Genomic DNA, 57,052 nt, shown 5'->3' on the forward strand with positions numbered 1-57,052 from the left:
CTTTTCAATTATCCGATAATTTGTAATGTGTATATCTAAAAAAAATACTCAATTTAACTAACTAATATATCTAAATTGGTATATATAAATCTAAGACGTCATGAAGTTCTTTAAAAAAATAAATATCAAATATATGTAAAAAGTTTCAAAAAAAATTTAAATATTTACTTAGATTCCAAATTTGTTTAATCACTCAAATTAAATTAGAATACGTAAATTTAAAAAATACACAATTAAAATACTCCAAAAACGCCATTATATATCATTTTATTTACAAACGTGATAAACTATTTAAAAAACGAAAATAATACGATAAAATAATTAGACGAATGTTTTGTTAATTTGGAAAAAACATCCAAAACGATATATATATATATAAAAGGAGTGATAGAGGGAGGGATTTTTATTTTTTTTTTGACCCAAATGTTATTAATGCTTGAATTTGAGTCGTTTTTATCAAACCGGCTCTAACGTTGAATTATGTCCTCTACATCATTCTAAATTTCTAACTATCAAAATTTTAGTCATTTAATTTTTTTTTATTACAAATGAATATATATATTGTCTTATTATTTTAACTCAATAGTTTCATTCCCTTCATTAATTTATTACATTTATAAAAACAAAATAATCATTTATATTTTTCAATTATTCAAACACATCACACATTTTAAGATATTCAAAAGGTATTCAACAATTTTAAACTCATCAAATTTGAAAAAATATTTAATTTAAAACAAATATGTCTAAATTGGTAGACCGTAGTCACCGTACACATAGTTATATCATTATAAAATTAAAAAGTAAATAAATATAAAATTTATCTCTAATCAAATTTTTTCAAATCTTTCCTAATGTTACACATTTTTTAATTCATTTAAACAAATTTTGACAAATTATAATGTCGTAAATCTAAAAAATACACCTATTGATAATATACATCTAATTCGTATATGTAAATATTATTTTATTTAAAATGTGAATAATTAATTAAAAAATAATATACAAATGATTCATTAGAAAAATATTGACTCGACCGGCCGGGTCCGATTGGAAAGATAAGCCGGTTTCAGATGCAAGCCGAAATGGGAACTATATAACTTCATCTTTTTCTATCGTTGCCGATAAGATTTCATTGCGCCCTTATCTCCGTATGTATTTGCTGACGGCAGTTGATTCAAAATGGTAATCGGCCGTAAGTTATCTTCGATCAGAAATGGCGGGCGAGGTAGGGTTTTTTAGTTTCTGATTCTTCTACTCTATTTCCATTTTCACTTCAGTCTTTCATCACTTTCCGCAAACCCAATATTCGTATGTATGAATGTCAAATAGCAACTGACCAATCCTTGACGAATTATATAATACATTGACCAATTCTACTCGCTATGGAAACTAGCAATGGACAAAACACCGGTATCATGTGGTTTTTCAAGGATAGAGGGTTTGACGATAAGAGCATTTCTGATATGTTCAAAAAATGCAAGCGTCTCGATGGTATGGAAAGGGAAAGAGCCTCTGAAAACTGGGATTATCTCAAAAGCATTGGCATACAGGAGAGAAAACTCTCTTCTGTTGTTACAAAATGCCCTAAAATTCTTACACTTGGTTTGGAAGACAAGATAATACCCATGGTTAATTGCCTTTCTACTTTGAGTACAAAGTCTAATCAGGTTGCTTCAGCCATTACCAAATTTCCTCACATACTTAACCATGGTGTTGAGCAGAAGCTCTGTCCACTCCTTGCTTTCTTTCAGGGGCTTGGGATTCCAGACAAGCAAATTGGTAAAATGTTATTATTCAATCCTAGAATTATTAGTTATAGCATTGAATCAAAGCTTTCTGTACTGGTTGATCTTCTTGATAATCTTGGCATTGACAAAGAAGGCATGATTGGTAGAATTTTGGTGAAGAATCCACACTTAATGGGTTACAATGTTGAGAAAAGACTTCGACCCACTTTAGATTTTCTGAAATCAATAGGGTTGACAGAAGGAAACATTCAGAATGTTGCAATCAACTTTCCTGAGATTTTAAGTAGAGATGTTGATAAGACTCTGAAGCCGAATTATAGTTATCTAAAGGGTCGTGGGTTTGACAGTGGCCAAATAGCAGCTCTAGTGTCTGGGTACCCCCCTATTTTGATCAAGAGTATCAACAATTCATTAGAACCGAAGATCAAGTTTCTTGTGGACGTAATGGGAAGAAGGATTGAAGAAGTAACTGATTACCCGGATTATTTCAGGCATAGCTTTAAGAAGAAGGTGGAATCGAGGCAGAAATTCTTGAACAAAAGGAATATAAGCTGTACCCTTTGTGAGATGCTTGACTGTAATCAGAAGAGGTTCTTATTGAAGTTCGGTTCCACCTGATCCACTTTCCTTAGCTTTAGCTTTTGTAACGATGATTTGAGATTTCTGTTTCATTTATAACTTTGAGAATGTTGTTGATAGAGCTTTCTTTGTGTCTGTGGGTGGTGCTGTCTGAGAATATAGACAGTATTCATTTGCTTAACACATGATGTATCTTAACCTTAATTGTCTAAACTTTTGCTCAAGTTTTGTCTTCTAAAACTGCTCAGCTTGCTTGCTTCTACAGATTTTCACATTTTCTATCTATGGTTGGGTTTGAATTTGAGATATGAGTAATGTTAAGGAGCTGACATTTTATGTAATAAATGACGTAGAGAATGATGTATCAATAATTGATTAAACTTAAATTTAATACTAGAACAAAATATATTTTTCAAGTTCAATCACATGTTGATACATTATTTTCGACACCATTCATGATACTAAATTTTCGTTCTCTATCATTATTCTTGGAGATATATCCACTATAAATGAATCTTTACTCAAATTCATAAAATAATAACCTTTTAAACAAGTGCATCAATGTATTTATAATCATAAATAATTAAAATTTGTTGAACTATTTCAATCAAAATGAATTTATCTAAGTATGTTTATCTTATTTCATTTTGTATGGTAGTTGTATTAATTAAAGAAGCGAAGTAATAAGAATTCAAATGAAAATATTAAATAAACATATTGATTTTTTTTTATATGTTTCACTAGTTGAGCGGTTGAAGTATTAAAATATGGACAGAGTTTTTTTTATAAATATGAATAATATTTTATTTTATTTTTATAATGTAAATAATCTTTACATGTTTTAAATAAGGATGACAATAAAACAGTTCGGAGACCATTCTCGGAAGGCACCATTTATAAAATATTAAAAAAAAGTAAATAAATTATATAAACGATTTTTTTAATATAATATATATTAAAATTTTATATTATTATAAAAAAATAAACTTTCAAACTCCTATAAAAAATAGTGAATAAATAAATATATTTGTGATTTTATACATTTAATTATGTTTTATAATGTTCGGACAGAATCGGGAAAAAATCGAGACGAGAGACACAAATACAATCCCTAAGATCCCACTCCATCCCTGTTCAGTTTCGAAAAAAACCGTCATAGGACAATTCGATTCGGTTAGTGCATATAAACTTAAAATTAACGTTCTTAGTTTTAAGATTTACAAAAATATGGAGATTTAATTTTTAAATTGAATTCCACTTAAAATACCTTAATTTAAAATGATCTAATTTAATTTTTATTTAATTGGGTTAATCAAATGCAGCAAATGGAGGCAAAAGTGGAGAAACGCCAGCTGCAAGTTTACCGCTCAAAAGAAAAGAAGAGTAGCTAGGGCAAGCTTGTCCAAGGCACCGCGAGCGAGCGTCACCATTTTCACTGTGAAGCAGACAGACAGACAGAGAGAATGGCGAGCGACGCAGACATGACCAGCTGGACTGATCTTCTCCATTCCTCATCCAAGCTCCTTGATCAAGCCGCCCCCTCCGTCCAGTTCCCTCCTCTTCAGGTTCCGTTAACACCTTCGTAGCCTGCATTTCACTTGTATCTCCATTCTTTAATTCTCTCTCTCTCTCTCTCTCTCTCTCTTCGCCAAATGATCCTTTTCATTTTCTTAGAGGAACTTAGACCAATTAGAGGCGTTGTCGAAGAAGCTTAAGGCCAAAACCCTCAGAACTGAAGCTCCTACCCAGACTATCGCTGCAACTAGGTACATCCCATCCCATCCCTCCTCCGTTTCTCTTTCTAATAGTCTTGTTAAATTAGGTAAAGTTGTTTTAATTTACTTAAATTAAAAGATTTCATCGTGGTTTGTTTTGTGTTCATTATTCTTGGGTTCCTTTGACTTGCAGTGTCCAAAGCTGTTTTTAAAATAGTTATTGTTCTTCATAGTAAATTCCACTGCTTTCATATTAGTATTTTTAGAATTTCTCAACTTGTTTGAAGGTTACTAGCACGAGAAGGAATAAATGCTGAGCAACTTGCTCGTGACCTTAAATCGTTTGAACTCAAGGTACTTTATATTATTTCAAGTTGGTTCACATTTTCTTATATATTCTTGCTTCCACATTACTAACCTGTAACTATTGTTCATTTGGAAGTTTCAAAATCTTAGCTGTATGAAATTCTGAATTGGATTTAGTTGGCGATATTACCATTTATTTTGTATCATATCAACCCATGTACAAAGTAAAGCTAGACCATTGTCAATGTAGATTGTTGTGAAGTCACATTCAATCACATATTCACATGCTAATAAAGGATAGATGAAGTTTCATACTACTGATATTGCAAACATCTGAATAATTGTGTTGGCCAGCACAAAGGAAATACATAACTCATGTTTTGTGTGTGCTGCCTTTCTGAGAACAAACCCACCCTTTGAAAATGAGAAGCTTAGAATTCCAGCATATGTTTATTTTTTCCTGTAATTTCAAAGAGTGAGCATTGTGAATTTTTAATCTTAGTGATATGCTGAATAATTGACTCTCAAGAATGTGGAAATATCATGATTGTGTTGGATTATTGAAATGGAGAGGATTGTCACAATAGCTCGTCTCTAACATGCTGTGTAAATGCCATTTCTGCTTATAGTATTGTGCAATAAATTGTGTAACTTGTATATCTTGCTTTTGCTCCTATTCGATCTTCTAGTGAAGCTCTGGTTACTGATTTTGTCCTTTCTCATTCTTACTTCTTTAAGACAACATTTGAGGATGTATTCCCTGCCGAGGCAACAAGTGTTGAAGAGTATCTTCAACAGGTAATTTTTACGCCATTTTGTTACATGCTGGTCCAGTATATGTTATATACTCAGTCACATGTAGAACTTCATTTATATGGTTTGCGTGGAATGTGATAGCTTGATTGGTAGTATATTTGCATTAGGACAGCATTGGCTGAGGCTATTGAATCCACATTTTTCTTTTTCTTTTTTTATCATCCACCTATCATGTTGGAGTTGTATGACTTGAGAACCTTTACTTGTTTAGTTCAGGGCCCATGTTAACACACTTGCAGAACCAACAGAAAGGAGACAGTGGAACTGCAATAGTTTTGCACTAATTTCCACATTAGGCTGTTTTATAAGACTAAACTTCAGAATTGATTATGCACTTCAAATACTTGTGCCTTTTTTTGGGGAACATTTCTATTGTTAGCCTTCCTGATTAGGTCTGACCCAAAAGTACTGTTTTATCCTTTCATATTTTAATTTGTATGTTTATCCTTGTGATATTCTGCCACAATAAATAATCTCATTGTTTCTCAACATTCTTACTTAGGTACACGAGATGGCAACCATGTCAGCAATTCAGGAAGCTCAAAAGGACAATCTTAGAAGCTTTAGTGATTTTATGATGACCAAAATGCAGGTTGGTTGTGGGAATTCTTGAATAGTGTTTTGTAATATAGCTCTATGGACTCTTTGTGCGTGAAATTCAATCTGATATAGCAATTTGTATTGATGTTTGTTTATTTACTTCAGTATCTTGTTATCTGGTTTATTTCATTTACATATTTTCGCTCCGTGTTAACCTCCCATTGCTGGCTCTTTATTGCCCATAATAAGAAAATTAAATGTTTATATTTAGCATGCAACATTTCTCTGACAGGTGTGAGATGGTACGATTGAGACATCAATTTTTGCTTGAGTTTTTGCTGAACTCTTTGACCTGTTTTATGCTATGCATCACAGCCTTAGTCCTTTTAGTGTTGTACTGTAAATTAGATTTAGTTCCATTATTAATTGAATTTACATGATGGTTGGTTTGTTGTTAAGCTCTGGATTTTGTATTCTACCTTGTACCCCTGATTTTCCAATGAATCATTATTATAGGAGGATTGGCAGAGGGAAAGACGGGATTTCCTTCAGAGCCTGAGTAGAATATCTACATTACCCAGGATCAATATGGGTGATTCTAGTGCTGGAGGATCCCATACACGGCAAATATTGTCTTTAACGTCAAGTCAGGTTTCTTCTGTACCACCAAGTTTAGAGTTTGCACCCCTGTCTGGTAGACCTATTGTTGACAAAAAGGCCGCTGCTTATGCTGAGGTTGTCAAGAAACTTAACTATGCAAGAGAGCGGGGTTTACCATTTAAAGTAAGACCCTGTTTCTTAGTTATTGTGTTTGATCTGAATTTTTTTAATATTGTTTGAGATGTGATAAATTGACCCCTAAAGTATTTGTTGCCCTTTCTATTTCGTTTAATTTGATTCAGTATACTTGCTGTAGTTTATTAAGAAGACAATAAATTTGAGAAGAACAAATGTTTTTAATTGTGTATATTTCTCATAACTACATTGCTCAAGAGTTGTCATATATACAAGTGAAAGAGAATTTAATGAGCAGCATTGGAAACCCAAATAAAGAGACTACAGGTTATCTCCTAACAACAAGGCCTTGTTTGATTTTAATCCAAATAACCCCTTATCACATCATCAATCAATTAAAAAAAACTAAATTACCCTTACTTTATTTTTTATAATAATTTAAAATATTAAAAATGAAGAATTTTTTATTATTTTACTCAAATAACCCAAACAATCCACTTTTTACATTAAACAAGTACTTTTTCCAAATAATCCTACAAGTCTCAAGTTATCTCCTACACAAGATGTCTACTACACTTGCCAAATACACAGACTAATTATCCCTTTTTTTCATTAGCCTGCAGCAGCATTCAGAAATGCACACGAGGGTTTAAATACTGATGCATCTGGTGGGAAATCAGTGAACATGCAGAAAATATGGCACCTGATTCAGGTTTACTCTTTGTACTATTCCTCTTCTTGGATCTTTCTGCAATAATTTGCAAAGCTGTTACTTGAGCATAAGGTAGTCATTCACAGATGATGATGAACGAGGACTCAACACCTCAAAGGAATTTCTCCAAGAAACATTCTTTGGTGATTGGAGCAAGACGCCATCTCGAGTATGGACACGAGAAATATGTTATAGATACAATACAAAATCATCCAGCTCAGGCAAGACCTTGTTGCATTTTGCATTTTCATTTTTCTATTGATATTAGCTACTGGGTATCAGAGATCTCATAAGAATGACTATGTGAAAGGTATGCTGTTCTCCTGTGATCTTCTCCTTTTCAAGATCAATACTATTTTGCTTTAGAGAAAAGAGATAAGTCTATGAAAAACAACTACTTCAAATGAATATTGTGATGCAATGTCTGAAATATATAATGGTTTGGAAATATATAGCCCTCTCCTCTATCAATAGTGTTAAGATTTTGGCAGTTTTTATAGTTTCTTCACCCTCGAGTCCTTCAAATTATGAGCAGAGCTAATAATTTCCTCCTAGGTTCCAAAGCTGTACACAACCATTGGTGGAGCTTTCAGAAGTCATTGAGACCAAACACATTACCACTAACTGATTCACTGCTAACCAGAAATTGTGGAATCTATGAGATACAGATTATTTCTCTCTCTTCCCAAGACACTTCATCTAAATTTTATTTCCAGAGAATGTAGTATCCACACTGAAAACCATGTGTTGAGATTTAATCATATAAAATAAGCTACCTTGGAAGAAGCTTCCAATAGTCCAGATCTGTCTGTGATAGATAGACGTCAGACGACATCCCATCCATTCTAGACTAGGAGATCTTGGACAGAAATTGTTAGTAATAGCCAATTCCAACACTATTCTATCTTATGCTTCCTATTGCAATTAAACCAGGTGGATTAAGAGAATCCATAAACATTTAATTGACAAACACTTGACTGTCTCATTGGCAAACACAAGGACAAACAAGTTTTTTCCCATTAGTGTACATACAATCCTATGACAAATTTTCTAATGGGAAAACACATGATTGTCCTTATATTTTATGAGCAATATTTCATCCCTGGATGATTGCTTGTTTTCAATATCCTTGAGGAACCTGTTGTTATTTATATACTAATTTGTTCTTGTTGCTACCATCTTATATTAGGCTGCACTGGGTGGGTCAGTTGGGAATCTGCAAAGGATACACGCATTTCTCCGGGTTTTCTACTGATCTTGTGTTTAAATATTCTTCTAAAATTTTCAAGCGAGGGGATCTATGTGAAATCTCATTGGTGTCCACTCTATATTTTTATTGCAGATACGATTGACAGATTATGGAGTTCTAGATTTTGATGCTGGGGATGCTTACAGGCAACCTCCTATTGACACTACATGGCAGCAGGTCTTTTAACTTCCTCCTCCACTTTTGCTCTTATTGTTACTTGAAGTTGTATAAAAAAGTGTTGGGATGTCTCAGATGATGCTATTTTATTTTGAACATCATTTGACATTTATGCTTGGATGAGGTTATAGGCTTTCAAATCTCCTAACATGGTTATAGCAGGTAGTTTTATTTTTTATTTTTTTTACCTTGATGAGTAGAGTAAACACATTGAAGAAGGTTATACTTCTGATGCATTCTTTTTGCTTAGATAGTTTCTAGCTTGAGTTTTTTTTTGTCTCCAGGTATGTCATTCTGTGTTTTGTGATATGCGACTTTTTGAGTAGGTTGTTTAGAACTACTATATCTTTAAATGGTGCATATTTGTTTACACCAAAAGTGGCTAGCATGCACCAGGAAGTGGTAATGTTGATTGGTATTGGGTTAGAAAAAAGAGAATATTTTTTATTGGAAAAGGCAAAAAGTAGATAAAGGTAGTTTAATAATTATAGCATTAAAAAATGATGAACTGATCCAAGTGCTCTTATAAATTGAGGGAGTAATGTCTCCCATAAAATGAGAGGGTGGGAATAATTTTTTTCTCAGAGAAGAGTTTCTTTCACTTCAACTACTGACAAATTTTGTTTATAACGAGAAATCATTCAGTTCCGTCATTTTAGATGAGTCTAAAACTGTTTATTGAGCTCAATAATGAAGATGAAACAGCAACTGCTTAACATGTCATGGATGAGACTCAATAACATTACATTTTATACTTGCAATCACCTCTTATGAATCACCAACCTCTTAATTACTTCATCATTCTTTCTGAGTAATTCTTTAATTCCTTGGAGGTGTCAATGAAAGATATAAGGTTTGACGTTGAGCGGCTCAGGAATGAAAAAAAAAATCCTCGTAGTAACATTTTCCTAGTGCCTACCAAATAATGTTTCATGTTTGTGTCTTTTCTAAGATAGCACAGGTTCTAACTTAACTATCTTTATTCAATTTATGTGTTTTCTGTATTTGTGCGTGTTTCTATGGCAATAACACGAGTTATGTGGGCTATGGCTGTGGGGTGTCATACTAGTTCTCCATAATAAAAAAATAAAAAAATAACATGAGTTATGTGATAAAGCATATCATTTTCTTGGTGCTTGTTAATTTTCTTTGCGAGCTGGCTCGGCTAGGACCAATCTAACTACTAGTAGAGCTGACTTCATCCCTCTATGAATAGCATCCAAACCTTGTTTTTGCCTTGATATACCTTTAAATAGGTATACACCTCTGTATACTTTTTCTTGAATAGTATTCATCTCATCTCATCTCCTTATATTGTTTATGTGACAGATATATTTTTGCTTGAGAACTGGGTATTATGTTGAAGCTACAAAAGTTGCATCGGAATCTCGTGTTTCACACTACTTTGTTCCCCAGGTACTAGAACTTCCACAATCTCCATCTTTGGCATCTATTTTAACCTTAACTGGAACATGCTGGTTTTGCAGCTTACTGAATGGATCAGCACTGGAGGAACGGTATCAGCTGAGACTGCAGCTAGTGCTTCTGAAGAATGTGAAAAAATGCTAAGATTAAGTGACCGAACTGGTAGATTTTCTTTTGACAAGAAAAAACTAGTTTTATATGCTATGGTGTCAGGATCTCGGAGGCACATTGACCGTATTCTCAGAGAACATCCAACACTTTTTAGAACCATTGAAGATTTCTTGTGGTTCAAGTTGTGTGCTATAAGAGACAGTCCGTCAGGGACCAGTTCTATTGTCCTCAAGGAAGGCTATTCACCTTATACTTTGGATGACTTACAGACTTACCTGAACAAGTTTGAGCCATCCTACTATACGAAGAATGGAAAGGATCCATTGGTATACCCTTATGTTTTGCTCCTGAGCATCCAGCTGCTACCAGCACTCCTGTATTTGTCTAAGGATTTGGGAGATGAAGGCTATAATATTGATGCTGTGCATATTTCCATAGTGATGGAAGACCACAGTATACTCTCTGTAGGTAATACTATATCAGGGCAGAAATCGGGTGTGATGGATGCTTTTGCTGAAGTGTCTAGCATAATACGGCAATATGGTTCGCTGTATATTCGACAAGGTAATCTTCTTCTGGCACTAGAGTACTATGCACAAGCAGCTGCTGCGGTGGGTGGTGGACAGCTGTCTTGGAGTGGGAGAGGTAATGTGGATCAACAGAGACAGAGAATCTCTATGCTGAAGCAGTTACTTATGGAGGTCTTGTTGCGGGATGGGGGCATCCATCTTTTGCTTGGTCCAAGAGGTGCTGGAGAAGAAGGTGAGTTAGGTAGGTTCTTGACTGATGTAGATGCAAGACAACAGTTTTTGCTTGAAGCTGCTCGTCAGTGTCAGGAAGCTGGGCTTTATGATCAAGTAAGGAATCTTCTCTTTGTCATTTGCAGCACTACACATTTTTTTATGGGAGTATTAGGATGGGTGCCTGAGAAGTTCTCGGTTGCATTTCCTTTTTGTTTTACTTGGGAGAAATGTGCAACTATAAGCATGTTTTCACTTGGAGCTTGTTTGATGTAGTTTTATTTTTTTTATAAAGAATTTGTTTCTTGAAAAAACTTGTGATGAAAAAGTAGATTATTTGTGTTGTATTTAATATATATAGTTTATGAAAGGATAAAATATTTTTCACTATCCCACCGGTCAAAGCGAAGTTCACGTTAACCGTGGTGAAACATCTAAACAATAAAAAAGAGTAACAAGTTAATCAAATGAGAATGTCACAAATGATTATAAAAGTAAAGGGTATTTTAGTTGGTGATTTGGATAAAAAAATCAAATAACCCTTCATCAAACGCCTTGTTTGCTATTAATTGTTTAACATGCCTAGTTGCCTACACATCATGAAGGTTAAATTTGCATCCTGATACATTAGAGCTCTTTAATGGGCATGCGCCGCATGCCAAATTGTCATGGAGATGAAAGCTTGTATTTCCATTGATTTTGTCCTTTTGATAAGTGTTCTTTATTTAGTTGTTCACTATCAGCGATGTTCTCTTAGCATGCTTTTGATGAACTAAGACTCATGAAAGGACATTCTAAATTGTACTGATGTTGGTGGCTTGTACATCACCTTCATTGAGGGTTGTATAAATATTTTTCTCCTTAGATAGCTCTTCATGAAACATTTATGGATGGCTTTTGAATCAAGTTGGGATATGTTTGTTTTGTCAAGAATTAGAATTGACCTTCTAGGTTCAATATTTGAAAAGATAAATCTATAAAATTGTAGATCCATATTAAATAGTCTTTTTCATTGGATTTTTAATTCCAATATGGCGGAATAGGAATTCATTTTCCTCCCCCCCACCCCCATCTAGGGTCCCAAAAAAAGCAAAAACGTTTGTCAAATAAATTGTTAGTAAATTTTCTTTTCGAATTCCTGCACGAGTTCAATTTATCTTACATTATATTCATGAAGTGAAATTTACTGTGTATGCTAAATTTTCATTTTCCTTTTTATTGCATTTGCTTATTTATGTCATTTGTATATCTGTTAATGAATAAGAAAACAACAGAAGGAAAACATCTGTATTTTTGCCAATTATTTTCATTCAAGAAAATTCCTCTAAACATAGTACTTGAGATACATTTAATTATAATTCTATAAAAATTGGAATTGAATTTTTAGTTAAAATTCAAGGTGAACAAATATTGCATTAAGGTTTCTCTGTGTTAATTTTGCAGCTATTTATTGCATATTGTCCAAAGTTATTTTGAAATTCTCTTGCAATTTCAAAATCCATGTCAAAAACTGCTGTAGTTTACCTTCAAAAAATAAAATAACTTGAGCACTTAGCAGTTTCCCAATAGGGCTCAGATCAAATATGGGAATCACAACATATTTGTGACATGAATTGATCAATGAATCACTGGGTCTAACCCAAACTTGATTAGACCTGTCTGTTTTTTTGTCACTGGGTCTCCCCTATGTTTTCTATACTATAGGGGAGACGCCTAAATCTTATTTCTCTTCTAGCAAATATTTTTTCTATTTCCTTTGAATTTTTATCCACATTGATTTTCTTTTCTTCGAATCTCAGGCTATAGAAGTTCTGAGAAGAGTGGGTGCATTTGCTATGGCACTGGAAATCATAAATAAGTGCCTGTCTGAAGCAATTTGCGCTTTATCGCGTGGTAGGTTAGATGGTGAAAGCAGGACTGCCGCCCTTATTAATGCTGGGAATGAAATTTCCGAGGCATACCAATATTATCCAGGAATCAGGTTATTTCCAAACCATGCTACTGCTATTGAGCCTATATTTTATTCATTTTTTTTTCATCTGGTATAGTTTTTGACCATGATTCAGATTATATTGTGATTTTTGTTGCTTCATTTGCTATACAAATTATTTTCTACATTATCATACAAATTATCAAATTATAGTGTAATATTTTCTTTTTAATTCATTTGGTATAAACTTTTTATATATTTTTTGGATCATTTTGATTCTTTTGACAAACATAACAAATGTTGATTTTTTCAAATAATGATCACTGTGGAAATAAATGTATAACAAAACATCCCAGCGTGGCCATGTTATGATCCAAAACTTTGCAAATTTGGTGAAAAAGAGTTGTTCTGTAATCATATCTTAGACTCCATATATAGTTGCTTTAATGAGTGGAATAAGCATGAACCTTGTACTATTTGCTTCCAAACATGACTATATATAGTTGCTTTAATGAGTGGAATAAACATGAACCTTGTACTATTTGCTTCCAAACATGACTAAAACCACATTTAACCCAAAATGCAGTCTTCAAGAAAGAGAACACGTGTTAGAGCAGCAAACTGTGTCAAGACAGCTTGAGGCAATATTGTCTATTCATAAACTTGCAAGAGCAGGTTCCTATGTTGATGCCTTGAGAGAGGTAGCCAAGATTCCTTTTCTACCCTTGGATCCTCGTTCGCCTGATATCGCAAGCAGTGTTTTCCATAAGCTATCTCCCAATGTCCAAGCTTGTGTGCCTGACCTTCTCAAGGTCGGTCTCAACTGCTTGGACAATGTTGCTGACACTGATGGCTCACTCCGTGCAATGAGGGCCAAGGTAATAATTACAACTTTGTATTATGTGTTTCTGTTTTCGTATCTGGAGCCATTTCCATAAGGGATATGCATCTTTTTACTGAATATATTTTTCTTCTTTGGGTTAGATTGCGAGTTTTCTGGCAAACAATATGAACAGAAACTGGCCTCAAGAACTGTATGAAAGAGTTTCTCGGAGCTTGTGAGTATCAAATACTGTTTCTGTCTAAGATAAGATGAAGAAGAAGATGGGGGTATTGTTGAAGAGCAGAAGAAGGATTGTTTTAAGCTAATTGCTATTATTATTATTATTAAATGTATGCAGTTTGTTAATATTGGACTTGTTTGAGAGGAGGCAAGTTTTGTTGGGATATAAGATAGTTTTTAATTTTGAGAAACAATACAATGAATGATCTACTACAGATAATCCAATTCTTCTGAATGGTGTGTTCCTTCTTTGAAGTAATAACTAATAATTTTGCAGTTAGTTTTTTGAGAAGTGATAATGCATGGACCTATTTCTTGGAATATATGAGCAATGAAGGAAAATCCATCTCCTTGAATCTTGAACCGCATGCATGCCTGAGAACAGAAAAAAGTTACTCCATTAATTCTTCAACAACCTTCTCACAAGATGGGTCCTGAACTTTTAATAATGAAATGGGTCTGGTTGTGTGGGGAGGGGAAATTGGTGCAAATGACGCTAAAGATTAATGTATTTGTAAAAAGTGTCAGCGCATAAAAAAGCGTTTGTGACACTTTTATTTTTTTTTGACGAAAATGCCTCCGTTGCGAGACGCACCCGGCAATCGCGAGACGGAATTTTTTTTTTTCCGAAAAAACAAAATCATCTCGCGAATGTCGGTTGCGTCTCGTGACAGGAACAATTTCATATAAAAATATGAAAGTATCACCAACGTTTTTTATTTATTTTTATAAGTCATATAGCCTAATCTTTAAGGCCATTTAGTCAAATTCCCCTCGGTAGGCATAGATTGGTAAATTATGGGTTTCCTCCACTGGATTTGATACTTACTCTTAAAATTTTAAGATTTTAAATAAATTATTAAATATATAAATTTTACTATTTTAAATTCGTACGATTTTATAAGTTTATTAATAATTTTAATTTTACAATTTTACATTTAAAAAATATATTTATAAATTAAAAAAGTTATTATTTATTTATTTAAATAAATTAATTAATATAATTAATTTTGTAAATATAATTTTTTATAGTATTATTTTTTAATTAATTATATATTTAAATATATAATTTTTTAAAATTAATTAGGTATAATATAAGTAATATTTTTCAAATTAAACATGTTTTCAAGTAAACTATAGATTTTAGTATAATATAAAAAGAAACAATCTTATGTAAACGATTTTGACTGAATTGTTTAGGGCTTTGTTAAGGTGGTTTGTAGGGAGGATTTAATATTTTGAATTGAGTTGGGTTTAAAAAAAAATTAGGTAATCTTAATCAAATATCAAGAAAATTATTGATAAAATGAATAAATAAATGTAGGATTATGTTCAATTTTTTAATAATTAGATAAATAAATAATAAATTCAATTAAAAAAATATATCTTTTCTGAATGGGCCCACACCTATCATAGATATGCCGCTGCGGACAATGGAACCATGAGTCCATGACTTCTCGTAGGTCATGATGATGATAACTAGATCTAGCCATTAATGATGTTTGAGAGAAAAGAAAATATTAGGAAATTATTTTGGCCTTTTAGCATAATAAATAAAAAAACTTAAATAAATATGTTATGAAAGATTTGACTCATGGGTGATTTTTGCATGTAATATAGTATATAGTTAATTAAGCCATTTGCTAGATCTTACAAAGATTACAACATTTATGACATGTATTGACTGTTTTTATTATTTAAATTAAGGTAAAAAACTTATTAAGGTCTGGTTTGATCTTTAGAATTTTAGGTATTTTAAGAAACTTTTATTTAAAATTCAACCATCATTTCATATATCTAATTACTTTTCTTATCTATCAAAATACTAAAAATGAAAAATAAAAGCATTTTAGTCAATAAACACTTAAAAACTGTTTTTTTAATTATCAAATAGTTTTTTTTCTTCTTGAAAAATCCTAATAAAACCAAGGATCAAACAAGCACTAAGATTTCTTTAATATTGATGTATTGAATATTTTATCTTTTAAGATTTTAAAATACATTTGAGTTTTATAATAGCAAATTAATAGTTTTGTTGAATTTACAAAATCTATGAAGTTAAATTCTATCAAGTGGTCAATGAAATTATAGGTTGTGTTAAACTTTTTTTTTTTTTTAATTTCAATATATATAGTAAAAGTAATTTAAATATATATTATTTTTATTATTAAAATATTAATTAATCTATTATAGTAATCTCAAATATGAAGAGAAATTTCAAGTCAGTTTGGTAAAAAAAAATTATTAATTTAAAAATAATATAATTTTTTATAATATTAATTTAAATAAACTAATATTTTAATTATATATTAATAAATTTAATTACATTTGACCATTCAAACTCAATTGGTTAAAAATAATAAAATTATAAAAATATGCTATTCATAATTATATTTCAATTATAATTATAAATTTAAATTATAAAAAGAATTAAAATTACACTCCAATTTTAATTTTAATTTCAGTTTCAATTTTATTATTTACCAAACAAATATATTTGTTATCTTGTTTTTCCATTTAATTTTTATTAAAAAAACATTTAAACATTTTTATCAAATTATATTAGTAGATATGTTTTACATTTGATTAAATATTATTACAATAATAATTAAACATAATTAATTACATGTCCTCGTACTGTTTTTTTGTTTTGTTTTGTTTCTAATATATATATCTCACTTCAAGATATGACTGAAGGAGAGAGAGAAAGAGTCTGTCAATTGTAATTTGTAGTTTATGAATTTGATTTTCAGGTTTGAGTAATCTCTTTCATTCGGATTGAGCGACGACGACGATGGCGAAGATAGGGAAAACGATACTTGATAAAAGATGGCTAGCGGCGAGAATAACGGAGGTTGAACTTGACGGCGTTCAGCTCACCACCACTCGCCCTCCCGCCGGCACCGACTCACCTTGGATGGAAGCCGTTGTCCCCGGAACTGTTTTATCAACTCTTTTGAAGAACAAACTTATTCCAGATCCTTTCTATGGACTCAATAACGAGTCAATTATAGATATTGCTGATTCTGGTAGAGACTATTACACATTTTGGTTCTTTACAACCTTTCACTGCCAACCCTCACCAAATCAATACGTCGATCTGAATTTCCGCGCAATTAATTACTCTGCTCAAGTGTTTTTGAATGGTCACAAATTTGTCCTTCCCAAGGGTATGTTTCGTAGGCATTCTCTTGATGTTACCAAAATTCTTCATCCTGATGGGGAGAATAAGCTTGCTGTTCTTGTTTATCCTCCTGATCACCCTGGAAGAATACCCTCTAAGGGCGGCCAAGGTGGTGACCATGAGATTGGAAAAGATGTTGCTGCTCAGTATGTGCAGGGTTGGGATTGGATTATACCCATAAGGTCAGTGAGTTACTTCTTTGATCCATCCTATTCTGTAATGAAGTGATGAGTTTCAAATATTTGTTTCATGAATCATGACAGGGATAGGAACACTGGTATATGGGATGAGGTATCTTTAACTGTCACAGGGCCTGTGAAAATAGTGGATCCTCACTTGGTTTCATCTTTTTTCGACAATTACACAAGGGTATATTTGCATTCAACGATGGATCTGGTAAATAGAAGTAACACTGTGACTGAATGTTCTTTGAACGTTCAAGTAACAACTGAACTCGATGGTAATACTTGCTTAATTGAACATATTCAATCAAAGCATCTGTCAATCCCTCCACGAACCCGGATTCAGTATACATATCCCGAGGTCTGTTTGTTGACAATTTAGGTCTTTCATATTCTGCATTTTAGGGTAGATCTTATTTTTAACATGTTGATGGATGCTTACAGCTTTTCTTCTATAAACCAAATTTGTGGTGGCCGAATGGCATGGGAAAGCAATCACTCTACAATGTTACGATTAGTGTTGATGTTAAAGGAAATGGAGAGTCAGATATATGGAACCATGATTTTGGCTTTCGTAAAATAGAAAGCATCATTGATAATGCGACTGGTGGAAGGTACTTCAATTTTTCAATGTTTCTTTTGATGGATGTTATTTGGACACCTGTAAGTAACTTCTGTTTCTTCTCTAGATTGTTTAAGGTCAATGGACATCAAGTTTTTATTCGTGGAGGTAACTGGATTTTATCAGATGGATTGCTACGGCTTTCAAAGGAACGATATGAAACAGACATCAAGTTTCATGCTGACATGAACTTCAATATGATCCGATGTTGGGGTGGTGGATTAGCTGAGAGGCCAGATTTCTACCATTACTGTGATCTTTATGGAATTCTGGTTAGATCTCACTTCCTTTTGTTTATTTATCTTCTTCTCATTGAATACTTTTGTTCTCTTTATCTTTGTAATATATGGCCAATGTTCTCTTTTCAGTTTCCCTAAATGGCATTTCTCTTGATTTGTCACCTTGCCAAAATCATTGTGACTCTTTTCTTTTCGAAGCAATGGTGCATATTCACCCAACATATTTCAAATAAGCCCTTATTTGTACATAATGTATTTTTCTAACTGTCCATTTGTTATATATTTGTCGCGTGTCCTTCACATGTGAAGAGCTTATTTGACCCAATATGTAGAAGTTGGAAGGGCTTAGATGATCTTTTCAGAAGTTAACTGTGCTATTTTATTATCAGTTACTAGCTTATGTGGTTATATGGTGTTCTTTCTGTTAGTTTTGGTGACCCAAATGAGTTTAGCCGGCTCGCAATGCGACAAAAGAAAACCAGAATTTTGCGGGACACTGTTGTAGGCTGTATTTTACCTTTATAAATATCTGGTCTTCGCTAGGGTGTTCTTGCTCTTCTCTAAATCTGAGTTCTAACCTACTTTTTCGACATATAGGGAAAGTGTTCTCCTCTTCCTGTGGTTTTTTCATGTCTTGGGTTTCCACGTGAAATCAGTGTGTTCTTCACGTGCTTTGTTTCTTTTACTCTGTCATCCTTTTATAATAAATTGCAGGAATAATTATCATCTTAAAAAGTATATGATAATTATTTTGTTGAATCTTTATCTGGTTTATCATGTAATAATAATTTGTCTTTCTTATAGGTGTGGCAAGAATTCTGGATAACCGGAGATGTTGATGGGCGTGGTGATCCAGTATCAAATCCTAACGGTCCCCTCGACCATGAGCTTTTTTTACTTTGTGCGAGAGATACAGTGAAACTTCTCAGAAATCACCCTAGTCTCGCTCTTTGGGTTGGAGGAAATGAACAAATTCCGCCAGAAGATATCAATAACGCGTTGAAAGATGAATTGAAACTACATCCATATTTCGAGAGCTCTAGTTCCTCGAATGAAGATCCCAGTCGTTACCTTGATGGTACTCGTAGCTATGTACAAGGATCCATGTGGGATGGCTTTGCAAACGGTCAAGGAGATTTCTCTGATGGACCTTACGAAATTCAAAATCCAGAAGATTTTTTCAAGGATGATTTCTACCAGTATGGGTTTAATCCCGAAGTTGGCTCAGTTGGAATGCCTGTTGCTGCTACTATCCGAGCAACGATGCCTCAAGAGGCATGGAAGATTCCGTTGTTCAAGAAATTAGAAGGCGGTTATGTACAAGAAATTCCTAACCCGACATGGGAATACCACAAGTATATCCCCTACTCAAAACCTGAAAAAATGGTTCATGATCAAATTTTGCTATATGGAGCAGCACCTACAAATCTCGATGATTTTTGTCTCAAGGCTCAACTAGTCAACTATGTTCAGTATAGAGCCTTGTTAGAGGGATGGAATTCTCGTATGTGGACTAAATATACGGGTGTACTAATCTGGAAAAATCAGAATCCCTGGACTGGCCTGAGAGGTCAGTTTTACGACCATTTGCACGACCAAACGGCTGGTTTTTATGGTTGTCGATCTGCAGCAGAGCCGATCCATGTTCAACTAAACCTGGTTACGTATTTTATCGAGGTGGTTAACACAACATCCAAGGTTTTATCTGATGTAGCCATAGAAGCCACTGTATGGGATCTAGAAGGAAACTGTCCTTACTATAAAGTTTTCTCTGAGAGGCTAACGATCCCGCGTAAAAAGACTTTACCTGTTTTCGAGATGAAGTACCCGAAATCTAAAGCTCCGAAGCCAGTTTACTTTCTTCTTCTCAAACTGCATAGAGTATCCGATAATAAGGTAATTTTGTCCAGGAATTTCTACTGGCTGCATCTTTCTGGTGGAGATTACAGACAACTTGAACCCTACAGGGAAAAGAAAATACCCCTTAAGATAACATCTGAAGCTTCCATGACTGGTTCAAAATACGTGATCAAGATGCAAGTGCATAACACCTCAAAGAAACCCGGCTCCAATAATGCTGCTGATGGTCAGAAAAAGGAGATAGGATTGATAGAAAGGATATGCAGCCGGTTTTCTAAGGAAAAAGATGAGAACATGAATAAGAAGGTATTGGAAATCAATGGAACTGACAGTGGAGTTGCATTCTTTCTTCATTTCTCAGTTCATGCTGCCAAGAAAGAGCACAAGGAAGGAGAAGACACTAGAATTCTTCCTGTACATTACTCTGACAACTATTTCTCGCTTGTACCGGGTGAGGAAATGTCTGTCACTCTTTCTTTCCAAGTCCCATCTGGCGTCACCCCGAGGGTCACACTCAATGGTTGGAACAACCATTATGGCCAGAATATGCTGTGTTTGTAGGTAACTTTTGTATTAACATAAATAAAGAGTAAACATGTGTGTTTATTTTCTGTATGTTGTTGGTTTATACTTGTGCTGTTCATGGATTTTCTTGTGCGGATGGGATGAGAGACTTATATATAAATTATGGAGTCCTAGTTTTCTGATGACTTTGTTTTATTCATGTTGATTTACATCACAAAGAAAAAATATAAGCTTAATTGTGTTTATTTCTGGAAGCTTCAGATTCCTTACATCTCCTGTAAAAATATCACCTTTGTCTGCATCTCTCAACACCCATAGGAATCTTTGTTTGAGCCCGATCGCCAGCCAGCGCCTCAATTTGTTCATCTGTCATTGACCCAAATGAAACGTACATAACTGACTTTTGGCGGCTGTTTCTCAAGCCACGCCAAGCATTCGTTTCCGGCAGTTGAATTTATCATTCTAACTTGATTTAATGGTGCGAGCCATTGCTTCCTGTTTATGTTAGCCTCTATCTTATTATAAAAGGACCACTCCCCATTGGCTTCATTAAGAAAAAAAAAATAACTTATCCAGAAAACAAAAGATGTGGTTGTTCAAAGGGCCCAACCGATTGGGCTGAATGAAGCCGCAGAAGCAGCAGCTTCTTATCCTTCCACTGTTGATAGCGGGAAGTATTCATACTGTGATAAATCAGCTTTTAGACTCTAAACCCGTAAAATCTAGAGTTTACTTGAAATCGTAATAGTTTAATTTTAAAAAAATAATAGTTATATATTATTATTATTATTTATATATATATATATATATTTATAAATAAACAAAAATTATACTTACAAAATTCAAGTTAACATCATTTTAAGAGTCTTGCGCTAGATCTAACTCCCCACTTGGAATGGGCAAGTCATTTATAGGTTTCAGGAGACTCACCCTTTCAGTTAAGCCCAAGTCCAACCACATCAATACCCCTACTTAAGTTACAGGTTCACGTTACTAAGCACGGTGATAATGAAGAATTTAAGTGGATAATTTAACCATATGTTTATAAGGTTATTTCGATACTACCCATCCAGACAAGGCATTACATGTATCCTATTCATAAATGAAACTTATACACAAAAGTAAAAAATTATCTTATTCATCTATTGATTTTTTTTTCTTAGTACTGGTGGCAATACATGCATGGGCCTATATTATATTCTTTTCAATTTCTCTATCTATGGCTCAAGCTGCTCAAGAAGGTACATTATTATTATTATTATTATCAAAAGTAAAAGTAAGATTTTCATAATCTTCTTACAATATTATTATTATTATTATTATTATTATTATTATTATTCTTAATGACCAAGACATTCATCTTAACACCATAACCAACAAACATATAGCTTACCTAGTAATATGAGCAATGAAAGAATCCATCTCCATTTTCGAAACACCTCCTTCCTCGGTCGCATCCCTGAGAACACCGCCGAGTTCCTCCGCCCTTTTCCTTATCTCTTCTCCTTCATCCGAAGCCATCAGTCGTTCCACCGCTTTCTTAATGGTACAAGAACTCACTACCTCACTTTTGTCTGCCCATTCTCTAACTTCAATACCCACTTTCAAAATCTCAGTTATCAACACAGCATTGTAAGGTTGGTCCGAATGCATCGGCCATGCGGCTATAGGAACTCCCAAGCTCAAGCTCTCCAAACAAGAATTCCATCCGCAGTGGCTCATAAACCCACCGACCGACCGGTGGCCCAGTATTTCCATTTGGGGAGCCCAATCACGAACCACCATTCCAGTTTCTTTCACACTCTCTTCAAACCCATTTGGCAGCTTCAGATTCCTAACTTCTCCCGTAAAAATATCAGCTTTGTCTGCATCTCTCAACACCCATAGGAATCTTTGTTTGCTTTCTTTGAGACCCAACGCCAACGCTTCAATTTGTTCATCTGTCATTGAAATTGTTGACCCAAATGAAACGTACATAACCGACTTTGGCGGCTGTTTCTCAAGCCACAACAAGCATTCGTTTCCGCTGGTTGGATTTATTGTTCTAACACGATTAATTAATGGTGCGATAGCCCATTGTTTATTGTTTACGTTGTGCTCGTTCTTGGCCATGTCTAAATCAAGATAGGAACTTTCCATTTGCCTGGAAGTGTTAAGAATATCCCCTTGTTTGATTTTGAGGAATTCGGCTTGAACGGCGGACAATCTTAGGATATCATCAGTGACGAAACACTCTTCCAGAGGAGGTATTGATTCACCTTTGTAATGGGAATTCATGCAGCAACTGGAGAAGGCAGATACGCACCTGAAATTGTAGGATTCAGCATTTGGAATGTCGGCAACATCCTGAACGACGAAGCTCATAAGCGTGTCGTGGATGACGACGAGCCTTCTTGCGGTGGCGGAGAGTTGTCGGAGAAGGGTGGCAACTGGGTGGCGAAGATGCAGGGTAGCGTCGAAAGATGACTGGAGATGTGCAGGGAACTTTGATGTTGAATTGGGGTTTGGTAATGGGGAGAGGAAATGAGGCATGGGTAAATCATGGAAGTGGATTTTGGATAATAAATCCGATGATGATCGGTCTCCTCCTCCGGTTAACCGGTGCTTGACCTGACGGTTGTGTTTGGAAGAGGCGGCATAATGAACTTCGATTTGGTAATTGGAGGAGATGAGGAAAGAGAGTTGCAAGGCCTGGTTAAGGTGACTCTGAGCCGTAAATGGAACCATGAGCATGATAATCGGAGCTGGGATGGTATCTTGATGATGGGCAGCCATTGTTGAAAGCTTGAGGAAAGAAAATATGCAAGTTCTCTAGCTTCACAAAATCAAAACAAAGGGAAGTAAAGAAAATGTTCAAACAAATTGTATTTATCCTCATTTAAAAATTCATTAAATAAAAAGTATATTTTTTTTCATTAACTTTATAACATATTTAAATACATTCATACAAATCTCTTATAAAAAAATTATTTTAATAATTATAAAAAGTGAGTAATCTATATCTTATGTATATAATAATAATATATATATAATAATAAAAAAAACCCATTAAGCCAGGATAAAAGTCGACTTAAAACACCAAAAAGTACATGTTCGGTTATATCTTGAAACGTTTTGAGTTTAAGTTAATTTGTTTGTTTTATTAATTTTGATATATATCTAAAAGTGAATAAATACTTGAGTCGGATCGTGGTTGACCCGTCCATAATCTTAAAACAGTTAAAAATGTGGTTGACTTACCCATAATCTTTAAAGAGTTACAGATAAAGTTAAAAATGTTATCCCATCTTCTAGCTTAGCGACAATAAAATGTGGACATCCTTAGCCTCCATGAGGTGTTGGGTTCGAACAACAAGTTTTTTGTCTTGTTAAATGATTAAATGTGTTTGTGAACTATTTAATTAGTTACACTCCAAAAAGGAAGCAAAACTCAGCGTTTTAAAATAGTAACCAAGTGACCAAAGACATGTAAGTGTGAGGTTACAAAATAATTACAACCCTGTAACCATGTGAGGTTACGAGATGAGAGATAGAAAAGATTAGTGGCTGGTTTACCAAGGGATAAGAGGCCGATATGATTGAGATTGGTAATTAGTTTGTTGAGGGATAAGAAGCCGGTAAGAAAAGATCGTAAGAGACGTCTAAAAGTATGAGATCACAAGATTTAGAGGTCAATTGAGATTTTTATGTGTGAGGTCACAATATTAATAATGAGAGCTGTCCATTGAAAAAAAATAATGGTGGTTAAATATGTGACTAAGATGATTGGTTGACCGAAGTGTGAAAGTGAAGTCACGAGATGATAAGTCGATTGGATTGACCATGGTTGGTTTGTTTATGTGAGGGTAAAGAGGTCGCGATAATGATATGAGATGATTGAGTTAAAAAATACTAGAAGTGATGTCACGGAATTAGTAATGAGATGTGTTAGTAGGAGAACAAAAAATATTGGTGGCTAAATATATGAATGAATTTGTTGGTTTACTGAAGAAGTGGGCTAAAGGGGTTGGTGATATGATGAAATGGTTGGTTTTAAGGATGGCAATTTGAAACCGCCCCGCGAAAACCGAACCAAATTGCCCCGTTTGGGATGGTTTTTCCCCGAAACCGAACGAGAATGGGGCGGGGATAGTATTTGTGTCCCCCGCCCCGATCTCACCCCCGATTATGCCCCGAACACTATAAATATAGTTAAATCAATAATATATTTATTTATTCACTATATTTTATAAGAATAATAAGTTTACTTCTTTATAATAATTTAAAATTTCAACATATTACAATATATATTATATTAAAAAATCCATTTATATAATTTTATTGGATAATTTTATTATTTAAAAATATATATTTTATTAACGGTGCCCCGCGGAGATTCCCCGAAACCGAAAAAAACCGAACGGGGCGGGGATGGTATTAAAAAAATCCCCGAAATAAAAATGGTGCGGGGATGGTAAATGCATTCCCCGCCCCGAACCGCCCCATTGCCATCCCTAGTTGGTTTGCCAAAAGTGATGGTAAAAATGTTGGTACCGTTGAAAAGGTTGAGTGCAGAAGTGAGGTCACAAAATTAGTAATATGAGAGGTCTATTATGTAAGAAATGGTATTATTGGTTAACCGAGTAATGAGAGTAAGAGGTCGAAAAAAGATAAGATCGGTGCTGATAAGAAAAAAGTTAAATGAATGTCTTTTTATCAAATGATTATCTTTTTTTTTTGTGAATAACAAAAATAACAATGAATGAGAGGATGAAAAAGATCATTAGGTTGTCTCAAATCTCAACCATTAAAGTCACTCGTGTTCAGATCATAGATGTTGACGACGAAGAGGATAATAAATGTGATGAAAATGTTAATAACGATGACCAGGGTCGGCCCTCGGGTATGGCAACCAATGCACTTGCATAGGGCCTCCCACTTTTATAGGGCCCCTATTTTTTTATATTTAATATTATTATATTATTAATATTATTTTTTCATTTTTTTCTCCTTTAATATTAAATATATATTATAAAAATAATTTTTTATCTCCTTTTTACTCTCGTATTATAATATATTAATTATTTATATTTTATTTATTAATTAAAATTAATTTTTTTTTTTACTATTTTAGGTCTCAAAATTCAAATTTGCATATGCCCCCAAAATCTCAATGCTCCTCAGGATCGGCCCTAACGATGACAATGACAATGACGATCACAAATATAAATATTGTTTATTTTAACTTTATAAATATGATCTTTATTTATTTAACATGCAGTAAATAAAATATTCACTTTTATTTATTTATACACATCACTAAGACATATTTATAATAAGTTATTCAGGATATGATTTTTATAGAAGAAATTTGTAGTAAATAAGTTTTTATTGGTTTTCGTGGTTACATTTTTATATTCCATTTCTTTTGTTTTCATTACCCTTAAATATATATTTTTTTATTGACAATTTTTTTTTTGTAATTAATTAAATTTGAGTTTCATTAAATTTTTTTTGAGTTTATTTTAAAAATTTAGAATATTACCCTTTTTTTTATTATCATATTATTATGATTAATTTACCTATTAAATAACTTGTTTTTAATAACTAAAATATATTTATTTTATTTTTATTAAACTTTAAATAAAGTACTTTAATAATTAAATTTATTACTTATATATATATATATATTTCCAAATAAATATTTTTTAACAAAATTTTAAAAGACCAAAATCATACTAACTTAGAAGTCTCTTGAGTCTTTGGACGTGTTAAATTTATTTATTAAAATTATAAAATTTTATTTATGTATATAAATTTTTTTTAAAAAAATAAAAATTTATTTAATTTAATATAAATTTTTAGGAAGTTAAAATTTAGTTCAGCTGAAGATGCCAGGTCATATATATTATATATATATTTATTTATATATATTAATTTACATGATAATTTGGTTTTTAATCGTGATTTATATTTTCATTGTTAGATGAAAATATGTACATTAGTTTATCTCTTTATCGTTACTCTATTTATAAATTATAAAAATATATGTTATAAATAACGAGGTTTTAATTTTCAGTTTGCAAATCAATAAAATTTAATAGAATTTTTTTTTTTTTGGAAACAGATTTTGGGCTCAAACATAAAAAGAAATTCCAACAGATCCAAGCAGTCTTGAAATTAATCTTTATACATATATAAACATTGATCATTAAGTACGTTAAACGTACTGTATGGGTTGGAGTATTTTTTCGATCTCTTTGTGTTCTACAAAGCATAATTTTATTTTTCTTCATTGCTTTTATTTTCTGAAAATGTTTGAAAAAAATGTATCTTAAATATAACTGCAAAAGCATGACCAAAAAATGTGGAAGAAATAATAATAATAATAAAAACTAAGAAAAAATAATTTGATAAACTTAATATAAATAACTGAAATACAAAATTATGGAGAACAAAATATGCATATAGACTTTATTTACATGCATTTGGAGAAAATGGAGAGGAAGTTGGATTGACATCTAATTTTTAAGGATTCATTATAGGAAGTGAACAATTTTGATAATGATTGGAAAACATGTATTGAAAGTAGAGCTTGTTATTTAATGAAAAGTTAATTATTTGAGATTAAAAGACTAATTAATTTATAACTTTATCTATAGCCTTCTCCCGGTATTGAGTTTTTTAAAATATTAAGAAAAAATATTAAATGATGGAAACGATTTTGAGGAGATAATAATTATTTTTAATATAAAGATGAAAAAATATTAATATATAAAAATAGAATAAAAAAATAATAATTTAAAATAAAAAATAATTTAATAACTTAGGTAATAAATTAAGTGAAATAATTATAAGACAAAATTAAAATATTGTTGGAATTGTATTTAAAAACCAATATCTATGGTTAAATGGCTAAATAAGGTACATTATTATTATCAAAGTAAGATTTTCATAATCTTCTTACAATATTATTATTATTCTCAATGAGCAGGACATTCCTCTTAACACTATAATCAACAAACATGTACCTTACCTAGTAATATGAGCAATGAAAGAATCCATCTCCAATTTTGAAACACCTCCTTCCTCGGTCGCATCCCTGAGAACACCTCCGAGTTCCTCCGCCCTCTTCCTTATCTCTTCTCCTTCTTTCGAATCCATCAGAACTTCAACCGCTCTTTTAATGGTACAAGAACTCACTACCTCACTTTTGTCGGCCCATTCTCTAACTTCAATACCCACTTTCAAAATATCCGATATGAACAGAGCATTGTAAGGTTGGTCCGAATGCATCGGCCATGCGGCTATAGGAACTCCCAAGCTCAAGCTCTCCAAACAAGAATTCCATCCGCAGTGGCTCATAAACCCACCAACCGACCGGTGGCCCAGTATTTCCATTTGGGGAGCCCAATCACGAACCACCAATCCAGTTTCTTTCACACTCTCTTCAAACCCATTTGGCAGCTTCAGATTCCTAACTTCTCCCGTAAAAATATCAGCTTTGTCTGCATCTCTCAACACCCATAGGAATCTTTGTTTGCTTTCTTTGAGCCCCAACGCCAACGCTTCAATTTGTTCATCTGTCATTGAAATTGTCGACCCAAATGAAACGTACATAACCGATTTTGGCGGCTGTTTCTCAAGCCACAACAAGCATTCGTTTCCGCCGGTTGGATTTATTGTTCTAACATGATTAATTAATGGTGCGATAGCCCATTGTTTATTGTTTACGTTGGGCTCGTTCTTGGCGACTAAATCAAGATAGGAACTTTCCATTTGCCTGGAAGTGTTAAGAATATCCCCTTGTTTGATTTTGATGAATTCGGATTGAACCGCGGACAATTTTAGGATCTCATCAGTGACGAAACACTCTTCCAGAGGAGGTATTGATTCACCTTTGTAAAGGGATTTCATGCAGCAAGTGGAGAAGGCGGATACGCACCTGAAATTGTAGGATTCAGCATTTGGAATGTCGGCAACATCCTGAACTACGAAGCTCATAAGCGTGTCGTGGATGACGACGAGCCTTCTTGCGGTGGCGGAGAGTTGTCGGAGAAGGGCGCCAACTGGGTGGCGAAGATGCAGAGTGGCGTCGAAAGATGGCTGGAGATGTGCAGGGTACTTTGTTGCTGAATTGGGGTTTGGTAATGGGGAGAGGAAATGAGGCATGGGTAGATCATGGAAGTGGATTTTGGATAATAAATCGGATGATGATCGGTCTTCTCCTCCGGTTAACCGGTGCTTGACCTGACGGTTGTGTTTGGAAGAGGCGGCATAATGAACTTCGATTTGGTAGTTGGAGGAGATGAGGAAAGAGAGTTGTAAGGCCTGGTTAAGGTGACTCTGAGCCGTGAATGGAACAATGAGCATGATAATCGGAGCTGGGATGGAGGAGGAGGAGGTGGTATCTTGATGATGGGCAGCCATTGTTGAAAGCTTGAGGAAAGAAAATGTGCAAGTTCTCTAGTTTCACAAAATCAAAACAATGTAAAGAAAAATTGTTCAAACAAATTTTATTTATCCTCATTTAAAAATTCATCAAATAAAAAAGTATATTTGTTTTCATTCACTTTATAACATATTTAAATACATTCATAAAAATCTTAAAAAAAATTATTTTAATAATTATAAAAAGTGAGTAATCTATATCTTATATATATAATAATAATTATATATATTATTATAATATATTATAATAATATATATTATTATAATATATTATAATAATATATATTATTATTATTATATATATTATATATAATAATAAAACACCCATTAAGTCGAGGTAAAAGTCGACTTAAAAGACCAAAAAATCACTTGTTCGATTATATCTTGAAACATTTTAAGTTTAAGTTAATTTGTTTAGTTTATTAATTTTGATATATATATAAAAGTGAATAGATACTTAAGTGAGTCATGATTGACCCGCCCATAATCTTGAAACAATTAAAAATGTGATTAACTTATCCATAATCTTTAAAGAGTTGCATATAAAGTTAAAAATGCTATCTCATTTTCTAACATAGCTGTAACAAGATTTGGATATCCTTAGCCTTCATGAGGTGTTGGGTTCGAGTCTGTCAGACAACAAATTTTGTGCCTTATTAAATGTTAAATTTTAAGTGTGTTTGTGAGCTATGTAGTTAGTTGCACTCCAAAAAGGAAGCAAAACTCAGCGTTTCAAAATAAAAAATAAAAATGCTATATGTACGTTCGAACAAAATAATTACAACCCTATAACCAAGTGATTAGAGACATATAAGTGTGAGGTTACGAGATGAGAGGTCAATGAGATTAGTGGTTGGTTTACCAAAGGATAAGAGACCGATATGATTGAGATTGATGGTTAGTTTGTTGAGGGATAAGAAGCTGGTAAGAAAAGATCGTAAGATGCGTCTAAAAGTGTGAGATTAGGAGATTGAGAGGTCAATTGAAATTTTGGTGTGTGAGGTCACAATATTAGTAATGAGAGTTGTCCATTGAAAAAAAAATAATGGTGGTTAAATGTGTGACTAAGATGTTTGGTTGACCGAAGTGTGAAAGTAAAGTCACGAGATGATAAGTCGATTTGATTGACCATGGTTGGTTTGTTTAAGTGAGGGTAAGGAGGTCGCGATAAAGATATGAGATGGTTGAGTTACAAAATACAATAAGTGATGTCACATAATTAGTAATGAGATGTTAGTTAGAAAACAAAAAATATTGATGACTAAATATATGAATGAATTTGTTGGTTTACCGAAGAAGTGGGCTAAAGAGGTTGGTGATATAATGAAATAGTTGGTTTTCCAAAAGTGATGGTAAAGATGTTGGTATTGTTGAGAATGTTGAATTCAGAAGTGATGTCACAAAATTAGTAATATAATTAAGAGATCTATTAGGTAAGAAATTATATTATTGGTTAACCGAGTAATGAGAGTAAGATGTCGAAAAAGATGAGATCGGTGCTGATAAGAAAAAAAAGTTAAATAAATGTTTTTTTTATCAAATGTATTATCTTTTTTTTTTTTTTATGAATAACAAAAATAACAATGAATAAGAGGATGAAAAAGATCATTAGGTTGTCTCAAATCTCAATCATTAAAGTTTCTTGTGTTCATATTATGGATATTGAGTCGAAGAGATAATAAATGTGATGAAAACGATAATAACGATGACGGAACAAATATGAATATTATTTATTTTAATTTTATAAATATGATCTTTATTTATCTGATTTGTATGGTAAATAAACTGATATTCATTTGTATTTATTTATACACATCACTCAGACATATTTATAATAAGTTATTTGGGATATGATTTTTTATTTTAATTCTTAATAGTAATTTAATAAATAAAAAAAGACTTATAAAATTGATAAGTTAATTATTATAATAGAAGAAATTTGTAGTAAATAAGTTTTTATTGGTTTTCGTTGTTACATTTTTATATTCCATTTGTTTTATTTTCATTACCCTTAATTATATATTTTTTTAATTGATAATTTATTGTAATTAGTTAAATTTGTTTCATTAAATTTTGTTATGAGTTTATTTTAAAAAATTAGAATATTACACTTTTTATATTATCATATTATTATGATTAATTTAACTATTAAATAACTTATTTTTAATAACTAAAATTTATTTATTTTATTTTTATTAAATTTTAAATGGAGTACTTTAATAATAAATTAATTAATAATATATATATATAAATAAATATATATAGAAATATATATATATATATATTTATCAAATAAATATCTTTTAACAAAATTCTAAAAGACCAAAATCATATTAACTCTATAAGTCTGTTGAATTTTTTTAGGAGTTAAATTTGTTTACCAAAATTGTAAAATTTTATTTATGTATATATAAACTTTTTAAAAAATATATAAAAAAAATTGTTTAAATATAAATTTTTACGAAGTTAAAATTTAGTCCAGCTGAAGATGCCATATCATATACAGGTGTCTTTTCATATATATTATTTTACATGATAAATTTTTTTCATCATAGTTTATTAGACTATTATGTGAGGTTCACTGTGCATTAACTACTCTCTATATGATTATTCTATTTATTTATTTATAGAGAGAGCCACGAGTGATAAAAAGAGTGAATTTGGTGAGGGAGCTTCATTGGTTGGAAAATGTAAAAGTGGGAGGAAAGAGAAAAAAAAGAAAAATTATTTGATTTTTTCAGCGAAAATTATGCCAAGTCATTCCCTCACCTAATCATTTCTTTATATATATATATTGAAATACTAAAATAATATTTATAAAATACAAAAATATATAATAATTTTTTTATTTTCAGTTGCGAATCAACAAATTTTAATAAATTTTTTTTAAACAGATTTTGGCCTCAAACATAAAAGAAATTCCAACATATCCAAGCAGTCTTTAGACATATATAAACATCAATCATTAAAAGTACGGCATGGGTTGAGTGTTTTTTGGATCTCTTTGTGTTCTACAAAGCATACTTTTATTTTTCTTCATTGTTTTTATTTTCTGAAAATGTTTGAAAAAAGTATCTTAAATATAACTGCAAAAGCATGACTAAAAAATGTGGAAGAAATAATAATAATAATAAAAACTAAGAAAAAATAATTTGATAAACTTAATATAAATAAGTAAATAACTGAAATACAAAATTATTGAGCACAAAAAATTTCGTAATTAGATTAACCGTCAAATCCACATTTTTAAGGATGAGAGTTTTATAAAACTAATAGTATGCAAATAACAGTTTGCAAGTAACAGTTTGAGAGTTGCAGTTGTGCCTTGTCTAGTCTTGCTCCTTTAAAGCTGTCCAATGAGTTGCCCAGATCATGATAATGACGCTATGAATAGACATCATCGGTTGTAGTTATCGAAAGTTTTTCGGAGTTCCATTCCAGCCAGATAATCATATAAAAAACAGGAATAAAAACAAAAATAATAGACTTATATTTTCATTCAAGAGAACTCGATCGTAAAATATTTACTCAAAAGGACCATTGGGTCCTAATGTAAAGCTGGTTAGGTACGCCTTAATATGTGAATATGATCATAATTAAGGACCACTCTCAAATCTAAAATAATAATTAATGTATAGATTCTAGAATACTGCCTTATATGGGTCAAATCTTACCCTTTAATATTACTAACATTTTTTAACAGATTATATTGATTCAAGCATAAATTATGACTTATGATTCATATTATTCAAGTTGTATAAATCATTTATTTATATTTTAAAATAAATAATTTTATTTGTAAATTTATATTTTATTTTATCCTAAATTTATATAATCCTATCAATATAAATCTATATATATCGTTCTATAATTTTGTTGAAGTTAGGAATGTAAGAAATAATTTACTTATAAAAGTTAATCCTCTTTTTAATTTAAATCATTTTTTATGTTAGAATTCAATTCATGAAATTTATTGGTTACTCTACAAATTTGAGAGTTATTATTTTTACACGAACTAGAGAAAAAATCACCAACACAATCGGAATGTATAAGTAAGAAATGACTTATCGACAATTTTGAATATTAATCGGACTACAAAAATTCGAGACGAAAAAACAAATTCGGCTAAACAGGATGCTGAACCAAACAAAAGACAACATTAATTCAAATCTAAGTGATAAAAAAAAAAACACCTCCCGATACTTTAAATACCTTGAAAGGGATTAAGAAAATTTGACCTATCAACTTGATCCTTAATTTATTTATCTTGAAAAAGATAAAAACAATGTTTTTATTAATTTTAAAAGTTAAAGAAAATTTATATATATATATATATTTAAATATTAATTATTAACAAAAAAAAAATATATTTTCATTTTTTTTAAAGTTAATGAGAGATTTATTTCATACTTATTTACTAGTATAATAAGCAAAATTTAAACACATCATTCATAATTTAATATCAATACACATCCCCATTCGACCTAAATTAACAATAATGTTTTATTCCCATCCATCGATTCGAGACCCAAAATCCAAATTCAGAAATCAATTCTTAAATTAACATACCTTACTGCTTACTTACCTAGTAATATGAGCAATGAAAGAATCCATCTCCATTTTCGAAACACCACCTTCCTCAGCCGCATCCCTAAGAACACCGCCGAGTTCCTCCGCCCTCTTCCTTATCTCTTCTCCTTCTTCCGAATCCATCAGAACTTCAACCGCTCTTTTAATGGTACAAGAACTCACTACCTCACTTTTGTCTGCCCATTTCCTAACTTCAATACCCACTTTCAAAATCTCAGTTATCAACACAGCATTGTAAGGTTGGTCCGAATGCATCGGCCATGCGGCTATAGGAACTCCCAAGCTCAAGCTCTCCAAGCAAGAATTCCATCCGCAGTGGCTCATAAACCCACCAACCGACCCATGGGCCAATATTTCCATTTGGGGAACCCAATCCCGAACCACCATTCCAGTTTCTTTCACACTCTCTTCAAACCCATTTGGCAGCTTCAGATTCCTAACTTCTCCCGTAAAAATATCAGCTTTGTCTGCATCTCTCAACACCCATAGGAATCTTTGTTTGCTTTCTCTGAGCCCCAACGCCAACGCTTCAATTTGTTCATCTGTCATTGAAATCGTTGACCCAAATGAAACGTACATAACCGACTTTGGCGGCTGTTTCTCAAGCCACAACAAGCATTCGTTTCCGCCGGTTGGATTTATGATTCTAACACGATTAATTAATGGTGCGATAGCCCATTGTTTATTGTTTACGTTGGGCTCGTTCTTGGCGACTAAATCAAGATAAGAACTTTCCATTTGCCTACAAGTGTTAAGAATATCCCCTTGTTTGATTTTGACGAATTCGGATTGAGCCGCGGCCAATCTTCGGATCTCATTAGTGACGAAACACTCTTCCACAGGAGGAATTGATTCTCCTCTGTAAAGGGATTTCATACAGCAAGTGGAGAAGGCGGATACGCACCTGAAAGAGTAGGATTCAGCATTTGGAATGTCGGCTACATCCTGAACGACGGAGAACATAAGCGTGTCGTGGATGACGATGAGTCTTCTTGCGGTGGCGGAGAGTTGTCGGAGAAGGGTGCCAACTGGGTGGCGAAGATGCAGGGTAGCGTCGAAAGATGGCTGGAGATGTGCAGGGAACTTTGTTGTTGAATTGGGGTTTGGTAATGGGGAGAGGAAATGAGGCATGGGTAAATCATGGAAGTGGATTTTGGATAATAAATCCGATGATGATCGGTCTCCTCCTCCGGTTAACCGGTGCTTGACCTGACGGTTGTGTTTGGAAGAGGCGGCATAATGAACTTCGATTTGGTAATTGGAGGAGATGAGGAAAGAGAGTTGCAAGGCCTGGTTAAGGTGGCTCTGAAACGTAAATGGAACCATGAGCATGATAATTGGAGCTGGGAGGCATTTGGTATCCTGATCAGGTACTAGGTTATGGTGATGATGGGCAACCATTGTTGAAAGCTCGAGGAAAGAAAATATGCAAGCTCTCTAGATTATTGGACAAAATCTAAACAAAGTAAATCATAAATTGTTCAAACAAATTCTATTTATCCTCATTTAAAAATTTATTATATTTTTTTCATTCAATTTATAATATATTTAAATAATTGGGTGAAAGAATTTGAAATAAAAATAAATTAGAGAATGACGTAGGAGGGAGGATGTAAGAGAATTTGTATTATATATTGTCTGGATCTCACTCATAAAATTTTATGATATTTACACAAAAGTGAAGTGTATCACTCTTAGTTGATTTTTTTTACATACGTCGTCATCGTGGATACAGTAAATGAGGTAAAGATAAGTCATTCACTCTCATCAAATCTCTTATAAAATATGAACCTCTTAAGTAATTACTTATATATATTTCTTTTCAGTAAAATAAATTGAATTTGTTTTTTCAAAATCTGGTTTATCGTTTTGATTGTTCAAAATCTGGTTTATTGCTTTGATTATTAAAATTATATATTTTTTTAAATCAAAAGTTTCATAATTATTTCTACACTAATACTAAGAAATATTTCAATATCTATATTAAGTTATTTGAGGATATGATTTATTTGTTTTAATTGTTAACAGTTTTAATAGAAAAAATACTTTGATTCATTTATAACATAATTGTCGTGACTTTGTAACAGAGACGTTTGGCTTAATGTTACAAGAAATTTGTACTAAATAAGTTTGTATTTATTTATTTTTTTGTTTTATTTTGGCATATGATTAAGGTTTTGTTAGTGATTTAATTTTTATTATCTTAAAGAACTTTTTTTATGCATTCATTTTTACTTTTTAAGTTGGTTAATTTGAGTTTAATTTATTTTATTAGGAGTTTTTATTTTTACCTATTTTTTAAAATTTTCTGTTGTATCATTATTGAGATTTGTTTAAGTATAGTAACAAAATTATTATGAAAAGATGAGTGTTGAAAAGTGTAATAAAAAAAACACTCAAAACATAATAAGATTAATTATTTAAAAAAAACAATAAAAATTTAAATAAAATATGTTCACAACAAACAAAAATAACATAAAATTAAATTTTAACAACTCAAATATTCTTAAAAAAATAAAAAAGTTCAACGATTATAAATTCTAAATATCAAATCGTTTATTTTATTAACTAAAAAATATTTGTTTTTAGTAAATTTAAATTTTAAATCTAAAAAATATGTTGTTAATTAAATAAATTAAAAGCCTAAATAATATATACATTTCTTTTTGTCAAATATTTTTTTTTTACAGAAATCCAAAGATACACTTATAAAAAAAACCAAGATCTCTATAAAACGTGAGTCCAAATGGTTAGGGGTCAAACATTTGTAGAAAATGTTCTCCCACGACTTGCCATACGTGGCTTCAACTCATAAATTATGACTTCACTAATTTGTATAAAGTATTTATATTTGAATAATAATAATTATATATATAAATTAATATTTTACTATTATATTAAATTTATATACATAGATTCGCATATAACTTAACAAAATAACTCTGATTAATGTAAATTTAAAATAAAAAAAGTTTACGATTTAAATTCAATCTAAAAACATTTTCAAATAAAACGGGGTTACAACGATAGACGTGAACATTTTATTGTTAAAATTAAAAGATAATAATAATCTAATAACTCATTTTACACTTTAATTTAAAATAAGAATTCAATATGTTTGATATGTAAATTATTTTGGTAATCTTAATAAATTATGATTATATATTTACATGAATAATTGGTATTTTTTCTTAATAAAGTTACAATAATTAGTTAAATATATATATATATTAATTTAAATATTTTTTATTATTTTAATTTTAAAATTATTTCATTTTCTTTCTAATTTTTTTTTTAATAAAATATATTTTTAAAATAATATAATTACTTTTAAAAAACTAATAATAATAATTTTATTTTTTAAACAATAATAACATAATATTTTTGTATAAAAGAGGTACAACTTTAATAATATTATAAATTAAAATCATAAATATTTATTATTTTAAGAATTTATTTATATATATTATTGAGATAATTTTAAAATATAAATATAAAAATATAATAATTAATAAATTTAATTTAGTAAAACTTACTTTCATGGTAATTAAACCACTTATAGACTATTTTAAATAAAAAATAAAAAATATAAATAAAAAATGTGTTAAATATATTAGTTAGTTTAAAATTTTATTATATGAATAAAATTATAAAATTAATTAATAAATATTTAATTCTATTATTTATTTTATTTATGTTTAAAATATAATAGGAGATAAATGATATTTTAATGTATTTTAAACAGTTGATATATATATATATATATATATATATATATATATATTTAATACTTAAAAAAACATTTAATTAAATATAAAATATAATTCTATTTTTTATTTTATTTATGTTTAAATATATATATATATATATATATATATATATAAAATAATAGGTGATAAATAATGATATTTTAATATATTTTAAACAGTTGATATATATATTTAATAATTAGAAAAACATTTAACTAAATATGTTATACTTATTTAATAATATAATAAATTAAATTAAAAAATATATATTTAACATATTACATTTAGTTAGACATTATACATTTAGAAACTAATATAAGAATTAATATAAAATTAAGAAATAAAATACCAAATAAACATAAGAAACTAATATAACTAGGCCTTTAAATAAAACAACTTAATCAAAACTAATCAAGCCGTTCACGAACCGAATCGGTCAAATCGAGAAACTAACAATCCAAAATATTTTGAACCGAATTAATTCGATTGGTGTATCAGTTCTTTGGTTGCAGAACTGTACCATCAACTCATCGAATTACCAAATTCAATATTTGATATGATACAAATATTTGGCCGAATTCGAATTTCATATTCGGTTTTCGAATCTAACTTTCAACCAATTCAAATTAATTCAATTTCGGTTTTCGAATTTTTTTTTTTTTATAGAAGGTATCTAATTTATCCTAATCTCTCCTTCCTCTAGCCTTCCACCTTTCACCTTTTTATTTTTCTCATTTTTTCAGTTGTACGACTCAACTCTAATTATCTATCTCAAGAGTAATATATTTATAGTCACCAATATTATCTTACTTTCAACCATCATTGTATTTTTTTTTTTAAATAAAATCTCTCAAATTCAAATTTAATTTGAATTCGAATAATTCGAATTTAAAATTAATTTAACAAAAAAATTTAAAAAAAAAATGAATTTGATTCGAATTCCAATTCGTTTGGGTTTTCGAATTGGATAAAAAAATATAAATTTCGAATAAGCCGAACCCACCCCGAGGAACTCAAACAAAACCAAATCGATAAAACCCATGACTAAACCGGCCGATTGTATTTCAGCTTAAATAGAATGAAGGATCTGCAGTTCATTCTCACTTGCGTTGCTTCGACTTCAACGCAACAAATCAACCTAGTGGAATGGACAGGCTTTTCGTCTTCACCTCCATTAATGAGGGACAAACGAGGCGGCGAAATACATAAATAAGGTTTATTTAGATTCAAAACAAATTCGTTTTCTACACTATACCTTGTTTAATTTCCATTAATTTAATTAATTACATCTCTCATACATTCTGATTTTGACAGAATATGTTCAGATGGAGAATTGATTCGGAGTTCATTGATGTTGGATATTTATAGTGGTTATATTGTCTTGAAACAGTTACTTTGAACTTGTTTTCAATGATAGATACGTATTTATGATTCAACAAATTGGAATGTGCACTTAAAGTGTTTGACAAGATGTCATATATTTTGGAACGGTCTGATTTCAGGATAGGATACAGTTCAAATGAATACTTGATTTTCCAGTGTTGAAGAAGGTAAAATCCATAGATTGGTGAGAAGATAGAGATTAAAACCTGTTTTTTAGGACAATGCTTTACTTTCATTTATTTCAAATTTGACATGTTAGTGCCCTTTCATGTTTTTATTTTATAGCAGATTCTTAAAACAGATCAAACCAAACGAACAGATTAAACCGATCAATGAACCAAAATCTGACGGATTATTATTTAGGTAAATCAACGTCGTCAACGGTCTAGTTTTACATTTAAGTCTATAAACCCACCAAACCACTTGCATGCCTAAATCCAGCGGATTCCTAATTCGGAACAACTAACAAGGCAGTGTGACCCATATTCATAAATCCATTAACAAGTAAATTTTCATTCCCATCCAGACCCAGACCCATAATCCAAATTCAGAGTTGATAATCTACACAAAAAAAACATACCTTACCTTACCTGGTTATATGAGCAATGAAAGAATCCATCTCCATTTTCGAAACACCTCCTTCCTCAGCCGCATCCCTAAGAACACCGCCGAGTTCCTCCGCCCTTTTCCTTATCTTTTCTCCTTCTTCCGAATCCATCAGAATTTCAACCGCTCTCTTAATGGTACAAGAACTCACTACCTCACTTTTGTCTGCCCATTCTCTAACTTCAACACCCACTTTCAAAATCTCAGTTATCAACACAGCATTGTAAGGTTGGTCCGAATGCATCGGCCATGCGGCTATAGGAACTCCCAAGCCCAAGCTCTCCAAGCAAGAATTCCATCCGCAGTGGCTCATAAACCCACCAACCGACCCATGGGCCAATATTTCCATTTGGGGAACCCAATCCCGAACCACCATTCCAGTTTCTTTCACACTCTCTTCAAACCCTTTTGGAAGCTTTAGATTCCTATCTTCTCCTGTAAAAATATCAGCTTTATCTGCATCTCTCAACACCCATATGAATCTTTGTTTGCTTTCTTTGAGTCCGAACGCCAACGCTTCAATTTGTTCATCTGTCATTGAAATCGTTGACCCAAATGAAACGTATATCACAGACTTTGGCGGCTGTTTCTCAAGCCACAGCAAGCATTCGTTTCCGAATGTTGGATTTATGATTCTAACACGATTAATTAATGGCGCGATAGCCCATTGTTTATTGTTTACGTTGGGCTCGTTCTTGGCGACTAAATCAAGATAGGCACTTTCCATTTGTTTGCAACTGTTATAAATATCTCCTTTTTTAATTTTAACGAATTCGGATTGAGCCGCGACTAATCTCAGGAAATCATTAGTGACGAAAAACTCTTCCACGGGGGGTATTGATTCTCCTCTGACAAGGGATTTGATGCAGCAACTGGAGAAGACAGATACGCACCTGAAAGCGTAGGATTCAGCGTTTGGAATGTCGGAAACATCCTGAACAACGAAGCTCATAAGCGTGTCGTGGATGACGATGAGTCTTCTTGCGGTGGCGGAGAGTTGTCGGAGAAGGGTGCCAACTGGGTGGCGAAGATGCAGAGTGGCGTCGAAAGATGGCTGGAGATGTGCAGGGAACTTTGTTGTTGAATTAGGGTCTGGTAATGGGGAGAGGTAACGAGGCATGGGTAAATCATGGAAGTGAATTTTAGATAAATCGGATCGGTCTCCCCCGTTGAACCGGAGCTTGACCTGACGGTTGTGTTCGGAAGAGGCGGCATAATGAACTTCGATTTGGTACGAGGAGATGAGAAAAGAGAGTTGTAAGGCCTGGTTGAGGTGACTCTGAGCCGTAAATGGAACCATGACCATGATAATCGGGCAACAGGTGGTGGTGGTGGTGGGGGTAGGTTGAAATGGGTGGTTGTTTGAATTCGACATTTCTTTTCAATCTTGTTAGTTTGTATGATTTGATCAAGCCCACCTTTAATGAAAAGTTTGAATGTTTGTTTGTATAGAAAGTAGAGATGAATTTCGATTTGATTTAGTCTCTTTCAGTGACAACAGCAAGCACAATGGTTGGTTTGTCTGCTAATGAAATGAAGATATATAATAATATCTCTCCCTATATAAAATAATAGATTTGATGCAAAACCAAACAATTGTTTGAACCTTAAAATCCAATACTAAATCATTATGTGCATTACTTTAATTCAGAACGGCACAATGGACTTCTTTAAAATTCATAATTATTAAAATTATCAAACTTTTGGGTAAGATGGTTTCAAATTATCGTTATTGTTATTGTTAAGGTACGAGATTTTCAATTTTATTTCATATATAGAGATATATATACCAAAATACTAGATCGAATACGATCATATGCATGTGGGGGTCAGATTTCACCAATTAATATTACTAACATTTTTAATTAAATGCACGGAATCTTGCCTTGCGTGACTTTAATTAATTAAGATAAACTTTATTTTATTTATTTGTGCTAATTAATAATTAGACGCACGGTCAGATTTGAATTCTAATTATATATATAAATAGAGCTATCCTCCTGATAAGTTTATTGTGTTGGTTTTTGTTTGGAAGCCATATATATATATATAAAAAGATTGGTGAGGTATTAATTATGATTGAATCTTATTGGTTTTAGCCGCCCTCAACTTATAAACTTGCTTTGATTGATATAGATTGTACTTCATTTCATTTTATAGATACTTTTTTAAAAAAAGTTATTGTTTCTTTCAAAAATGTACCTCGTTCATAGGGGTTAGTGCACGTTTTTAAATTCTAAAAAGAAAAACTTTCATAATTTTTTTTTTTTATTAATTATGCTTGTATTTATACGAACAAAGATAAATGCATGAACGTGACCATGTGATTGTGAATATTACATATCTAGTGGTAGATGAAGACAAAAATTAATACATCTATGTTTTTTTTTTCATATATATTACATATAGTGTTGTAAAGATATTGTGATGATATTATATTATATATATTTTTTTAAAAGTATAATTAATATTTATATATTAGACATAACTATATAATATAATACAATTTTTTTTTATATTTTAACATATAGAAATGACGTTCATGTTTCTTGGACGGTATACAATGCACTTTCATTCAACATATATAAATGGTATTAAATCCTTCTCTTAAATTATTGATTTCGTGAATGACTATTAACTGATTTTTTTAACGTTGGAAACTAATATGATCTCATAGTTATAACATCCACTTCAACTTAAAACGTTTTAAGTTAGAATTAAATTTGTAACTTAACCAGTGTTATCTACCAAATAACAATATTTCAGACAAAAACTTTACTCGATTCGACCATTGTTTCACATTGTTGAAGTTCTTAATCGATGGTAAAGAGAATTGGTTTACCGTCGTTCGTTTGTGATGTTGTTGCTAGATTTCATTCAATACATTTGTTTCAGAACTCAACGACATTAATTTGTTGGTATATCCCATTAAAAATAAAGAAGATTCTGTAAAAGAGATCACATGTTTTGACAATGTTACAATAAAAAAATATAATTAATGAATTATTCACTCTTCAAACAAATATTGCATCTGCTAGCCAGATAAAAACTCTTATTTTTCAGTTTATTATATGTTAAGGCTCGTTCATAGCTTAATTCACAGCCAAATAACGAGTTTTTTAATGAACATTTTAATTTTCACACATCTTTCCCAAAGAAAACGGTCAATTTAATATAGCGTTATTAGTAAACCTGTAAAATGTAATTTTTCAAAATGTTATAGACATAAATAAATACAAGTGTATTTTCTTATACAAGTTTAATAAAGTAATATATTAATAATTATCTCATGTCTTCAATTTAAAATAATTTAGAGTGAGAAAAAAAAGCACGATGAATGATAATTTTGAGCCGATTAAGATTTTTTTTATAAATAAAAAATTATATATATATAAATAAAATAAAAATATTAATTTTAAATATATAATATTTTAGTATTTTAATTAATAAATTGAGTGATTCGATAAATGAAAAAGGGAGTAAAATGATTCATGTTTGATTTTTTGGGTTAATTTAAATAATTCAAATTCAAATTAAAATGATGCCTTATAGTTTGATTTATGCTTAAATAGTACCATAATTGATTTAACTTAAAATAGTCAATTGATCACGTTTATATCAATAAAATAATTTGAAATGAAAAAATTATATATAAATTATTATGGACCACCCACTATGTACATCTTGTTGATTGACAGCTCAAATGAAAGACTATTTTGATCCCATAGAATAAATGTCGACTATGGTATGTTTTAAAGATTATATAAAATTGAATCACATGTATCATATTGTTGATATTCATTATTAGAGCCATATATAAATTGTTGCAATATTATTAATTGTTCATATTTAGTCTTCTTCTAACCTATATGAATTAATATTTAATTCCTTATTAATCTCCTCCAACTAGACCATAAACCACCTCTCAACTCCTTCAAACATATTATTAATTGTTCTTATCGTGACTTTAAATTTTCATTTCACTTATAAAATAGTGAAAACAACAATATCAATTAAAACTTATTTGAGCATAATCAAATTTGACATAATATAGGAAAATAGTTGTTGATATTACTCTATCAAGAATAAATAAGTATTTATATGATTAATAATGAATGAAAATGACCCCATACCAAAAGCTAATTAAGATTATTTCTTGTGATATGGTTGAAGAAAGATTCAAACTGGATTTTCCCCGTACCACCTTCCGCCACCACTGATTGCCGGAGATTGTCTCCTAGCTCCGCCGCCCTCCTCCTAATCTGGTCACCCTCCTTGGATGCCATCAGTCTTTTCACCGATTTCTTGACCATGTCCCAAGTCACCAATTCCTTTCTCTTGCCCCAATCTCTCACAACTAATCCAATTTCAAGAATCTTCGAAACCAAGAAAGCATTCCTCGGCTGATCCGAATGAACCGGCCATGCCACTATAGGTACTCCCATGGAAATACTTTCCATGCAAGAATTCCACCCGCAATGGCTTAAGAACCCTCCGGTTGCCGGGTGGCGCAAAATTTCCAGTTGGGGAGCCCAATCTCTCAATATCATCCCATTTCCCGCTTTCAAAACCCTAGTTTCAAACTCCTCCGGGAACACCATCTTCACCGAGTCTTCTTCTTGGGTTTTGAATATATCGCCTCTATCCGCTTCTCTGGCAACCCAAATGAACTTTTGTTCGCTTTTCTCAAGTCCTTTGGCAATCTCCTTAATCTGATCATGGCTGAAGGATGTGGTGGTGCCGAATGAGATGTATAGAACCGAGTTGGGACCCTGTTTGTCTAACCATATCAAGCTTTTATGTCGGGAAAAACAATTTTGTTGCTTAGTCGTTTGAACTATAATAGGGTTGAAAGGTCCAAGTGCAAATTGTTTTTTTCCTTTCCCGATTTCTTCTCTAGCAAGGAACTCAATAAACGGTTTTTCAATGACATGGCTGGTGTTATAGATTTTTCCAGCACTCAACGTAGTGAATTCGTGTTGGGAGTTCACAAACTTGATGAACTCCGACGAGAAACAGCCGTCAATAGACGGCAACCCTTTTAAGAACTCGGATTCAGGATCAATCCCAAATGGCTTTCCCATTCTTTCCCACATGAAAAAGAAGAGAGTGCAAGCAGAAACGCTATGGAAAGAGTATGATTCAGCATTTGGTAGTGAACTGAAATCTTGAACAACGTAAGACATGAGTGAGTCATGGATTATTACAACTCGTTTGAATTGATACGAGAGGGTTCGGAGAATGTCGGAGATAGGTTGGCGAAGGAGAATGGAGGCGTTGAAAACAGGTTGGAGATGGGTGGGGAAGTTTTCGTTATTATTAGGGTTTGGAGGTGGGGAAGAGAATGGAGGGATGAATAATTCATGAAAATGGACGTTTTTTACAGTGAGTGGGTCCCAGCCATGAACACGGAGCTTGGCTTGGCGGCTGTGGGAGATGGTGGTGAGGTAGTGGACAGGGAGGCCGGCGGCGGATATAAGGCGGGAGAGGTGGAGGAGTTGGTTGAGATGGCCTTGGGCTGGAAATGGAACCATTACTACCACCACTTTGGCTGATTTTTTGAGGTGGTCCGGCGCCGGCGGAGCTAGGGTGCCCATCTTTTGTAAATATGTAGTAGGTTTGATGAGAGAGATTATGACTTTTCTTCAATTCCTTATCAGCTATTTATAATGTTTTTTTGGTCTAGTCATTGTCAGATTGTTATATTTATATTCAGCATTAATGTTTCCATTCTTTTTAAAAAATTAGGTAACTTTTTGTATTTAATTGTTGCAATATTATTATTGTCTTCACAAAACAACATGAACCCTTATTCTTTTCTTTTTTAATGAACCCATATATATTTATATATATATTATTTTCCAGCAAATTAATTTTGTTGAAGAGAATAGGAAAAACAAACTAGGTCTAATTTAGATGAAAGAAATTGTGAATATATAAAATGGGGAAATGAATGATGTGGGGATATTTTGACAATAATATACAGACTTTCCTTATCTGGCATGCATGTGACATCACATATGATCTATCCATCCCATACGTGTGGGGCTAAATTCTACATGATCCCAAATCCGATTTGAGTTACACGTAGGATTGAAAAAAATTTGAGGTGACTTAAAAAACATCGATAAAGTTATGAATAGAACAAATTAAAGCAATGCTAGCTTATTAATTACTTTAATTAATGTTGATCACCCAATGAAATATATAATAGATGAATAACCAATGAATGATGAACAACTGGCTAATTAAAAAGGGAAAAAAACATCTCTTTTATACCTAATCACTTCATGAAATTATGAACTTATCAACAATATGTACAATATATAATTAATTTGTTTAAATTTAACACCTTTGTGTGACTGACTATACCTCAATTATTGTACTAGTGGATATTAATAGTAATTAAGTGGTAATGTATATATTTCAATTTTATCACCACAAATTAAGTCTTAGGGTGAATATTAGAGAGGAATAATTAAAAAAAATCCATCCTAACATCCTAACACTTGTAGAAAAAAAAGTAGTAAGGGCGAAAACGGTTACTGATAACATTATGTGACGATGAATAAAACTGTTATCATTCGTTACAGAAACGAGCATACTCTTCTAGTATGAGTAACGGCTTTCGCATAATTAAATATTACGAGCAAGTATTTAACCTATCTATTTCATTCAATATTTTCGCATATCAAAATGATATTGCAATGAACCACATTTCAATAATTTATAAATAAAGTATTTTCAAAATAATTTGAACTTATAACCTTAGTAGTAATTAGGGCCTCCTCCATTGGCGGAATTATTTGGTCATATGATTTGAATATATTTTAGTTAATTTATAATAAATATTGTATTAACTTATTTTGTATTGTTTTAGTTTTCTCTACTATATACTTATTTTTGTAGTAAAAGTAAATGAAAAATAAGTCACTAAAAAAATTATTAGTCAATTCCAAAATTTTAAGTTCATCTCATGCCCCGATTAAATATAAAATTAATTTAAAAAACAAAAGAAATAAAATATAAAAAGAAATTCTAGTTAAAAAGAAATTACATGAGTTCATTTATTAAATTAATATTTTTTTAAAATTTATAAATATAAATTCACTTTTTTTTATAAACTAGTAAAATTATAAAATTAAAATAATAAAATTATAAAATAATTAAAAAAACATTTATTATTGTAATAAAAAAGAATCATGTATTTCATGGTTCTCGTTTTATTTTATAAAATTGAAAACATTAATTTATTTATGTACGTAGTGTCTACAAATGAAGAGACAAGGTATCTTAAATAATTATGACTTGGATTTAAAAATTTTAAATATTTTTGTCATTCTATTTCATTAGGACCACTTTTTATTTCTTCCTATAACTAATTATGAGAACAATTGAAATACGAAACCGACAATGTGTGAACATTGATATGAAAAAGGGGTGATGGTACTATGTTTGTTACCCGCATTAATTTTGTTATTTTGTACCACGAGTTTATATATATATACCAATTTTTTCTTTCAATTTAAGTATATTTTTAATTGAAAATCAAATATATATATATAGGAAAAAAGCTCACTTAGACGTATGTACTTGTACAACTAGCTTACTTAGACGTATATACTAATAAAATGTCATTTAAACATATGTACTATCAAAAATTGGCTCATTTAGCCTCTTTTAGTAACCATGGTTAACTTTTATTTTTAAATTTATATATTTATTAATTAAATATTAATATATTTTCTCTCTCTTCTCTTTTCATTTATTATTTTATTTATTACTAATAAATGACCCTTTATTTTTTTCTTTTTTATAATTTTTTATTATTTTTATATGAGTATTTATGATTGATTATTTTAATTTTATATATATATATACACGAGCATTCATCATTAATTATTTTAACTCTATATTTCTTCTTCTTTTTTATATATATATTTTTTATACTTACATTAATTATTAATTATTTTAAATTTGTTTATCCCAATAATTAAATATAATAATGAAAATTCTTTCAACAATAAATTAATTAATAATTAAGAATTGGATAATAATAAAAACTCATTCATCAAACACCAAAAGAGTAATAATCAAATATTAGACAAAACAATTCATTTATTACTAATATAAGTCGTGAATAAAAATTAAATAAAAATTATTATTTTTATTTTTATTTATATTAAACTAAATAAAAAAAACCCTTTTTCATTTTTATTATATTAAATTAAATAAGAAAAAACCTTTCAAAAAAAATATTACAGTAAAACATAAAATTCATAAATAAGTTGTTAAATTTTTTTAAAAAAATGAAAATTTAAGAAATATGAGAAATAAAAACTAATAAAAAAAGATGAAATATAAAATAAAAATTAATATTAAAATAATAAAAAATTTAAGAATAAAATAAATTACCTAGTTTAATTAATGAAAAAGAAAGAGAGAGAAAATATATTAATATTTAATTAATAAATATATAAATTTAAAAATAAAAGTTAACCATGGTTACTAAAAGAGGCTAAATGAGCTAATTTTTGATAGTACATATGTTTAAATGACATTTTATTAGTACATACGTCTAAATGAGCTAGTTGTACAAGTATATACGTCTAAGTGAGCTTTTTTCCATATATATATATATAGTTACATACATAGTTGTCTCAAATTATTAAGTTCTCACACAACAACCCACAACGCGTTTTATTATAGTAACAAGTCGAGTTGTTAATTTGTTAGATAACACGTTTATAAAATTTGAAACGGTTAAATTAAAATAATAAGATTAAATTTTGAATTATATTCATCCTATAAATATTATTATCACTTTAAATGATAAAATATTTTTATAAATTAATTTAAAATATTAATTATAGTTTTGTACTATAAAATATAAATTAATAATTAAAAGTTGCAATTGACTTATGTTTTTTTTTTTTTTAGTTAGTAAAAGCATATTCAAACTTTAATTTAAAAAGATAATTAGATAGATACTAATAGTATTGAAACATTTTTTAATATAAATATGTGATTATGATTATTATATAGACAAATTTATATATTAAAAGACGCAACTATATAATATATAGATTATTTTATAGTTATGCATCATGCGAATTATATACTAGTTAATTATGAGTCCAATAGTTTAGATATTATTTTTTATCTAGTGGGTTGTTACTGATAATCTGCATTATAAATGCATAGTCAAATATTTATCATTCAATTAAGATTCACGATTTTTCCATGTTACATTGTTTATATTTATTTAAATGTTTAAATTAAAAATAAATTGTATATTTAAATTATTTTTAACTTTACCACGAAGACTCAATTATACAATTAACGAGATATGTGAGACAACAAATCAATACTATAATTTTTAAATATTAGGTAATGTCATGTTTAAATTCATTATTGTTATGTATATACCACAAAAGTTGAAAAGTACAAAATATGAAGGTGTCATCTAATTTTTTGAATATTCTCAATTCATAACGATATCACAAAAAAAAATTAACATTATAGAGTGACAATAATAAGTTATGTATTTCATATATTGTTATAATCAATCTACTTAATATTTATCTTTCACTCTTAGATTCTTTTACCCGTATTTTTGTTAAAAAATGAGTTTTACCAAATGAGTTTTAATTAAAACCATATGATTAAAATTTCATATGCAGCAGCAATTTAGTGTCTACAAATTAAGGCCTCGTTTGATCTTTGGGTTTTTGGGATAAAACCCAGGTTTTATCCCAAAACCCAACAATCCCATCATCAATCAAATCAACACTTTTATTAATTAAAATACCCATATTACCCTTACTTAAATATTTTATTTTATATTTATAAATATATATATATATATTATTTTATTACATTATAAAATTTATTTTTATATAAATTAAATTAATAAATTATTTTATTTTAAAAAATTATATTAAATATAAATAAATTTAAAATATAAATAAAATTATAACAATCTATATTATTTAATATACCATTTAAATTTTAAATAGTGTAAATAAATAATTATATTAGAAAATAAAGTGACATATATTTAAATAAAAATATTTATAACATTAATTTTATGTAAAAAATTATATTAATTATATTAAATAAAAATAAATACACAATATAAATAAAATTATAATCTATTATATTATTTTATGTAATATTTGAATTATAATAACAGTTATTTATAAGTATTTATAAAAAAATTATTTATATATTAATAAAAGTTAATATTAATATATATATATATAGTTTTTTAATATTTATTTTATTATATTTAAAATTTTATTTAATATAATATTATTTTATTATATATATATATAGAGGGAGAGGAAGAGAGGAAGAGAGGAAGAGAGGAAGAGAGGGAGAGAGGGAGAGAGGGAGAGAGGGAAAGAGGGAGGGGTATAATAGGAATAAAATTTAAAAAACCTGGTTTTTTATCCTTTTCATCACACAAGAGTTATTTGGAAAAAACCCAGACTTTATCCAAATAACCCATACATCAAACAAGGCCTAAGAGGGAATGTTGACTTATGATTTTGAATTAATTTAATTTATTTTTCAAATGTTTATCCCTTCTATTATGATGAGGACCATTTTTATTTATTTATTTGCTAGCTATGAGGAAAATTGACATACGAAACCGACAGTGAGGACGTGAAAAAGGGTTGATGGGAGTCATGCTTTATACTTTATAGTGTCCCATCTTGATATGAATCACTAATTCACTAATTGTGTTACTTTTATTTTATTTTTAAATATTTGTTTTTTTTTTTTGTCACTAGACAACTTTGTTTTGGTTTTTCTTACTTGGGTGGGTGGGTTTCCTCATTTTTGTTTTATAAAAATAAAATTTTAAAAAAAAGTTATTATTTGAATTTTTAATTATTAAAATATTTTTGGGATAAAAGTACTTGAGTAAATATTGTTTTAAGATATAGACATTCTAGTTTTTAAAAAATATACATATTTAATTTCTGGTTAAAAAAATAATAAAGTAAATATATTTTATTATTTTAGTCTATAAATTTAGAGAAATGATTAGGGGGGGAATTTGGTGAGGAAATGACTTGACATAATCTTATTTGCTGAAAAAATCAAATAATTTCTCTCTTTTCTCCCACTTTTACATTTTTCAACCAATGAAGGTGATGTCAAGTCATTCCCTCACCAATTTCTCTTTCTATCACTCCTCATAAATTTAATAGTTATAAAGATAATGATGTAATATATAGGATTTATAAAGAAAAAAAGTGATAAAATTTTAAAAAACTCTAAAAAATTACCCAAATCAAACAATTAATTAAGCTCTAAGTGTTTTAAATATCGTGAATGAATTTGAGATCCTCATTTCAAAAATCATAATAAAGTTTATTAAATTGGATTTATATGGATGTGAGTACCATCAGTTGATATAGGTAGACTCCTAATTAATTTAATAAAAGAAGGTAAATAATGTGTAAATTAATTTTAAATATAAATGCTTACAATAAATGATTTGTTTATCATAAGAAAATTAGTCAATATATGAAAGTTAATTAATCAATAGCTAAATACAATTAATCCCCAAAATTTGAAAACCAATTCAAATATTATTATAATTGACTTGTTGTCATCAAGTTATAACAACCAGATAGATACATATATTAGTAAAAATGAGTTATATTTCAAAATAAAAATTTAGAAATTAAATAAGAGTTAAAGGGCTTGTTTTATTTTAGTGCATCAAAGTTTAGGAGTCTTAGTGTACATATTAAACAAGTTAAAGGGTAAAAATACTCTTCTTCTTTCTCTAACTTCTCTGTTTGAATTTAATTTTTTTCTTGTGAAATTGTTTATCTTCATCTCACGAATTTTCCTATTTTTAAATAGATCAAAATATGATAACTTTAGAGATCTTGAAAGAGATTATAATCTTTCCCACGGTCTTTAAGTCTTATTTACTCATTATTATTTTTTAATTCATTTTATATTTAAATATATAAAATTATAAATTTAATAGAATATAAAATAATTAATTATATATAAAAAAAAATAATTATATATAAACAAATATTACCATTTCAAGTAAATTTCTAAATTTGATAGTGACATAAATTCTCAATTTTGATGTAAATCCACTCATTTTATCTTTAAAAATGTCCTGAAGTCATGGGTTGCCAATGTTTCTAGCAATTTTAAAATCAAGCATTTAGATTATTGTTTTTTTTACAACGGATCAATTATAATTGGATTGGGCTTCAAATTTTATTGTGATGGGTTTAAATACATAAAAAAAATGATGGATAAAACTAGTTTAAGGGCTCAAATTTATTTCTTTTATTTTATTTTAAAATGTGAATTAAATGAAAAAGATAATAAGAAATTAGGGTATCTTATCACATATTTACTGTAAAATAAAATCAATTTTTTTTAGTGGACCGAAACTGAATCAAGTAAGAATGTCTCGTGGTGATCTCATTTCTCTAATTTTATATTTGGTTTAATTTTCAATTTTATTTTATTTTCATGTAATGATTTTGTTATTGTGTTTAAAGAAAAAAAAACATAAACAAAATAATAATTTTAATTTAACATCAAACTAAAATTTAGAAAGAAACTAAATAGATATTAAAGAAAAAGAACATGACAGTTTAAATTTTTTTTTAAAGCTTGTGAGAGTTAAAATTTAAGTTAGTGAACAATCTAAATTGAGAAAGAAAATTATCAGTTAGGGATGACTCAGTGTTGGGGAGAGATAATGCAAATTCAAATTTTAGGACCCTTAAAAATTAAGATAAATATAATAGTTGTATATTTATCAAAAATATATTAAATATATAAATGAAATATATAATTAATTATCGTTCATTACAAATAAATATATATATATATTAGTAAAGTATTAATATGTTTTTTTGTGATTTTAAAACCTCGTAATATTTGTAATATATTGTGTATGATGTTTCTATAATGAAAAAAATAATAAAAGATATTTTAAAATGAGAATAAATTATATGATAAATATAAGATTAAAAATAAATAAAATAAATAAATTTAAAAGTATTAAAATTTAACCTTAAAGATGATTTTGTTAGGTTAAATTCATGATAAAATGAAATAAAAATAACGACAGTAAAAGATCATTCTAATCATCCCAAAAATAAACTTGGATAAAAAAAAGTTTATTCATTTTCTTATTATATCAAAAGAGCTTCAAATAAATTATAACACAAATTATGACAATTGAGAATGTCGGAGATAGGTTGGCGGAGGAGAATGGAGGCGTTGAAAACGGGTTGGAGATGGGTGGGGAAGTTTTCGTTATTATTAGGGTTTGGAGGTGGGGAAGAGAATGGAGGGATGAATAATTCGTGAAAATGGACGTTTTTTACAGTGAGTGGGTCCCAGCCATGAACACGGAGCTTGGCTTGGCGGCTGTGGGAGACGGTGGTGAGGTAGTGGACAGGGAGGCCGGCGGCGGATATAAGGCGGGAGAGGTGGAGGAGTTGGTTGAGATGGCCTTGGGCTGGAAATGGAACCATTACTACCACCACTTTGGCTGATTTTTTGAGGTGGTCCGGCGCTGGCGGAGCTAGGGTGCCCATCTTTTGTAAATATGTAGTAGAGTAGGTTTGATGAGAGAGATTATGGCTTTCTTCAATTCCTTATCAGCTATTTAGAGCATCAGCAGCAGTGCAAATGAACTCTGCCCTCTTATTTTGTCAAATTAATGTTCCACTTCAGCATAAAGCGGGCACATATTGAACTTGGGCAAAACACTCCAATGCTTCTGCCCGCCCTCTTATCTAAATAATTTAAATGTGTTTTAAATAAATAACTAATTTATACTATTATAACTAATATTCCTATATTATAAGAAAATTTAAGATTTTAAACTTTAAAACGTGTTAATATAATTAATAAAAAAAATATTAATTTATTTAAAATATATATTTATTAATTAAATATATAAGTAATTTAATTTAAAATATTTTTATAATTTAAAATATATTATAATATTAAAAACTGAAAATGACCTACATAAAAACTGAAAATGAGATACATAAATAAATTGAAATATAAAATATTTTTATAATTTAAAATATATTATAATATTAAAAATATAAGAATAAATTTGTGAATATATAACTAATATTACTATATTATAGGAAAATTTGAGAATATATAACTAATATTTTTATATTATAATAAAATATAAAATATTTTTATAATTTAATAAAATATAAAATATTTTTATAATTTAAAATATATTATAATATTATTATAATTTAATATATAATTAATATTCCTATTTTATAGTAAACTTTAAAATATATATTTATTTAATGTTATTATAATGTTACTTAAAAATAGTAGAAAAAAATATTATAATTAAATGTATAACTAATATTCTTATATTATATAATATATTATATTATCTAATCATGAAAAAGTCAGAAGAGGGCATGACCGGCATAGATGGCACTGCCCTCTTTTTCCTTTTATCTACAATGCAAAAAATGAAAAAAACCAATGACCTACCCTTTTCCACGCTGTCCAATGCAGGCACAGGTCATGCGTTGGATGCGTTGGAGATGCTCTTATAATGTTTTTTGGTCTAGTCATTGTCAGATTGTTATAATTATATTCAGCATTAATGTTTCCATTCTTTTTAAAATAATTTTTTGTATTTAATTGTTGCAATATTATTATTGCCTTCACAAAACGAACCCTATTTGTTTCTTTTTTAATGAACCCATTATTTTCCAGCAAATTAATTTTGTTGAAGAGAAAAGGAAAAACAAACTAGGTCTAATTAAGATCAAAGAAATTGTGGAGGAGGTAGGGGGCAAATAAATATATAAAATGGGAAAATGAATGATGTGGGGGATTTGACAATAATATACAGACTTTCCTTATCTGGCATGCATGTGACATCACATATATGATCTATCAATACAAACTCTTTAGACTTTCACATGCGCGCGGGGCTAAACTATAGTCTATAGATTACTACTATTCTTATCCCAATTCAATTATTATATGCGCATTTATGTGTATTGTTTGTTGTTGGATGCGATTTCAATGAATTGAATATTCGACTTTATATAGCACGAGTTCAACATTTTGATAATGTTTAATTGCGGACCAATGAGTATGTATATTGTCAAGTGATGACGAGGAGCGTTTTTAATTAAGAAACCAAATATTAGAAGTTTGATTTTCAATTAAAACAACTTAAGTTGAAATATGAAAATTAGGTTAGTTTCGTGTATATATATTTGTTTGATAAAAATATAATTTATTTCAAATTTTGTAAGCTGAATTATTTAAAATTTTATAAAAAATTAATAATAGTATGAGGATATTTGTTGTTGAAAATGGTACAAATATAATATATGCATAGATGTACCCAGAATTCGGTGATGGGTGTGCTTAAAAAAATTTAGAGTGGACTTAAAATAAATAACGATTTTTTTTTTTTGAATAAAACAAATAAATAAATGTAAGTTTTATTATTATTGTAATAATTAAATAAACAAAATAGTGAATTATATTGGATTTTATTTTAAAATTATGATAAGGTCACATTTGAATCAAAAATCCATACCTGAAGAATTTTTATTTTTTTGGGTGAGTTTTATCATACTTGAGCCCCTATTTAGGTCCATCCTGAATATATGGTTATTCTAAATATATATATACATATATATATATATATTTTGTTAAAACCATCTATCAGCTTAACTCTTAAAAATTGAACACAATGAAATATATAATAGATGAATAACCAATGAATGATGAACATCTGGCTAATTAAAAAGGGAAAACCATCTCTTTCATATATACCTAACCACTTCATGAAATTATAAACTTATCATGTACAATAATTCTTAAGATTTGAGTGCTATGAGAGAACGTCTAATTCTCGGGCCGTGTTCGGATTATTGGTGTTTAAAAAAAACAGTGAGATAAAAAAATAATGATGGTTGATAATTTTGAGAAGGTGATAATAACTTTTGATAAAAAAGACTTAAAATGTATTAATATATAAATAAAATTAAAAAATAATAATTCAAAATTGAGAATAATTTATTTTTTAATTAATAAAACAAATGATGTGATTTTTGAGAAGTGATTAATTAAAATTTTGATTTTAAAATTGATTTTATTTTAGTTATTTTAAAAACTTAAACGAGCAAGGCCTTAACATATTTTAATTAACATAAAAGTTGGAAATCTTATCTGATTTAAGAAGAATTTTTGGATTAGATGGAGGCCTAATTAAATATTATCAGCAAGTAATTAACCTAGTTATTTCATTCAATGTTTTTGCATATCAAAATGAATGATGCAATGAACCACATTTCAATAATTTATAAATAAAGTGTTTTCAAAATAGTAATTAGGGCCTACATTGACGGAATTATTTGGTCATATGATTTAAATATATTTTAGTTCATTTATAATAAGTATTCTATCAACTTATTTTGTATTATTTTTAGTTTTCTCTATCATATACTTATTTTTGTAGTAAAATTACAAATTTTAAATAATAAAAATGTACCTCATTTAAAATCAATCTCATGATTAAAAACATTTATTATTGTAATAAAGGAGTCATATATTCCATGGTTCTCATTTATTTGATAGAATTAAAAACATTAATTTATTAATGTACGTAGTGCCGCCTAGTGTCTACAAATGAAGAGACAAAGTATCTAAATTAATTATGACTTGGATTTTTAATTTTTAAATATTTTTGTCATTCTATTTCATTATCACCACTTTTTTATTTCTTCCTCTAACTAATTATGAGAACAATTGAAATACGAAAACCGACAATGTGAACATTGATATATATGAAAAAGGGATGATGGTACTATATATTTTTGTTTCCTGCATTAATTTTGTTATTTTGGACTGAGAGTTCATATATATATTTTTGATCCGTAGTTATAGTTTTTTTTTTTTTTTTTTTAATTTAAAATATTTTTTATTTATTAAAAACAGAATATATAAATATAGTTGTCTCAAATCATTGGGTTCTCGCAGCACTTCAGATCCACAACACACAACTCGTTTGTTAGAGTAAACGAGTCGAGTTGTTAATTTGTGTATAATAATCTCCTCATAAAACTTAAAACGGTTAAAATAAAATAAAAAAATAAGATGAAATTTTGAATTATTTTCATTATATAAATATTAGTATCACTTTAAATGCTAATTTTTTTTTTATAAATGAATTTTAAATATTATTTCACATTGGTTTTGTACTATAAATTAATATTTAAAGGTTAAGAATTGACTCAATTTTCTTTTCTTTGTAGATAGTCATAGTAAACAAATATTTAAACTTTATTTTAAAAAATATAATTATGTAGATACTAACAGTATTAAAATATTTTTTTAATAAGAATATGTTGATTAGGATTATTATTTGTACAACTTTATATATATTAATAACGATTATATAATAATAATAATAATAATAATAGCATGAGTTATATATATATATACTAGTTAATTATGAAACCAATAACTTAGATATAAGATATTCTTTATTTAATGAGTTGATACTGACAATCTACATTATAAATGCATTAAATGTATCAAATATTTATCATTCTATTCAAATTCATGATTTCATGTTAAATTGATTATATTTATTTAGATGTTTAAACTAAAAATGAATTTTGTATTTAAATTATTTTAACTTTACAACGAATACTCAACTATATAACTGACTAGATATGTGTGACTACAAATCAATAATATGATTATTTTATTGTCTCTTAAGATAATTATTGGTGGTGTCATATTTAAATTTATAAAT

The 57,052-nt window shown here is 29.9% G+C and overlaps 8 protein-coding genes across 8 annotated transcripts; 3 read left to right on the forward strand and 5 right to left on the reverse strand.

Moving 5' to 3' along the window:
- Positions 1-1,121: 1,121 nt before the first annotated feature.
- Positions 1,122-2,589, forward strand: LOC124925443 (transcription termination factor MTERF6, chloroplastic/mitochondrial). The gene has a single exon (XM_047465443.1). It carries the CDS (start codon positions 1,386-1,388, stop codon positions 2,367-2,369), a length of 984 nt encoding a protein of 327 aa, XP_047321399.1. The 5' UTR covers positions 1,122-1,385; the 3' UTR covers positions 2,370-2,589.
- Positions 2,590-3,681: 1,092 nt separating this feature from the next.
- LOC124925329 (nuclear pore complex protein NUP93A) lies at positions 3,682-14,145 on the forward strand. The gene is made up of 15 exons (XM_047465299.1): positions 3,682-3,895; positions 4,005-4,096; positions 4,333-4,399; positions 5,090-5,149; positions 5,670-5,759; positions 6,224-6,490; positions 7,059-7,154; positions 7,241-7,375; positions 8,344-8,397; positions 8,497-8,580; positions 9,910-9,996; positions 10,068-10,973; positions 12,656-12,837; positions 13,373-13,664; positions 13,771-14,145. Exons 1-15 carry the CDS (start codon positions 3,794-3,796, stop codon positions 13,846-13,848), a joined length of 2,592 nt encoding a protein of 863 aa, XP_047321255.1. The 5' UTR covers positions 3,682-3,793; the 3' UTR covers positions 13,849-14,145.
- Positions 14,146-16,556: 2,411 nt separating this feature from the next.
- LOC124924010 (mannosylglycoprotein endo-beta-mannosidase) lies at positions 16,557-20,643 on the forward strand. Its single transcript, XM_047464039.1, has 5 exons — positions 16,557-17,215; positions 17,297-17,576; positions 17,660-17,829; positions 17,905-18,109; positions 18,881-20,643. The coding sequence occupies exons 1-5, from the start codon at positions 16,644-16,646 to the stop codon at positions 20,495-20,497; spliced, it is 2,844 nt and encodes a 947-aa protein (XP_047319995.1). The 5' UTR covers positions 16,557-16,643; the 3' UTR covers positions 20,498-20,643.
- Positions 20,644-21,850: 1,207 nt separating this feature from the next.
- On the reverse strand, positions 21,851-23,222 carry LOC124927450 (zeatin O-glucosyltransferase-like). Its single transcript, XM_047467857.1, has one exon. The coding sequence runs from the start codon at positions 23,192-23,194 to the stop codon at positions 21,851-21,853; it is 1,344 nt and encodes a 447-aa protein (XP_047323813.1). The 5' UTR covers positions 23,195-23,222.
- A 4,250-nt stretch (positions 23,223-27,472) lies between these two features.
- On the reverse strand, positions 27,473-28,833 carry LOC124927924 (zeatin O-xylosyltransferase-like). The gene has a single exon (XM_047468432.1). The coding sequence runs from the start codon at positions 28,811-28,813 to the stop codon at positions 27,473-27,475; it is 1,341 nt and encodes a 446-aa protein (XP_047324388.1). The 5' UTR covers positions 28,814-28,833.
- A 4,592-nt stretch (positions 28,834-33,425) lies between these two features.
- LOC124927189 (zeatin O-glucosyltransferase-like) lies at positions 33,426-34,847 on the reverse strand. Its single transcript, XM_047467559.1, has one exon. It carries the CDS (start codon positions 34,811-34,813, stop codon positions 33,473-33,475), a length of 1,341 nt encoding a protein of 446 aa, XP_047323515.1. The 5' UTR covers positions 34,814-34,847; the 3' UTR covers positions 33,426-33,472.
- Positions 34,848-39,089: 4,242 nt separating this feature from the next.
- Positions 39,090-40,643, reverse strand: LOC124923789 (zeatin O-xylosyltransferase-like). Its single transcript, XM_047463761.1, has one exon. The coding sequence runs from the start codon at positions 40,592-40,594 to the stop codon at positions 39,200-39,202; it is 1,395 nt and encodes a 464-aa protein (XP_047319717.1). The 5' UTR covers positions 40,595-40,643; the 3' UTR covers positions 39,090-39,199.
- Positions 40,644-43,358: 2,715 nt separating this feature from the next.
- LOC124925263 (zeatin O-glucosyltransferase-like) lies at positions 43,359-44,816 on the reverse strand. The gene has a single exon (XM_047465233.1). It carries the CDS (start codon positions 44,814-44,816, stop codon positions 43,359-43,361), a length of 1,458 nt encoding a protein of 485 aa, XP_047321189.1.
- Positions 44,817-57,052: the final 12,236 nt, after the last annotated feature.

This window comes from Impatiens glandulifera, chromosome 2, assembly GCF_907164915.1.
Source record: "Impatiens glandulifera chromosome 2, dImpGla2.1, whole genome shotgun sequence".
Classification (NCBI taxonomy): Eukaryota; Viridiplantae; Streptophyta; class Magnoliopsida; order Ericales; family Balsaminaceae; genus Impatiens; species Impatiens glandulifera.

Excerpts from the sequence above, each read along its gene's own strand:
- LOC124925443 (XM_047465443.1), top strand. The coding sequence starts at position 1,386 with ATGGAAACTAGCAATGGACAAAACACCGGTATCATGTGGTTTTTCAAG.
- LOC124925329 (XM_047465299.1), top strand. The coding sequence starts at position 3,794 with ATGGCGAGCGACGCAGACATGACCAGCTGGACTGATCTTCTCCATTCC. Across the intron at positions 3,896-4,004 it reads TCCAGTTCCCTCCTCTTCAG|AGGAACTTAGACCAATTAGA; the intron begins GTTCCGTTAACA and ends TCATTTTCTTAG. Across the intron at positions 8,581-9,909 it reads TTGACACTACATGGCAGCAG|ATATATTTTTGCTTGAGAAC; the intron begins GTCTTTTAACTT and ends TTTATGTGACAG.
- LOC124924010 (XM_047464039.1), top strand. The coding sequence starts at position 16,644 with ATGGCGAAGATAGGGAAAACGATACTTGATAAAAGATGGCTAGCGGCG. Across the intron at positions 17,216-17,296 it reads GATTGGATTATACCCATAAG|GGATAGGAACACTGGTATAT; the intron begins GTCAGTGAGTTA and ends GAATCATGACAG. Across the intron at positions 17,830-17,904 it reads GATAATGCGACTGGTGGAAG|ATTGTTTAAGGTCAATGGAC; the intron begins GTACTTCAATTT and ends TTTCTTCTCTAG.
- LOC124927450 (XM_047467857.1), bottom strand. The coding sequence starts at position 23,194 with ATGCTCATGGTTCCATTTACGGCTCAGAGTCACCTTAACCAGGCCTTG.
- LOC124927924 (XM_047468432.1), bottom strand. The coding sequence starts at position 28,813 with ATGCTCATTGTTCCATTCACGGCTCAGAGTCACCTTAACCAGGCCTTA.
- LOC124927189 (XM_047467559.1), bottom strand. The coding sequence starts at position 34,813 with ATGCTCATGGTTCCATTTACGTTTCAGAGCCACCTTAACCAGGCCTTG.
- LOC124923789 (XM_047463761.1), bottom strand. The coding sequence starts at position 40,594 with ATGTCGAATTCAAACAACCACCCATTTCAACCTACCCCCACCACCACC.
- LOC124925263 (XM_047465233.1), bottom strand. The coding sequence starts at position 44,816 with ATGGGCACCCTAGCTCCGCCGGCGCCGGACCACCTCAAAAAATCAGCC.